Source organism: Phyllostomus hastatus, unplaced genomic scaffold, assembly GCF_019186645.2.
Source record: "Phyllostomus hastatus isolate PE091 unplaced genomic scaffold, TTU_PhHast_1.1 phas_contig_64, whole genome shotgun sequence".
Classification (NCBI taxonomy): Eukaryota; Metazoa; Chordata; class Mammalia; order Chiroptera; family Phyllostomidae; genus Phyllostomus; species Phyllostomus hastatus.
In genome coordinates, this window is record NW_025333928.1 from 218,348 (window position 1) to 290,436 (window position 72,089).

The following is a 72,089-nucleotide window of genomic DNA, read 5'->3' on the forward strand; positions in this document are numbered from 1 at the left end:
TTTGGTGTTGTGTAGTTTTTCCAAGTACAGTTCTTTTACCTACTTGGTTAGATTTATTTCTAGGAACATTCTTTTTCTTGTTGCCATAGCAAATGGGCTTTTTATCCCAGACTTCTGTTTCTGACATTTCATTGTTGGTGTACAAAAGTGCCTTTGATTTCTGCATATTGACTTTGTATCCTGCTGTTTTGCCGAATTCATTTATTAGATTGAACAGTTTTTTGGTGGAGTCTATAGGATTTTCTATGTATACTATCATGTCATCTGCAAACAGTTAGTTTTGTTTCCTCTTTTCCATTTTCAGTGCCTTTAATTTTCTTTTCTTATCTGATTGCTGTGGCTAGAACTTAGAATACTATGTTCAATAGAAGTGGTGAAAGTGAATAACCTTGTCTTGTTCCTGATCTTAGTGAGAAAGTTTTTAGTTTTTTCCCATTGAGTATGATGTTGGCTGTAGGCCTCATATATGGCTTTTATTAGGTTGAGGAATGCTCCCTCTATTCCTACTTTGCTGAGTGTTTTTATCATAAATGGGTGCTGTACCTTAACAAATGCTTTTTCTGTATCTATTGATATGATCATATGATTTTGGTGTTTGTTTTGTTTATGTGATGTATTACATTTATCGATTTGTGAATATTGTATTATTCTTGCATCCCTGACGTGAATCCCACTTGGTCATGGTATATTATCTTCTAAATGTATTGCTGGATGCAGTTTGCCAATATTTTGTTGAGGATTTTAGCATATATATTCATCATCAATATTGGCCTGAAGTTTTCTTTCTTTGTTGTGTCTTTATTTGGTTTTGGGATTAAGATGCTTTGGCTTCATAAAGAGTTTGAGTGTCTTCCAGCTGCTTGGAGTTCTTGGAATAGTTTGTGCAGGATAGGGGATAGCTTTTCCTTAAATGCTTTGTAGAATTCCCCTGTAGAACCATCTGGTCCAGGGCTTTGTTGTGTTTGGAGTTTTTTGATTACTGCTTCAATTTAGTCTGCTGTTATTGATCTGTTCAGGCTTCTGCTTTGTCTTCATTGAGTTCTGGAAGATTATATTTTTCCAGAAATTTGTCCATTTTACCTAGATTTTCAAGTTTTTTTGGCATATGGTTCTTTGTAGTAATTTTTTACCATCCCCTTTATTTCCATTGTATCAGTTGTAATCTCTCCTCTTTCATTTCTGATTGTGTGTGTTTGGGTCCTATCTTTTTTTTCCCCAGAGTAGTCTATTAAAGGCTTATCAATTTTGTTTATCTTTACAAAGAACCAGCTACTGGATTTATTGATCCTTAGAATTGTGCTTTTAGTCTCTATGTCATTTAATTCTGCTCTGATCTTGGTTATTTCCTTCCTTCTACTTGCTCTTGGCTACCTTTCTTGTTTTTCAAGTTCCTGTATGTGTAGGGTTACATTATTTATTTGAAATGTTTCTATCTTTTTTAGTTAGGCCTATATCACTATGAAGTTCTCTCTCAGGACTGCCTTTGCTGTGTCCCATAAGTTTTGGGTTTCTCTGAGTTCATTTTCATTTGTTTCCAGGAACTTTTTGATTTCTTCCTTGATCTCATTCTTGATACACACCTTGTTTAATATCATGCTGTTCAATATCCATGAGTCTGAGTGTTTTTGAGTTATTTTCCTTGAGATTAGTTTCCCATTTCAGTCCTTTGTGGTCAGAGAAAATGCTTGATATGATTTCAATTTTCTTGAATGTGGTGAGGTTTGTTTTCTGTCCTATCATGTGGTGTATCTTTGAAAATGTTCTTTTTGTATTTGAAAAAAGTGTGTGTTTTGCTTCTTTCGGATGACTCTTTCTATATATATCAGTTAAGTCCATTTCATCTAGAGCATTGTTCAATCCCCCAATATCTTTTTTGATATTTTGTTTGGAAGATCTATCCATTTTTGACAGTTGGGTGTTGAAATCCCCAACTCTAATTGTGTTGCTGTCAATATCTTTCTTGAAGTCCTCTAAGATTTTCTTTATGTATTTGGGTGTTCCTATGTTAAGTGCATATATATTTACAATGTTTATACCTTCTTGATGGTTTTTTTCCTTGAGTATTATGAAGTGACCTTCTGGATCTCTTTTTATGGCCCATTTTGTGAGGTCTATTTTGTCTGATATGAGTGTTGCTACCCTGGCTTTTTTTTATTCATGTCCATTTGCTTAGAATATTTGTTTCCAGCCTTTCGCTTTTAGTCTGTGTAGATCTTTTGTCCTGAGGTGGGTCTCTTGTAGGCAGCATATGTGCGGGTCCTGATTTCTTATCCATTCAGCTATTCTATGTCTTTTTTATTGGAACATTTAATCCATTTACATTTAAGGTTATTACTGATAGATACTTATCCATTACCATTTTTCCATACCTGTGTTTCCTCCCCCCTCCTTCCTTTTCTTAAAGCAGTCCCTTTAGCCTCTTTTACAGAGCTGGTTTTTTGGAGGTGTATTTTTTTGGACTTGTTTTGTCTGAGGAACTCCTTATTTGGCCTTCCATTTTAATTGAGAGCCTTGCTGGATGAAGTAGTCTTGCTTGCAGGCTTTTGGTTTTCATTACTTCGAATATTTCTTGCCATTGTCTTCTGGCATGGAGTGTCTCCATTGATAAGTCAGCTGCTAGTCTTATTGGGGCTTCCTTGTATGTTCCTTCCTGTTTCTCCCTTGCTGCATTTGAGATTCTCTCTTTGTCTTGGAATTTTGTCATTTTAATTATATGTTTTGAAGTGGGCCTCTTTGGGTTCCTCTTGATTGGGACTCTTTGTTTCCTGGATTTGTGTGACTTTTTCTCTCATCAAATTAGGGAATTTTTCCATCCTTACTTTTTTAATCAGGTGGTCTTCTTCTTCTCCTCCCCCTCCTCCCTCTCCTCCCCCTTCTCCCCTCCTCCTCCTTCTCCTCTTCCTCCTCCTCCTCCTCCTTCTTCTTCCTTCTTCTTCTTCTTCTTCTTCTTCTTCTTCTTCTTCTCCTTCTCCTTCTCCTTCTCCTTCTCCTTCTCCTCCTCCTCCTCCTTCGTCTTCATCTTCTTCCCTCCTCCTTCTCCTCCTCCTTTTTTTTTTAAAGATTTTGTTTATTTTTAGAGAGGGGATGGGAGGGAGAAAGAGAGAGAGAGAGAATCAATGTGTGGTTGCCTCTCACATGGCCCCCACAGGAGACCTGGCCTGCAACCCAGGCATGTGCCCTGACTGGGAATCAAACCTGTGATGCTTTGGTTCACAGCTCACACTCAATCCACTGAGCTACACCAGCTAGGGCTCCCCCTCCTCCGCCTTCTTTTTCTCCTCCTCCTCCTTTTCCTTCCTCTTCTCCTTCCTCTTCTTCTATCCCTAGTATGTGGATATTATTATGTTTCATATTGTCTTGCTGTTCTCTTTCCACCTTTTTATTCTTCCTGAATCTCTTTTCCTTTTCTTGCTCTTTCTGAGTGTTGTTTTCTACATTGTCCTCCAGCTCACTGAGTTGATCCTCTGCTTCATCCAGCCTACTTGTAATTCCTTCTAGTGTGTTTTTTATTTCCCAGATTTTATTGTTCATTTCTTCCTGGTTTTTGTTTATGTTTTCTATTTCCTTTTTCATACTGTTGCAGTTTTCACTTAGTTCCTTGTAGTTGTCTCTGATTTCCTTGAGCATATTTCTAAACATGATTTTGAATTCTATATCTGATAGTTTGCTTACCTCTATTTCATTTAGCTCTTCTAGTGGGGAGCTTTCCATTCCTTTTGATTGCATGTTGTTTTTTTGTTTACCCATTTTAGGTGACTCTTTTGGTTTGTTTCTATACTTCCTGTTGTTTCACTTTGCTAGCTGTCTTTGTAGGGTGAACTTCTATGGTGGGAATTCTGTGGGGCCCATTGGTGTGGTCTCTTTGATCTCCTTGTCTGGGTGCTCTAGGTTTGCCCTTTCTTCTGTTTGTGTGGACTGTCTTGTTGTACTTGGGTTTTTACCTTTCAGTGGTTCCTTTTTTGGTGGTTTCTCTCCTCCTGCAGGTATACTGATGTTCAAAGCTCCCACCTATCCTTGTATGTGATCAGTGGCAGATTGTAGGCAGAATGGTTTAAGACAGCAGGAGAATATTTTATAGGTTTTAAAGGACTAGCAAGTAGAGAAGAGATTGGAGATTCTTTGGATAAGTATAGCATTAACTGTGATATTTCGCCCAACTAGCCACTTTTTATACAAGGTGAAAGAGAGATAAGGCTCTTGTAGAGGGGAGGATAGTTGTGAGATGAATGAAGTAAACAGAACACCTGTGCAAGGTTAAATGATGAGATATAGTGAGAGTAGGAGAGAAAGTAGGCATAGTGTGTGAGAGAAGAGAGTTAACCACAACAATAATAATACTCAGGAATAAAGTGAAGTGGGCTAGGATTAGAGAGGGTTTCTGTGTAGTATGTACAGTTGTATCAAATAACTATTATTTACAATAGTACTGGAACAACAATGACATGACTAGAAATATGTGATTTAGATAACCAGAATAGAAAGTTCAAGATCAAGAGCAGTGTATTATTGGAACACGAGTGAAGTGAAAGAAAGAAAATTAAAATACAATAAAGAGAGAATAAGGAAAACCAGTCAAACAATGCAATTAAACAGAGAAATAAAATGAGGAAAACTAAACATGTGGAAGTGAATAAAAAATACTAAAAATAAAAAGTGATAAAAATAATGAAAAAATAATACACGTAAACAATACAATGTTAGCTTAATAAGATAGCAAGGTGATATTTGTCTGAGTGTCTCAGTTTTGGGGGTTAGCCTTGTGCTCCCCCTTTGGATCTATCTCTGGGTCCTTCGTAACTTCATGTCTTATTGTTTCACTTGGAGGAAAAGAAAAAAGGAAAAAAGAGAGGAAATAAAAGAAATAAGCCTCCTGCTTCATTTAATACTGTTCAGGGAGTTCTGCTGGTCTTCCTGGATCCACAGAAGGAGGGATGCTGGCCTTCACTTTTCTCACTTCCTATGATTTTGAGAGGATAAGGACAAGGTTTGGGCTGCAATATTCACAGGTGCCCAGCCTCCAGCCTGGGTCTTCTGTGAGCTGCCAAGCTCAAATCAACCACTCAGTCTCTGGGTGTGCACTGCAAGTCAGGCTCAGGCATGCAGTTCCACTTTGCTACTCAGTCTCTGGGAATTTGCAGCTCAAATCACCCTCAGGATGAGCCAGCTGCTGCTTGAGGATTCCTTACAAAGCAGCTCCCCGCCGTTCTTAATAAGCACCCAAAGACAGTTGGGATCTCTTTTCACACAGCCCAACTTTCCAACCAGTCTGGAGACTATCGAAGTCAGTGTCCAATATAGTCCAACTCCTCCCTTCTCCAGGTGTCACCTGGCACCCCAATTTCTATGGTGCCAGTGTCCACAGTCCCAGCTTATATATACCACCTCTGTGTGTCTCTCACTCTGTCTCTATTTCCCCCAGTAACTTCCAGCATCCAGGCCCCTCATGGTGCAGTGCTGCCTTTCCTGCTCTGATAGGGGAGAGAATTGGTGATCTAACTCTCCTCCTCATATCCTGCAGCAAGCACTGGGCCAGAGGCCACAGTGGCCTAGGTCCCTGAGCAGATCCCAGGGACCTTACTGTCCCAACACAATCTCTTCACTGTCTGTTTCTCAATGTTCTCTACATTTTGTGGCCTCCAAACTTCATATAAGCTGGACTTCCACTGGCTGTTCACTCTTTTCCTCAGAAGATCGGCTAGGTGTCCTAGCTGGGCACAAGGAGAACTGGGCACCACTCCCACCTCCCTTGCCACCATCTTCCCACCAAGTCTCATTTTAGTGCTTAATTCTGTCTTAGAAATTTTATGTATTCACACACAGTGTTTGTATGTAATCAGGTCATTTTATTTATTGCTCAGTTTGTCACAAAATGACCCATGGGAGCCTCTTTTGTGGGCTACCTTTTCCTAGAAAGGACATGTTGGCTTGTGTCCTTTTGACATGACCCTCTTGTTTTTTGAAAATGTGTTTGCTTTCTGGCACAATAAGCCATCTTGTACATTTTTTCCCTAGTGTCTTAAATATGCCTTTTCTCCAAGGAGTTATAGTTTCTTTTAGTGAGACATGGTATTTGATGACCAGTTAATCAACCATCACTTGCTGTTGCATTCTGCTAACATTAATGTTCAAAATAGTGTTTTATTTCAAACAGTGCATTTTATCATATCACAAGACAAGTTAATGAGTTTAACTGACCTCCTGCTTTTGGTAATTAGCATTATGAGTCTGTATCTGTCTGTATTTGGGTGAAGATTGTGATTACTTAGAGTACATTTACTCCTCAAATATTTACTAATTAACATACATTGTACCAAATGCTGTGCATGTTTTAGAGACACATGAGGTATAGATACACTGAAGCTCATAGTTATTGGATAAAACAAATGGGGTGGGGCTATCACTGTCTTTGTATCTCTTAGAATTGATGGCATAATAGCTGAGAACTGACCAAGACTTGCAGTATTTTCTATGTGAATATTCAAGTTAGAGTCAACGATGGTGTTACCAATAACTTCAAACTCTACCCTCTGAGCCTTCTGTCCTGATTGGGTAATTACCCTGGGGAGAGTCATAGCTTTAGGGTTTCCCAAGAGAATAAGGAAACCTTAGATACCAGGTGTATCAAAACATGACTCCACTTCTTTCTCTAGGCCAGTGGGAAGGATCACAGGTGCAGCCAGAAGAAAGAGCTGTTGTTTCCTATGAAAGGAAATAAAAAACCAGTGTTTAAGAGTTTAAGCCAAATTACTGACCTGGATTGCAGGACCTGGAAGATGTAGGTTAGGTTACCACACATATTGCTTCAGACCTTACACTAATTATTGAGGCAGAAAGGAGGTGTTGGCTTTCTACATTTCTCATTTATTCAGCCAGATGCTCAGATCATGAAAAGAGTGTATACTGGTGCAGTTAAATGCTTTTGGAGCTATGTCATTATTTTCTCTCATTCCATTGGAATATAAGCTTACAAGAGAATGGATTTTTGTCTGTTCTGTTCACTGTTCTGTTTTTAGAACTTTGGGTAATGCCTGGAACATAGTAGTTTTCTCAATATTTGTTAATGAATTACATATTGCTTCCATAGTAACATTAACATGTGTAGGCTTTTCTTTGGGGAACTTTCTTTTACCACTGCTTGCCTCACATATGCATCTTCCTCTCGAGGAGGTATTTGCAGTATGAATGCAGGTATTCTTCAGGCTTCCATTCATCAACTGTCTTGTCAGATGCTTTATGCTGAAAAAAATGCCTTGAGAATTTTTTTCCACTTATAAATGTAGAGTTTTAACTGTTTAATAGACTTACTAGCAACAAAATAAAACACACACACACACTTTTGGCATATATTTTGCATACATAGAACTGGTAATTTGTCATCCCTAGGAAAACTTAGAACAGAAAGATCCAGTTTATATCAGGATAAATGATAAGCTCTGTCAGGCTGTATAACAATCCCTGCCCCCACTGTCTGTGATGTATGAAACAACAGGAGTTTGCTCATATTTTGCTCTCACTACTTGTCCCTCGTGGGTCTTCTGTGACCTGGCTAACAAACAAAACAACAACAACAAAAAAATCATTGCATGAGGGGTTGGCAATCTGTGTGGAAGAGGGAGCAACTATGTTATCTAGTGTAAAAAAGATGAGCATAATTCCCACTCATTCCCATTCACTGGGCAAACTTGTCTCTTGGCCACAGTGCATATACTAGCACTACTGAGGGATTGGGGAGAGCTGGATAATGACTACTACAGTTATCATTTTACTAGAATGGCTTAGATTCCTGTATGTCTGGAAGCCTTTTATAACAGAACCCAAGAGAACTTTCCTAGAGGAGCAGTACTTTAAATTTAGAAAAATTAGCCTGGCCATTTTGTGACCCCAGGAAACTAGATCTTACACATGGCACAGTGGTAAAAATCATACATTTTTCAATCAGACAGACCTGAATTCAAGTTAGTCCTGCTTAATGGTTATGTGGCATTATGTAAGACACTTCATTTCTCCAAGATTAGTATTTTCATCTTTAAAATCAGTCTACTGCATAGATAGAATGAAATTGCTGTGAAGGTAAAACAAGTACCTATAGGAAAGTGCTGAGCACACAGTGTGGCACACCATACAAATATAATGTCAGCTAGCTTGAAAAATGGAAAGTCTTGACCCTTTACTACTGTGTGCCTTTTTGGCTAAGTGTCTTGGCAGGCAATGCTTTTATGTCCTCAGGAGGTCTAGAAATTAATACTGTTCAAATTTCTCTGTAGGCAAATGTTCTTGAAAGTGCAATCTTTTAAAATTATTATTCAGCTTATTGGGTTTAGCTTTCATCAATATTCTGTGTCTACACACAGTCTTTCACACATATTCTCCTTACTCCAGACTCTCTGGAAGCCTCAATATGAGAGAGTCTGAAACTTGGATATCTCTAAGAATCCCCAGGGAGCTCTTCAAACACCTGTATCTGAGTCTCACCTCAGACCAGTTTCTCTGGGACAGGGAATCCAGTCATGTGGGTTTTTAAAAAGCTTCTTCCATGGTTTGCCCACCTCCCCAGCCTCATCTGCCACCACTCTTCTGTCCTGTGTTCACCATGCTCCAGCTGTCTTTTGTTCTCCCAGTCTGGGGTGCATCCCTTCAAATTTTCATATAATTGATTATTGTTCATCAGGTCTCAACTCAAATGTCAGTTCTAAATTTCAATTAATCATCCCATTCTAAAGTAACACCACTTATCCTGTTTTCTTTCCTTTCTTACACTCACTGCTATTTGAACTATTATCTGAGTGATTTGTTTATTTACTGCCTAACTCACCACTATAAAATGAGCTCTGATTTGTTCACTATTGTATACTCAGTATTATAACACTATCTAGCACATAATGAGTACTTAATAAACATTTGTTGAAGAAATTGTTGTTTTCCATTCACTGGTATGACTATATAACAGCATTTTAACAATCAATTCTTATGATATATTCAATAAATAATAATTTTCTTAGAAGTGAGCCTTGTACTTTCTATTTTCTCATACACCTTTACACAGTTTATATTGTTTATTTTTTGTAAGAGAAAAGAAGAGGACACATTATGGATAATTACTATCTTCTTATCTCTTGCTGCTTACTATCATTCTGATGCTTTCTTGGGTTTGAAAACATTGAGATTTCTCACCAGTCCCTAAGAACCTATGCACCCCATCGTTCACAGCAGCACAATTTACAATAGCTAAGTGCTGGAAGCAACTTAAGTGCCCATCAGTAAATGAAGAGATTAAAAAACTATGGCACAATGGAATACTATGCAGCAGAAAGAAAGGAGCTCCTACATTTTGTGACAGCATGGATGGAACTAGAGAACATTATGCTAAGTGAAATAAGCCAGGTGGTAAAAGACAAATACTATATGATCTCACCTATAAGTGAAACCTAATCAACAAAACAAACAAGCAAGCAAAATACAACCAGAGACATTGAAATTAAGAACAATCTGACAGTAACCAGAGGGTAGGTGGGGGAGGATAAAGGGGGGAAGAGGAGAAGGGTTGTCAGGAACATGTATAAAAGACACATGGACAAAATCAAGGGGGGTGGGATCAGGGTAGGGTGGTGGGGATGTCTGGGGTGGGGCATAGTGGTAGGGGGAAAATGCAGATAACTGTACTTGAACAATAATAACATTTAAAAATGTAAAAAAAAAAAGAAAACATTGAGGTTTCTTTTCCTTTTAACTCCTCACTCTAGTGCCCATTAATAAGAAGAAAGTGTGTGAGACTTGAAGTCAAATGTTTGTTTTTCAGTTCTGGCCCAACTATTTACAAGAGCAAACCATTTAACCTCTAAGCCTCAGTTTCCTCATTAATGAAGGGAGGATACTAATAATTCCATCTCAAAAAAGAGCTGTAAAAATAAAGTCAGAAACTACAGGTCAACTGACCTTGTGTTTCATGGAAATTCAGCAAGTAAAAGAACCTACCATTAAAATGCCACATGAATTTGCTATTTCTTTGTCCCTCTTGACAATGCATAAGGCTGGGAGATGAACCTCCTTCACAGTTTCTCTGACTCCATCCTTCCCTGTATTGGCCATAAACATACACCAGCCAAGCATCAGTGTGGGGAAGCCATGTTCATTGAATTTCTGCCCCACTTGGGAACCTGGTACCTCTTTTACCTGCCATTCCCAAACCCCTCTGTCTGTTTCTTGAATTCTCTTGAAATTTCATGTCTGCTTTCTCATAGTTTATAGTACATGATTGCAGTTTAGAAATGAATGGGGCTTTTTGTGACAGATTACCTGAACAGACAATGGTTATGATTCTGGTAAACTAACATCACTGCTTTTATAGATGTAGTTCTAGGAGAGCCCCCATCAATCAAGTGCAGATATTCTCTGCCTTCTACATCGTCTCCCTCATCCCTGCTCAAGCTGTAGTCAGGGGTACTCTGGCACCCTTCAAGGAAGTCCACAGTGCTTTACAATCTTTCTCCCATTCACTTTCGGGCTAGTCTAACTTCTACCCATTCTTTACCTGTCTCTCCTTTCATAACCAGCACAGCCCAGCTCTGGGGTTCTTTAGATAAGCAACAGCATCTAAGCGGTTTTTTGTTTTGTTTTGTTTTGTTTTGTTTTGCTTTGCTTTTTTGCTATCCCTGCTTTTGTTTTGCTGGTTTTTTTATGGTTTCTTTTTATTCATGTTAAAGATTGATGTTCCACTATAACAGTGATGAAATATTTCCTGTTTGCTATATTTCTGTAACAATAACAAGCATTAAGATTTAAAACAACAATGTTAATCTTCTACAAGCTTGAAGGAGTTGGGGACACACAGTGTCAGTCATGCAGAAATGCACCTCTAGGAAGCTCAGCTCAAGACAAGGCCCAGGTGAGGCAGCAGCTGATGGAATGGGAAGTCCCACATTTGCCTGCAGATAAAACCAGGGGTAACAACTGGGGAATGAGAAGGACCACACAACCCAGGGTTCCAGTGTGGAGAAATAAAGCCTCAAAACTTCTGACTGAAAAAAAATCTGTGAGGGTTGAGGAGGCAGGAGAAGCTCCCAGCTTCACAGGAGAGTTCATTGGAGAGACCCACAGAGTCCTAGAATGTATACAAAATCACCCATCTGGAATCAGCACCAGAAGGGCCCAATTTGCTTGTGGGTAGTGTAAGAAGTGACTGAAAGCCAGTCAAGAGATGAGCAAGAGGCATTGTTCCCTTGTAGACCCCTCCCCCATGTAGAGCACCACAACTGCAGGTATGTGGATTGCCCTACTCTGGTGAACACATGAGGCTCCATCCCTTACTATGTAATAGGCACATGAGACAAAAAATATAGCCCAAATGAAAGACCAGATCAAAGATCCAGAAAAAAAAAAAAAAGAAACTAACTGACGAAGACCTAGCCAGCCTATCAGATGCAGAGTTCAAAACACTGGTAATCAGGATGCTCACAGAAATGGTTGAGTATGGTCACAAAATAGAAGAAAAAGTGAAGGCTATGAAAAGTGAAATACAAGAAAATGTACAGAGAACCAAAAGTGAAGGGAAGGAAACTGGGTCTCAAATCAATGTTGTGGACCAGAAAGAAGAAAGAAATGTTCAACCAGAACAGAATGAAGAAACAAGAATTCAGAAAAATGAGAGGCTTAGGAACGTCCAGGACAACTGTAAATGTTCCAACATCCAAATCATAAGGGTTCCAGAAAGAGAAGAATAAGAGCAAGAAATTGAAAATTTATTTAAAAAATAATGAAGGAGAACTTCCCCAATCTGATGAAGGAAATAGCCTTCCTGAAAGTCTAGGAAGCTCAGAGAGGACCAGAGAAATTGGACTCAAGGAAGTACACACCAAGGCACATCATAATTACATTAGCCAAGATTAAAGATAAGGAGAGAATCTTATGAGGAAAGGAGACAGTTTACCTACAAAGGACTTCCCATAAGACTATCAACTGATTTCTCAAAAGAAATTTTGCAGGCAAGAAGGTGCTGGAAAGAAGTATTCAAAGTCAGGAAAGTCAAAGACCTACATCCAAGATTACTATATCCAGCAAAGCTATCATTTAGAATGGAAGGGCAGATACAGTGCTTCCCAGATAAGGTCGTGTTAAAAGAGTTCATTATCACCAAGCCCTTCTTATATGAAATGTTAAAGGGATTTATCTAAGAAAAGAAGAAGATCAAAAGTATGAACAGTAAAATGACAGCAAACTCAGAACTATCAATAACCAAACCTAAAAAAAAAAATGAAGCAAACAAGTAGAACAGGAACAGATTCACAGAAATAGAGGTCACATGGAGGGTTATCAGTGGGTAGTGGGAGGGGGAAGAATGGAGGAAAATGTACGGGGAATAAGAAGCACAAGTGGTAGGTGCAAAATAGACAGGGGGTGGTGAAGAATAGTACGGGATGTGGAGAAGCCAAAAACCTTGTATGTATGACCCATGGCCATGAACTAAGGTGAGGGAATGATGATGGGAGGGGGGTACAAGGTGGGGGGGAATGAAAGGGAGAAAAATTGGGACAACTGTAATATCATAATCAATAAAATATATTTTTTAAAAAAGACAAGGCTCAGAGGGGATGATCACAGTTCGGTCTGTTGTAGTCATTTGTGCCCCTTGCTGCTCATGCTGCCAACCTGTGGGTGTTGTCCCTAGATTCCTCAGGAGAGAAGCTAATGAATTTTCTCTCTTAAAATGCTTATAAGTCAGCTTGGATTTTTTTCTCCTGTGAGGTTCTTAAAGTGAAGCTCATGCTACCAGGTGACATAGATAAATGACATGTCCACCCCTGTTTTATATGTTAAATGTCTAATTTCATTTTAAAATTATATTCTTGTCACACACAGTGGGATTCCCAGGCCAGGAGTCATGAATTATTATGACCATTTTATCATGATCACATCATTCAAATATAACTCCTTTCCTTTGTTTCATCTTTACTGATATTTGATTTATAATGATAGTTCTCTATTTCCAAACATATGGGAATTTCTAGTTAGCTTTTTTTTTTGTCAGTGACTTCTACCACAATCACATTACCAGAAATATGCTCTGTGTCATTTTGTACCTCTGAAATAAAACACATTAAGTTTGCTTTATGGCCAAAATAAATAGGATTAATTTTATAAGTGTATTATATGTGCCTAAAACTAATGTATCCTCTACTATTGTTAGATAGATATATAGGTTGTAGCTATATGATTAAGATGATTTGCTATTAAGAGCGACACCTTTTTTTTACAAGTGAGAAGCTGTTTTTTTTTCAATTTCTTTTTTCTTTTTCTTTTCTTTTATTGTAGTTCAAATACAGTTGTCTTCATTTACCTCCCACCACTCCCCACACCCCAGCCATCCCCACCTCCCTCCCCTGCTTCCATGTCCCCTTTGGTTTTGTCCTTGTGTCCTTTATATTTGTTCCTGAAAACCTTCTTTTCTGAGGAAACCCCAAATGGCAGATAATGCTGGTGCTGTGGGCAGCCCAGAGAGCCAGGGGGACCTGGAATGGGAGGCCACTGTCACTTCCTTGGACGATTTGGCAGCAGCATCCAGGACTGGGCTAAGGAAGCAGCCAGGGTCAGAGTTGGGGTGGAGGCCATGGAGTTCACAGAGGCAAGGCCGAGAACAAGGAGTGGATCCCTGTCACCAAGCTGGGCTACCTGGTCAAGGACATGAAGATCAAGTCCCTGGAGGAAATCTATCTCTTCTCTCAGCCAGTCAAGGAATCTGAGATGATTGACCTTTTTCCTGGGGGCATCCTCATGGCTGAGATTTGAAGATTATGCTCATGCAAAAGCAGACATGTGCTGGCCAGAGGACTTGGTTCAAGGCATTTTTCACCGTTGAGGACTACAATGTACATATACTGGTCTGTTAAGTGCTCAAAGGAAGCAGACACTGCCATCTGTGGGGCCATCATCCTGGCTAAGCTCTCTATTGTCTGTTTTTGGTGATGCTACTGGGGAAAAAGGATTGCAAGTCTTACACTGTTCCTTGCAAGGTGACTGCTGCTGTGGCTCTGTGCTGGTGCATCTTGCCCTTGTTACCAGGGGCACTGGCATTGTTTTGACCTTTGTGCCCAAGAAGCTACTGCTGATGGCCAGTATTGATGACTGCTACACTTCAGTCAGGGGCTGCACTGACATTCTGGGCAACTTCACCAAGACTACTTTTGATGCCATCTCCAAAACCTATAACTCTCTCACCTCAATCTCTGTAAAGATACCTTGTTCACCAAGTGTCCCTATCAGGAATTCACCGACTATCTTGGAAAGACCCACCCCAGAGTGTCTGTGCAGAGGACCCAGGCTCCAGTTGTGGCCACCACATAATTTTGTACAACAAAAATAAAGTGAATTAAGCCCATTTAAAAAAATGCCCTGGCTGGTATAGGTCAGTGGATTGAGTGTGGGCCTGCAAACCAAAGGGTCGCAGGTTCAATTCCCAGTCAGGGCACATGCCTGGGTTGCAGGCCAGATCCCCAGTGGAAGGGTGTGCAAGAGGCAACCACACATTGATGTTCTTCTCCCTTTCTTTCTTCTTGCCTTCCTCTCTCTCTAAAAATAAAATCTTTTTTTAAAAAAGATCTATATCTTACAAATATTCTCTGTGCTTGTTGTATGAGTTACTGAGAGAAGGCTATGAAAACCCCTCACTATGCTTGCATGTTTGATTCTTCTTGCAGGCCTGTCATCATTTGCTTTGTATATTTTTCAGCCATAACCCATGTGAAACCTTGGGAGTTCAGAAAGGAAAAGGGAGCATGCAGAAGTGGGGGACAGGGTGTTGGGATTGGAAAGGTCCAGAAGGCACAAGCCTGAAAGGTTCCAGAGAGGACCTGTCAGTTGGGCTGGCTGGTGGTGGGGCATGGGGGGAATAGCTTTCTAAGAATGGGGTCTCCAGGGGAGTCCTCAAGGGTCCAGAGGGAGTGTAAAGCATCCAGTTGCGAAGGCAGAGCCAAAACAGAACTGTTGGAGGAAGAGGGATTGGCATTGCCTCCCACTGCTCCTGAAAGTCCACTTCATCTGCTACTAGTGCCTTGCTCACCTGCTGCTTTATTGACCTACTAACCTATTGACCTGTGAAAACTCTCCTCCCTCGCCTCTAGAACTTTATCTTACCCCTTTTTCCCACCCACCATGCCCCCATACTGTCCAAAATTTTCTCTTCTCCTCCCATCTTCCCTTACCCCTTCCTGCTACACCCTTTCCCCAAGTCTACCCCCATTACTGACCCTGCCCAACTCACTCTCCTCACCCTGCCTCCCACTTGCACACCTTGCTTGATGGCCTCAGTCCCCCTGAGAAGACCAGGATACTGTTCTGTGTACTTCTGCTCCAGCTTTCCCCATCACTCAGACATGAATGTGAATAAGCATAGGGTTATCAATGGTTTGTTCCTTTTTACTGGGCTCTTTCACATTGTGGTTCAATAACAGCATTTTCACCAGGGCTTTGATAGGAACTCAGTCCTTCCTGAAGATGGAGGGCAGACCCCAGGGCCAGTTTCCTGATCAGCCTGAAACAGTCTCTGGCCATAGCTGTCCACATCCAGTTCTGGGTCCTGTGGGTACTGCCTGGACCAAACATAGCAGGAGTAACAGAAAATTGTAGCTTTATAGGGTCAACAAAGAAAGATTTATTTCCTTTGTTTCATTTTAATTGAACTATAATTGGCATTCAATATTTCAGGTGTACAACATAATGATTAGACATTTATATACATTAAGAGATGATCACCTTGATAGGCCTAGTAACTATCTGTTCACATACAAAGTTATTATATTGTTGTCTATATTTCATATGCTGCACATTATAACTTGGTGATTTATGTATTTTATAACTGAAAGTTTATATCCTCTTCCCTTTCACCTATTTGCTTATCTTCCCAAATCCCTCCTTTCTAGCTACTTGGTTTTCTGTATCTAGGAATCTGTTTCTGTTTTGTGCATTTGCCTTATATTTCAGGCTTCTCAAGTAAAACCATGTGGGTTTTTTCTGTCTGACTCATTTCACTTATCATAATACCTTCTAGGTCTATCCATGCTGTCACAGATGGCAAGATTTTATTCTTTTTAATGATTGAATAATATTTCATCATGTATATGTATCAATTCTTCTTTATCCAATCATCTATGAATGGAAACTTGGGCTGCTTCCATATCTTGGCTATTGTAAATAATGCTGCAGTGAACATAGGGTGCATATATCTTTCAAGTTGGTGTTTTCAATTTTTTTGACTAAAAATACCCAGAAATAAAATTACTGAATTGTATGGTAGTTCTATTTCTAATTTTTTGAGGAACCACCACACTGCTTTTTATCATAGCTGCACAAATTTGCATTTCCACCAGCAATGCAGAAGAATTCTCCATATTCTCATTCTCCTATCCTCACCAACTTTTGTTTGTTGTTGTTTTTGTCTTTCATCATCTTCTAGTTTCAGAGTACAGGTCTCTCACCTCCTTGGTTAGATTTATTCCCAACTATTTTATTCTTTCTAATGCAATTGTAAATGAAATTGTTTCCTTAATTTCTCTTTCTGATATATTGTTATTAGTATATCGAAACAAACAAATTTCTATATATTAATTGTGTCCCCTGCAATTTACTAAATTTATTGATTACTTTGAATATTTTTTGTGGAAACTTCCAAATTTCTTATCATGTCATCTACAAATAATGACAGTTTTACTTTTTCCTTTTCTATTTGGGTTCTTTTAATTTTTATCTTGTCTAATTTCTGTAGCTAGCACTTGCAGTACTATGTTGAATAAAAGTGGTGAGAGTGGACATCCTTGCCTTGTTCCTGATCTTAGAAGAACAGCTTTTCACTGTTGAGTATGATATTAACAGTGGGTTTGTCATATGAGGACTTTATTATGTTGAGGTACATTTTCTCTATACCTAATTAGTTTAGAATTTTTATCATAAATAAATATTGAATTTTGCCAAATGCATTTTCTGAATCTATTGAGAGGATATGGTTTTTATCCTTCATTTTGTTAAGGTAGTGTATCACATTGATTGATTTTTGGATTCAAATATTCTTGCATTCTGGGGACAAATGCCACTTGATCTTGGCATATGATTCTTTTAATGTGTTACTGGGTCCAGTTTGCTAATATTTGTTAAAGATTTTTGCATCTATTTCATGAAGGATATTGGCCTGTAATTTTTTTGTAGTATCTTTTTTCAGTTTTGGTATTAGGATAATGCCTGCCTGGTAGAATGAGTTTGGAAGTGTTCCTCCCTCTTCATTTTTTAAATAGTTTTCAATGATAAGTATTAATTCTTCTTTAAATGCTTGGTAGAATTCACCTTTGAAGTGGTCTGGTTCTGAACTTTGATTTTTTGCAGTTTTCTGATTATTGATTCAACTTTATTACTAATAATCAGTGCCTTCAGGTTTTCTATTTCTTCCCAATTCCTCTTGGTAGATCATATGTGTGTAGGAGTTTATCCATTTTGTCTAGGTTTTCCAATTTGATGGTGTATAATTATTTGTAATAGTTTCTTATGATATTTTTATTTTTATGTGGTATTGGTTGTAACTTTTCTTTCATTTCTGATTTTACTTATTTGGACCTGTTCTCTCTCTCTCTCTCTCTCTCTCTCTCTCTCTCTCTCTCTCTCTCTCTGTCTCTCTCTCTCTCCACCCCACCCCTTTCTTGATGAGTCTGTCTAAAGGATTTTCAATCTTGTGCATTTTTTCCAGAAACCACTACTAATTTCATTGATCTTTAAAAAGTTTTCAGCCTCTATTTTATTTCTGGTCTGATACTTATTTTTTTTTCTTTCTTGTACTAATGTTGGGCTTGGTTTGTTCTTCTTTTTTAATTTTTTTTCCGTTTTCCTTTATGGTTGACTTCTAGTTCCATATTGTCATTGGAAAAGATGCTTGATATGATTTCAGTCTTCTTATATTTATTGATACTTGTTTTGTGGCCTAACATGCATTGGGTAATGTTCCACATGCACTTAAAAATAATGTGTATTCTGCTGTTCTTGGATGGAATGTTCTGCACATATCTATTAAGTCAATTTGTGCTACTATGTCATTTAAGGTCAATGATACCTTATTTATTTTCTGTATGGTCTATCTATTGCTGTATGTGGGGTATTAAAGTCCTCTACTATTATTGTATGTCTCAATTTATCTCTTTATGCTTGTTAATATTGGATTTATATATACAGGTGCTTCTATGTTGGGTGCATAAATATTTACTAATATTATGTCTTCTTTTTGGATCGATCCCTTTATCATTATACAGTGCCTTAGTCTCTTTTTACAGTCTTTAAGAGTTTATTTGTCTGTTTTAAGTATTACTGCTCTAGCTATCTTTTCATTTCCAATTGCATGGAATGTCTTTTTCCAACACTTTGAGTTTGTGTATCTTTAGATTTAAAGTAAACCTTTTGTAGGAGGCATATGGATAGGAATTGCTGTTTGTCCATTCAGTCTCCCTTTGTTTTTAGATTGAAACATTTAGTGTGTTTACATTTGAAGTGATGATTGATAGGTGTATACTTATTTCCCACTTATTAGTTGTTTTCTGGTTATTTTTGTAGATCCTCTTCCTTTCTTCTTTTCCTGCCCTTAGCATGTGCGTGTGTGTGCACATGATTTGATGACATATGTTTGTGTTACATTTGGATTATTTTTTAAAATGTATCTAATGTAGCTTTGGTTTTGGTTACCATGAGGTTAATACATAATAACATATGTATATAGCAGTCCATTTTCAGTGTATGGTCACTTAAGTTATAATGCATTCTAAGAGAAATATTTTTTACTCTCCTCTCCCTCATATGTTCAACTTATTTTTAACATATTTTCAGCCTTTTGTTTTGTTTACTTTTTCACTAATTGCCCTTGTAGTTGATTTTACTATTTATGTCTTACACTTCCTACCAGCTTTGTAAGTGGTTTATCCACTATTTTTACTGTATGTTTGCTTTTTAAATGTTTAAAATTTATTGATTTGAGAGAGAGACAGAGAGTGGAATTGTTCTACTTATGCATGCATTTGTTTTTTATTCTTGTATGTGCCCTGACTGGGGATCAAACTTACAACCTTTGGTGTGTCAGGATGATACATTAACAAACTGAGCTACCCAGTCAGGGCTATATGTTTGCTTTTACCAGTGAGATTTCTCCTTTCATATATTTTCTTATTTCTAGTTAGGGCCTTATCTTTCTAGCTTAAAGACACCCACTAACATCTCTTTTAAGATTGATTAGTGGTGTTGAATAGATTTGTTTTTCTGGGAAATTATCTCTCATTTAATTCTGAATGATCACTTTGCTGTAGTCTTGCTTGTAACTTTTGTATTTTAGCATTTTGGATATATAATACTACTCTCTACTGGACTATAAAGTTTCTACTGAAAGACCAGCTGATAGTCTTATAAGGTTTCCCTTTTATATGAGTAGTTGATTTATTTTCTGTTTGTTTTTTTTTTCTTCAGATTCTCTATTTTAACATTTGGCATTTTAATTGTAATGGGTCTTGGAATGGGTTCCTCTTGTTTGGGACTTTCTGTACTTTCTGTACTTGATGTCCGTTTCCTTTGTCTGATTAGTGAAGTTTTTAGTCATTATTTTTTCAATTAAGTTTTCTCTATTTCTGAAATACCAGTAATGCAAATGTTGGTATGGTTGATATTGTCCCAGAGTTTTCTTAAAGTATACTCAGTTTTAAGGATTTATTTTGTTATTGTTATTCTGATTGGGTGACTTCCACTACTCAATGTTCCACATTGCTGTTTAATTTTTTTTGGATGTCAAATCATCTGTTGATTCCCTATAGTGTATTTTTAATTTCTGTTATGGTATTCTTAGTTCTTTGAGTATCTTTATGAACATTACTTTGAACTTTTTCTAAAGTAATTTGCTTTCTCCATTTTGTTTAGTTCTTTTTCCTTCATCTCATTTTTTTTTCACTTGGAAGATATTCCTTTGTTTCCTTGTTTTGCCTGACCTATCCTTCTATGATTTTTTTCTATGTATCAGGTAGATAAGTGTGAGATATCCTGGTCTTGAAGTGAACTATGTAAAATGTGCTCCATGTTGCTGTGGTCTTTGTTTTATTAATACTCAGGTATAGAAGAGCTGTTTTGCTGCTATTCAGGTTGTTCCCTGAGAGAAGTGTTCTGCATGTAATTTTTTTTGCATGTGTGTTTATGGGAGGAGGTTAGCTCAGAATTTTTTTACACTGATATCTTGATCTCTCCAATTAGGAGGGATTTTTTAATATAATAAAAGCCATTGATTTGTATGTCTTAAATGAGAGAACTGTATGACATGCAAATTATGTCATAATAAGGTTGTTTTTAAAAAATGAAATAATATCTTATTTAACATATGTTTTGCCAAAGTGAGAACAAGAAATTCTTATTTAATAGGAGTCATGGAATTATACTGGCATCTGGAAGCTTTGTCAATGTTAGAATCATTGGTATCTAGCCATTGATTTTGGTATTAGCTTGTAAAAAAGGAAATATAATTTGTACTGTGTGATTTCTAGTTTGTTGACTTTTTCAGCTTTTGAATCATCCTTTTCCTTCTGCTCTTGGAATCTTTCCCCAAAACCTCTGTCCAATAAGTTTGAAGAGAGGCCTGAAAAGCCCAGCAGAAAAGAAGTGGCTGTGTCTTGCTAAGATATATAAAATAAGGAAATCACTAGAAGTGACTTGACCAAAGGAGAATGAGATGTCCTTTGTTTACTCATGTTCATATGCAGCATGTTGATTTACGTAAAATAAGTATGGCTTACAATAGTTGTAGAATTGTCCAGATATAAAGAAATTCAAGCTTCTGGTAAAGATGGAGAGTGGGTAAACACTGGCCTTGCTTCTGCCCACAACCACTATGGAATTACAACTAAACTACAGAACAACCATCATTGAGAATCATCTGAAGTCTAGCTGAATAGAACTCCATAACTAATGATATCCAGAAGAAGCCACATCAAGACTGGTTAGGAGCAGAGAAGATGCAGAATGAACTGGTCCCACATCCAGATGTGGAAATTAACAATCAGAAGGGATATGCTGGCTATGGAGTTCCCCCTGTGGAGCAAGAGGTCTCAGACCCACAGAAGCCCCCCACCCCTGCCAAGAGTTCCAATGTCAGGAAGAGAAGTCCTCATAGCTTCTTTTTTTAAAAAAGATTTTATTTATTTTTATCTTTAGAGAGAGGGAAAGGGAGGGAGAAAGAGAAGGAGAGAAACATTGATGTGTGAGAGAAACATTGATTAGTTCTTCTCACATGCACCCCAGCCAGGGACCAAGTCCACAACCCAGGCAGTGACCTGACCTGGAATTGAACCAGCAACCTTTTTCTTTGTGGGATGATTCTCAACAAAATGAGCCATGCCAATCAAGGCCCCATAACTTCTAGCTCTGAAACCAGTAGAGTTTGATGGCTGACTGAGATGGAGGACTCCTAGAGTCCCAGGTGTTCTCATGCATGGACTTACCACAGACTCACTTGGTCTGGCTCCAGGCTCCAGTGCTGGGAAGCAACTCAAAAGGCAAGTGTCCATTTGGGAAGGGACTGAATTGTCTGGCTCCAGGGCCAGGGATGGAGGGGCAGCTTTCTCTTAGATACAGCTAGCAGAAACCATTGTTCCTTTTCTGAGAACACCCCCTACAGATGCAGGTAGGTACTATATCTAAGTCTCCATCAAACCTAACATGGTTCTCCCTGCCCTGGCAATTCCCACTCCACCCAATGTTCAGGCCCACCCAAGTCTCTCCAGTAGCTTTTCATTATGAACAGCCTGTCTTGGCTCATGTTTTGGACTTTTCTAAAATCTCACAAAGTTTCACAAACACCAAACAAGCAGCATCTGGCCTCCATGTGTCCCTGTCCCTCTTGCTAAATAGTCCAAACTCCAACACTAGGGGAAGGTAGCCTCACATCACAGCTTAGACTCTCCCAGGCATCTACCAAGTCCATGACAAGTGGCAACCATCTGCAAATTACATTGCAGTTCACACCAGGTGGCCCTGGAAAGAGCACAGGCAGAATCTGACCTTGGCTGCACCTTCTAAGAGGCCCTAGAACCAACACACATGGCAGCCAGCCTCATAACATACCAGGACACCACCCAACCACCTCCACAAATGACATGCTCAAAGGGGATACTCAGCTGGTACCAGTGCCTCACTAAAATGAATACTGTTCTGTAGGGTCAGCTTCTACACTATAGCTCCTCCTCTCTAGTCATGACCAGTCAGTCTTAGGGCCAATCCCTCCAAAAAGCAATTAAGGCTCAGCTACAACATGAGGACACAAACAACCAACACAAGGGACACACTTAAAACACCTGCTCAGATGACCAGGGAGACTGCACCAATAAACCCTGTGGAATATATGGCCACTCTATCAAGACTGGGAGCCATAACAACTCTACTTAATGGATAGAAACAAACACAGGGAGACTAAATAGGGAGACAAAAAATGCCCAAAATAAAATAACAAAATAAAAAATCTCCAGAAAAAAAAAACAACTAAATGAAATGGAGGCAACCAATCTATCTGATACAGAGTTCAAAACAATAGTCATAGGATGATCAAAGAACTTAGTGAGAACTTCAACAGCATAAAAAAAAAGACATATCCACAAAAAGAAAACTGTCTGAAATCAATACATTAGGGGGAATTGACAGTATAATAGAAGAAGCATAGAATTTGAATTAGTGATTTTGAAGATAAGGTAGCAGAAAACACCCAATCAGACAGTAAAGAGAAAAAAGAATCCCCCCCAAATGAGGATAGTTAAGGGATTTATGTTATGCCATCAAACATAACAACATCCATATTATAGGGATACCAGAAGGAGAAGAGAGAGAGCAAGAAATTGAATACCTATTTGAAGTAATAATGACAAGTTTCCCCCATCCTGATGAAGGAAATAAACATACAAGTCCATGTAGCACAGAGAATCCTTAACAAGATGAACTGAAAGAGACCTATACAGAGACACATAATTAAATGGAAAAGGTAAAAACAAAGATAGAATCTTAGGATTTTGAAGATGGTGGTGAGGTCGGTGGGAGCGGAGCCCACTTACCTCTGAGCACAGATGGAACACCGAGTCAATCTTCTGAGGAACAGAGTGAAGAGCCAACAGAATCTCATCTTATATAAAGTTTAGAGGCCAAAATTCTAGAGGACATTGAAAAACAGATAGTGGGAGCTATGAACACCAATTAACTGCTGGAAGAGAGGACCCACCAATAAAGGGACCACAAATAGGTAAAAACCCTACTACAACAAGAGAGCCCACACAAAAAAAGAAAGGGCAACTCTAGAGCATTCAGACAAGGAGATCAAAGAGACCACACCACTGAACCCATGGAATTCCTAAAATAGAAGTTCACCTTACAAAGACAGCTAGCAAAGAGGAACATCAGGAAGCACAGAAATAGACAAACAAAAAGGAGTCACCTAAAAGGAGGGGGGGGTAGAACCTGCAATAAAAAGGAACAAAAGACTCCCCACTGAAAGAACTAAATGAAATGGGGGTAAGCAAATGGTCAGATATAGAATTCAAAATAATTATTATAAGGGTGCTCATGGAAATCAGACAACTATAAGGAACTGACTGGGAACTACAACAGTATGAAAAAGGAAATAGAAACTACAAACAAAAACCAGGAAGAAATAAAAAATAAAAAAATTAAGTTGGTGGAATGGTGTTTTGACATGACAATTCCACTGCTGGGATTATATTCTAAGGGCCCTGAAACACCAATCCAAAAGAACCTGTGCACCCCGATGTTCATAGCAGCACAATTTACAATAGCCAAGTGCTGGAAGCAACTTATGTGCCCATCAGTAAATGAATGGATTAAAAAAAAACAAAACTATGGTACATTTACACAATGGAATACTACACAGCAGAAAGAAAGAAGGTGCTCCTACCCTTTGTGACTGCATGGATGAAACTAGAGAGCATTATTCTAAGTGAAATAAGCCAGGTGGTTAAAGACAAATGCCATTTGATCTCACCTATTAAATGGAACCTCATCAACAAAACAAACAAACAAGCAAAATATAACCAGAGACAGTGAAACTGAGAACAAAATAACAGTAACCAGATGGGAGGTGGTAGCCAAGAAAGGGGGAGAATAGAGGAAGGGTTTTCAGGAACATGTATAAAGGACACATGGAGAAAGCCAAAGTGGAGTAGGGTCAAGGGTGGGAGGTGGGGTTGGCTAAGGTCAGGGGGAGTGGTTGGAGGAAAATGGAGACAACTGTACTTGAACAACAATGAAAAAAAAACGTAAAAAAAAAAGATAAAATCTTAAAATAGCATGAGATAAAGAGTTACCTTCCTGGGGCTCCTATAAGACTGTTGGCTGATTTCTCAACAGAATCTTTGCAGGTCAGAAGTGATTAGTCAGAAACATTCAAAGTGATAGAAAACAATGACCTACAACGAAGATTACTCTTCTCAGCAAGGATATCATTTAAAGTCAAAAGAGAGATAAAATTTTTCTGGACAAGAAAAAGCCAAAAAAGTTCATCATCACCAAACCAGTATTACAATAAATGTTAAAGGGTCTCCTTTAAGAAGAAAAAAAATATGAATAATAAAATGAAAATAACTATGTATCTATCAACAATCACATTAACTGCAAATGGATTAAATGCTCTAATAAAAAGATATACAGTAGCTGAAGGGACTACTAAATAAATACCCTTACATAGACTGTCTAAAAGAGACTCATTTAAAATCAAATATACACACACAGACTAAAAGTAAAGGTGTGAAAAAAAGATATTTCATGAAAATGGAAACTAGCAAAAAATCTGGGGTAGCAATACTTATACCAGGCAAAATAGATTTTAATGGTTATAACAAGAGAGGAAAGGGTTCCCAGGAATTCCACTTCTGGGTATTTTCCCGAAGATACCAAGAACACTAATTTGAAAAGGTACATGCATTTATATGTTCATTGCAGCATTATTTATAATATCCAAGATGTGGAAACAATATGTCCATCAATATATCAATAAATAAAGAGAAAGTGGTGCATATATACAATGGAATATGACACAGCCATAAAAAGAAGTGTAGTCTTTCTCTTCAACAACATGGATGGATATAGGAGGTACTGTGCAGACTGAAATAAATCAGGCAGAGGAAGACAAATGCCATTAAGATTTCACTTCTATGTGGAATCTAAAAAAACGAATAAAATAAACAAACAAAACTGAAAGAAACTCATGGATACAGAGAACATTTTGATCATTGTCAGATGGGCAGAGGTTAAAGGGCTAGGAAAAAACGGGGAAGGGATTTAGAATCACAAATTGGTGGTTACAAAGTAGTCATTGGCATGTAAAGTATAACATAAGGAATATAGTCAATAATATTGCAATATCTGTGTATGGTGTCAGGTGGGTGTAGACTTGTAGGGTGGTCACTTTGTAAGTTAATACATGTCTAATTGATCTGTACATCTGAAAGTAATATAATATTGATATAAACTGTAATTGAAAAAGTAAAAACACTTCCAGGTTCCTAATATGAAAGTTTTATTTTTTTACTCTTTCATTAAAAAACCACCACTACCACAAAAAAACAAAATGTCTACTTTCTGGAGAGGCAGAGAGAGAGAATGATTTAAACACTGCATAGGGATAAGCAGAGTTTTTTCGATTGGCATGCACTGGATTTCTAGAGAGGGACCTAGAAGGTCCAGAAGTCAGGAACAGAATCATCCTAAATTAATATCTCAATCAAAGAAGCATATGTTCTTTTTTTTGAGTCTGTGAAGGAAGAATTTTCTTCATAATCTTTATTGGAATATTCCCCCTCTATTAAGGCTGCATTCTCACAGATTTAAGCTCTCTCTCCTCCATCATTTTTGAGCACTGAGATAAACCCACTTGTCTTGGATGTCCTACCCCCACACTTGCTCATGGCCATTGACTGTCAGAACCTCAGTTTAATTGGCCCCATTGGATCTAATCTAGGTGGGAATCAACCACTGGTACCAGCATCTAGACAGTTGCCTTTTGTTGACATCAAGAGTATACATGATTGGGGATTTTCACAAGTTGTTGACAAGGTGGTCCTTGTCTTTTTTGATCCACACGTTTAACTATTCTTCTGAGAGTGACAGTGGCTACTCAAAGACAGTGTGTTGTTCCTACAAGCACACATTTTACGTACCTCCACTGTGAAGGCTGAAGATGAAAATGTTACAGATTTCAGAGACTACTTTCTAGAGAAGTTTTATCTGCACAAAATTAAAGTTAGTGAAGAATTATAATAAACTAATTTGAGTATTTAAAAAACCCTAAAGTTGGTTATTGCATTGTGTGTTTATTTTCCCCTGAAATATTTATAAATATGTTTTTCGGTAAAATGATATACTTGCCTCTTGTTTTGGTGACCATGAATTCCAGAAACTGTATGTTTTTTACAGATCAGTTGTTATGGTTGCTATTGATTCATTTAGATAGAACACTATGAAATAAAACCTGATTTTTTTGGCTGGATATTTGGAATGTTTTCTTAACTAAATTTAGCTCCCATAGCTTTAATCATAACATGTAAGATCACTCTGTTATGCAAATTATGTACTTCAGAAATCTAACGTTATATGTCCATGTTCAGAATCAAAGTAAACATTCAAAGAAAATTTCAGTGGTTTTAGAAACTTGGGCTAAGCAATAATCCATATTTAATTTTTGTTGGAATAATAATCCCAGCATTATTACAATGGCAGCTGGCTGTCTTTGTCCATTATGTCAATGTCTATAAACATCTTTATATATATTATTCCCATTTGTATATTTAAGATATATTTTTATTGTTACCATGTTTCATTTTTCCCATACAGTTTATGTTTTTGGTGATGTTCCAATGGATGTAGCTAGATACTTCATGAATACCCAACAGAAAAAATAAGCTTACTTTCCACATTTGTATTTAGTTATTTTTAAATTTTAAGTTTTCTTATAAATTCATAAGTTGTATTAACTATATAAAAATATTTGCAGTATGTCAGCAATATAAAACCTCTACCAGTTTTTCTTTCAGATTTTCTCCTGCTGCTTAACTATGGTATAATTTATGTGTAATAACACCTTTTTCATGAGTACAGCTTGTTGATAGTTGACATATCTATGCATCAAAGGAACCATTAGTTCATTAAGGTATAATCACATCCATCACACCCAAAGTTTTTTCCTGTTCCTTTTTAATCCATTTTCTTCTCTCTCCTCCATAAAGAGACATTTGAGGGGTGTATTTACCTCTTAGATGCTGCTCTAGGGTTTCTAAAGATGACTTTTTGTTAGAGATATATTGTTAATAGCTTTGAGATTGTTCATTATCTCAAATGTTATTTCAGCTCATTAGTTCTGTTTCCCATTTTGATCCTGCTATATTTGAAAATATATGAATATATCACATCATTACTGCCCACTTGGGAATTTCTGTATTGGTCTTTGTCTGGAAAACTATGTTTGCTATGAGTATATTAAAGTGCCTGATGGATATATTTTAAATCATAAATGAGCAGAATTTTTTAAAATCACTGGATCTTTTATTTGCATTCAGTGCTACAGTTTTCTCTAAACACTGCTTTCACTGCTGCTACAATTTTCAATGGATTTTATTTTGTCATATACATTGACATATTTTATTTTATTTTTAAAAATTATTTTATTGTTCAATTACAGTTGTCTGCATTTACTCCCCCCAACTACCCTCCACTGCATCCATCCCCGCCTCCCTCCCTTGCTTCCACTCCTTCTTGGTTTTGTCCATGTGTCCTTTCCAGTTGTTCCTGAAAACCCTTCCCCCCATTCTCCCTTCCCTCCTCCCCTCCGGTTACTATCTGACATATTTTTTAATTTCTTTTGAGACTTTGACTCATGTGTTTGTTAGAAGTCTATGTATTTAATTCACAAATTTTTGTAGATTTTCTCAGCTATTGTCCTGTTCTGATTTCTAGATTATATCCATTGTGTTGTGAACATGCTTTCTATCATTTTTATTCTTTATAATTCATCAAGATGTGTGTTATTGTCCTGGATTGGGTCTTTCTTTGCAAATGTTCTTATAGGCTTGAGAAGAATGTGTATTCCGCTGCTGTTGGATGATTATTCTACAGATGCCAGTGGATCCAGTTGATTGATAATGCTGTGCAGTTCAAGTGTATTCCTACTGCATTTCTGTAGGCTGGATCTGCTAATGACTAATAGAGGGTTTTGATGTCTCCAGCTAGAATGAAGTATTCATCCTTCTCTCCCAATAATTCTGTAAGTTTTGCCTCATGTATTTTGACATTCTGTTGTTAAGACTTCTTGGAGAATTGACTCTTTTATTATTTAAATCATACCTTCACTATCCCTGAAAAATGCCTTACTCTATAGTGTTGTTTACAAGGATCATGTCCCTGGATACAGAATTCTAGGTTGATGTTTCTTTACTTCTATCACTTTAAATATTTTACTCTATTTTCCTGTTGGTTACATAATTTCTCTAGAGAAATCAGATGTACTTCTTATGTTATACCCTACAGCACAGGCAGCAAACACAAGGCCAGTGGGCCGAATCCAGCTTTCCACGTTGTTTTATCCTACCTGGCACCTTGCATCTATCAGGTGGCAGTACTGAGCTTCTTGCCTCTAGTTAAGGAGTAGTTACATTTATACAGTCCTAAAATTACATTTGGCCCTTTGAAGGCATCCATGAGGCTGATGTGGCCCTGAGTAAAAATGAGTTTGACACCCCTGCCCTACAGCCTTATAGCCTGAGCCACTAACTCGCTTCTTTCAAAATTGTTTTATCTTTGATTTTCTGTAGTTTGAATAATATTCATCTAGGTTAGTTTAATTGTATATTTATCCTGATTGGAATTCTTTGAGCTTCCTATATCTGTGATTTGGTGACTATCATTAATTTTGGAAAATTCTCAGTCATTATTGCCTCAAATAGTTCATCTTTTCCTGTTATTTCCATTACATGTATGTTACATGTGTTCTAACTGTTCCACTGGTTTGGACTTTCTGTGCTGTAGTTTTACTTTTTTTTTTCTTTGTGTTTGTCCTTAGGAAGTTTCTACTGACATTTCTTCAAGCTCACTGATTCTTTCCTGTGCTACATTGTGTCTGTTAATGAATCTATCAAAGGCATTCTTTATTTCTGTTATCGTGTTTCTGGTTTTTAGAACTTCCTTTGGATTTTTAGATTTTCATCTCTGCTTAAATTCACCTTTTCCTCTTTCATATTGTGCACTTCTTCCATTAGAGACATTAGCATGTTAGTTACAGTTGTTTTATATGCCCAGCCTGATAATTCTATCATCTCTGCCACACGGAGTGTGATTCTAATGCCTTCTCTCTGTACTCACACTGTGCTGTTCATTCTTTTAGTACCTCGTTCTGTTGTGTCCTGGTTTGAAGGAACTGAAGTAAATAGGCTTTTAGTGTGAAGGGTTAGGCTCTGCTTCATCTTAGTGAAGAAGAGAGAGCACTGGAGTTGGGTATGTTTCTTCTCTTGTGTCACTTAGTTTTTAGAAAAACCTCTTATAGACTCTAGTAAAATAGTTTTTCTTGAAGGAAGATCTTATAATGAGAAATCAATTACTGCATGTTTATTATTGGTTTTATATTATACTATAAAATAATAAGTGATTTTTTAATTTTATTGTTGTTGAAGTACAGTTGCCTGCATTTTCACCCTATCACTGCCCCCTACCCCAGCCATCCCCACCTCCCTCCCCTGATTCCAAACCCCTTAGTTTTGTCCATGTGTACTTTATAGTTGTTCCTGAAACCCCTTCCCCTCTTCTCCCCATCATCCCCTCTGGTTACTGTCAGATTGTTCTTAATTTCAAAATGGTTCTTTTCTCTCCTCTCTGTGTCAACAGCATGAGGAGAATTTTTTTTACCCAATATTTACTGTGAAACCTTTAGCATTTCTGAAGATAACACTCACACAAGTATGGGAGACCTTTTAAGACTGGGCAGTCTTTTAATCTCTTGCTTGGCCACACTGAGCTTCCAGACTGTAAGCCACCTCTACTTTTTCTAACCTTCTGGCCTCTGGGATGGGATATTATTCTCCTCCTCCACCTGTAGCCCTTGGTAAGACAATCTGAAGAGAATATGTTGACTTGTGAGGCATATTTATTATTGAATATGCCTTTTCTTATTGAAAGTTTTGAGAAAATGTAGTGGTGGCTGTGAAGTCTTTGCAATGCCTGGATAAACCAGGTTAGGACATTGTAACAGTCCTCAATTTCTCAGGATGTACACACAATTGGCTGTGTCATTTTCCATCCTAAGCTGAGCAGCAGGTGTCTGTTGTAGAGAAGAAAAGAAGCTTCACATAAATGAAGATGCATTGGTCTGCATATGTGTACTGTCCTAGACAATGTGCTGTGTATATGCCAGATTTCAGGGGCTTAAGGTGTCCTATAGGAGATAGGGACATCCATTAAATCACTGGTCCTCAATCTTTCTGGCACTAGGGAACATTTTTGTGGAAGACAGTAGAGGGTGGGGCAGAGCTCAGGTGAGCTTCACTTGCTCACACTCTGTGGAAGGGGCAGGAGGAGGAGACAGGAGGAAGAACACAGGTGAGCTGTGCTCCTGGCCTGGTTCCTAACAGGCTTTGCACTGGTGCTGGTCTGTGCCTGCAGCCTGAGGTCTGGGAACCCCTGCATTAAATAATGCAGAGCTCGTGATCACTGTAATAGAAACAACAATGAAGGAGTTTGCTACAAAAGAGAGAGACTTGTCTCACATGGAAATACAGGCTAGGTTGTGGAAAGGAAAGAAGACTTAAGGGGGTGCCCATGGGGGTCTGTTGGATTCACACAGATGGAGCTGAAAGGACATTTATGGCAGGACAAGAAGTTTGAGCAGGGAGTGGTTCCACATAGAGCTGTTGTGTGTTCAAATGACACAATGTGGGCAATGCAGGTATCCTCATCAAATGTCCATGTTGCCATAAAGCCCTCAGTTCATCATTTAAGTAAAAGCAATTGTTCCTCCTGGATTTCTGGAGGTTCTGGATCTGTGTGAAAGAATGCCCTGGAAATTGGCTCTGCTAGGGTACTTTATGTGCCTGTGTTCACTGTGCCCCTAAAAGTGAAGATAGGATTTGGATCAGCTGAGTGACTTCTCTGGCCTTCAGCTTGAGTCAGACTCTTTGTAGGGATTTGAAGTTTGGGTAGCAACCTTGCCACATCCCTCTTACCACCTCTAACTGACAGTTTTGGCCCCAATGTGTGTCACAAAATCTGACTCATGGCTTGTGTTCCTGCTGCCTCAGCCCCTCATTCCAAGTCTTAGAACCTCAGTTCGGTCGTCTTGGAAATAGGGGTAATAATAGTGTTTGAGATCATCGTGAGGAAGATGAGATTAAGTACATGACAAGAGTGTCTTGCAAAATGTCTCGTACATGCTGGGCTCCTAACCATTTTCATTGTTGAGAAGCCTATATTTCCACAAAGAAGATCATCAAAAGAAGTTCATTGACATACATTGAATTCAACTAAAAGTGCAACAGCTCAGGCCCTAAAATTTGCAATCCCTAATTCCAGTTCTAGTGGTGAAAGCAGGGAAAGTTAATTATGAGAATGTGTAAATTTAGGTCTGTGTTTGAGATCTGAAGGCAGTGAATTTCCATTACATGTAGACATACCCATGCCACTAACTAAGGTGCCCAGCAGAAGCCACAGTTATTTAATAGGAAACAAAATGCATTAGGAAATTAAGGTCACTTTGAAATAACCAAAAACTCCTTGCCTTACAGGACAACCAGTTTGTGATTTCAAAAGAAATCTGAGCCATGACAAAGAGGCTGTGTCAATTATATATTTAGAGAGGCTGTCAGATCCGCATTACGTTCTGAATGACTTCCTTGTTCAAACTTGCCCCCTTTACTTTTGTCTCATAGTGTCATACTCATAAACCTTTCACATTTCTATGTCTGTATCAGTGTCTTCCTCCTCCAGTACACACAGTATGACTTGAGGACACACAGTTCACAAATAGGCAGGAACTGTAGAATTGGGGGAAGAAGAAGGATCCCATTTGGGGTAGTATTCACAGCACAGGGCCTAGGCAGTCATTTTGGGTGGTGGACACACCCTGTATCTAGGTCTGGTGATGGCTATGATTATTCAGTCAATAAATGCTCACTGAGCACATTGTCCTTGCAAGTCACAGGGGTGACTGTGATCTGAGAGAGTAGTACCTGTCCCCAGGACATGGACCATTTCGGTCCATGAGGAAGGGGTAATGATTGTGAGGAAGGGGTAAGAGGCCAGGAATAGCTTGGGAAGACCATCAAGGAGAACTGTGGTCAGGTAGTCTTTGTACTCTTCACACAACTTGCCAGCTTCCCCCAATAGCTCAAGGCCCAGTGGCTCTGAGGGGGTGATGACAGCAGTGGTCTTGGTAAGTCCTATGAGTTCCAATAACCCTCCCATAATTTCTTTATGAGGAATGGGCAGGGCAGGAGTCAGTGGTGTGGGGTCCTCCCACCACCACTGCCACCACCACCACCAAGGGGAAGGAATTGTTTGGAAACATCTGGTTCTCTCCAGGTTCCCCAATCTAATCCACTCTGCCCCAGCAGTGCATATAGCCTTATCCCTCACTTCTTCTTGGTGGGGGGGCAGCTACCCCCACTGGGGTGAAGATGTGACAGGCCATACACTGCCCAGAAGTGGCTGGAAATAGCAGAAACAACAGTAAACATCAGCTTGAGCCACTTCTATGTGTGTGTCTGTGCATGTGTGTGCAGCTAAGTTGTGGTGAGGGAGCATGATAGTGGGAGAAGCAGCAATGCAGATGGGCTGAATGCAGACATAGTCTTCTTACACTGTCTGAGGCACAAAGTGCCAAAGAGAATTTGTGCCACCAGCAAGAGACAGAGACTTCAGATGGCTGTGTGGAAGACTCCCTGCGGGGGAGGGTCTGAGCTGAGCTGGCAAGTAAGACTGATTCTGGTGGCTAGGGGCTACAGATGGGTCTTAACAGAATGGACTCTAGCCCATATGAAGCTACTGCACTAGTTTGGATGGCTGAGTGTCATTTCTGCAGGCCAAAGACACACATCACAGTTGATAGGGTCCAACAACAGGCAGAAACATCTTCCTTAGTACTACCTGAGTGGAGAATGGGGACCGGCAGTGAAAACATTGCCCATCTAAAATGGGGCAGATTGCAGGCTGGTATAGCCACTATGGAAAACAGTATGGAATTTCCTAAAAATATTAAAAATGGAACTACCTTTGACCCAGTGATTCCACTGTTAGGAACATACACTAAGAATCCTGAAACACCAATTCAGTGCAGAGCAAATCCTACTATGCACATGCACCCCAAATTCAGAGAACAAAAGGAAGAGAAAAGAAAAAGGAGGAAGTGCTACCATCACCTGTTTACCTTTTAAAAGTGAAGTTGGCTCTTGGAACAGGTTAGTGCTCACCTCTTGCCATGGAAAATAGGGCCACTGGACCTTCACTGCAGGCTGATGTGACAAAGAAAATTCTGGCCAGTGATGTGTGAGAGGAAATGTCATGTGGGGGAACCCAGGACCAGAGGCAGGAGAGAGTGCATGTGTGCATGTGCATGCACATGTGTGCTAGTGAGAAGACACAAACTACCACATTAATATGGGCACAGCAAATATGGGCAACACCCCATGTAGTGCACCTAGGGAAACGTCCAACTCCTCTGGAGCTCTCAAACTTCTCAGAATAAAACCTGATGGGACCCACACAAACATGCCCCTGGGCCCTGGTCCTCCCTGTGTTGACTGCTCTCTGACTGCTATTCCCAGGATTTTCATTTTCCATCCTTTTACATTTCACCTTCCTATAGTCTCTTTTGTGTTTTTGTTAAGAACCAGTTTTACAGTTTTTTTTCTTTTAATTACATCACCCAGTCCTGCTTCATTCAGTGTGATTACTGACAGTGGGGGCCATCATCTTAATTTGCTTTCTATTTGTCATGTCTGTTCTATTTTTATTTTCTTGCATTCTTTTTAAATATTTTGCACCTTCCATTTCCTCCCTTTAATAACTAATACTTTTACTATTCTGATAGTGATTCCCATAAAAAATATAATAGGTTGCCTTTATGTATTGGAGTCCAATTAAGTGCATTTATCTCTTCCCAGGCTGCAGAGGTCAGAACTCCCTCCATTCACCTCTCCCACAAACTGAAGTGTTACTGGTATCCTGTATTTTAATGCTATATATGTCTTAAACCCTACAAGACATTATTAGTAATGTTTTACCAAGTGAGACTTACCTAGAGTTACACCCATATTTTTCCTTTCCTCTCTGCATCCAGGAGTTTCTACCTGAGAGCATTTTCCTTCTGCCTGAAGAACATCCTTAGATAGCTCCTTTAGTAAGGGTCTGTTGGTGAAAGTTTTCTCACTGTCAGTCTGAGACTGCCTTTATTTCTTCTTCATTCTTGAAGGACTTTTTCACTGAGTTGGAATTCTAGGTTAGTGGTTATATTCAATTTCTATGGAAACTTGTGCACTGCTGGTGGAAATATAAAATGGTGCAACCATTATGGAACACATAGCAGTTCTTAAAAATTAAAACAGAATTACCATATGATCCAGTAATTTCACTTTGGTATGTATTCAAAAGAATTGAATGCAGGATCTCAAAGAAATTTGTACACCCAGGTGCTTTGAAAATATCACTTGTCAACTTCTCCACCTCTCACTCCTTGGAAGGTGTTGAGATGCCAGGCTGATGTGACAAAGAAAATTCTGGCCAGTGATGTGTGAGAGGAAATGTCATGTGGGGGAACCCAGGACCAGAGGCAGGAGAGAGTGCATGTGTGCATGTGCATGACCCCACCACTGTGGCCACTGCAGGCATGTTTTCAAACTGGCTGACATCTCCTCCTGCTGCCCCCAGTGATCTGCTCTCACCACGGGTCAAAGGCATCAGGCAGTTCAACTACAGTCTGGTAAGTAATTCAAAGGCCAAACTCAAATTTCCTCCACTGTCCCAGTAATGCCCTTAGAACTAATTTTCCCCCAAGATCCAGGCCATAACTATACATTGACTATTATGTGTCTTCAGTCTCCTTTAATGTGGGCAGGTCCTCAGTCTTAATCCTTCCTGACCATGACGTGCTCAAGAATCCAAGCCAGTTACTCTGTAGAATGTCTCATTGTTTCTTTGCTGTAAGATTCATGTCAGGCATTTTTGGCAGTATGAAAGAAATAATGCTGTATCACATCAAGAAAGAATATCATCTTGGTTGATCTCATACTGATGACAAACCAGGTGCCTGCAAAGTTCATCCATTCTTAATATATTGCTTTTTCCTTTGTAATCAATAGACAATTCAAGAGGAGATACTTTGAGATTATGTACATACTCCATTTACACCCAGTAGTTTCTAATGTCATCATTTGAGCCGTATTTATTAGTTGGCATTCTACTGTAAGGAAGAATTTACCTCTGCCACATTTATTTATATCAGTGTGGGCTCTTGGATTTTTATTTACCCACTAGATTATAATCCATTCCTTCCACTTCTTCTCATACCTGATCATGGCCCCGTCAGTCTATGAACACTTCCTTGCTCTTTGGCATGGTGTCCCAGATCATCCATTACACCCTTCCCTGGACCTGACAGATTTTCACCAAAGGGGTGTCTGTTAACTGAATTAACTACATCCCCATCACTTTCTATTTTTTAAAAAAGATTTTATTTATTTTTTAGAGAGGGAAGGAAGGAGAAAGAGAGAGAGAAACATCAATGTGCGGTTGCTGGGGGGTCATGGCCTGCAACCCAGACATGTACCCTGACTGGGAATCGAACCTGTGATGCTTTGGTTTGCAACCCGTGCTCAATCCACTGAGCTATGCCAGCCAGGGCTACTTTCTATTTTTTTTTATCCCTTTGTTCTGTATCCTTGAGGGCCTGGCTACTTTTCATTCAGTACCTGGTTACATTGGATATAGGGCTGGACACTCTGTGTGAAATCTTTCTGAGCTGGCTGCCTAGAATGTTTTCTTTTGCACAACACGCGTGCATGACCCAATGTCATAATCCATGAGATTCTGTGCTGGGCTGCAGGCCCTTGGAGGGCTGCTGAATTAAGAGTTCCTACTCCCTCTGAGAGTGGGATGGAATCCCACCAGGCAATTCAGGGCAAACCTTCTGCTGAGAATAGCCAGAAACACTGGAACTATGTATTTTTAACCTGATTGAAGACTTTGGAGTGCTAACCATGGAGGAGGAATGACAACCCTGGTCAGGGAAAAGGAGGCAAGCTGGAAAGTATGGCCACTCCTGGGCTCCAGAGAGTCCAATCAAGGACCACCTAGAAAGAAGGTGTCTCACTCTCAGCTTGGAATCCTACCAGGTGACCTTGTTTTCAATTTGTCACTGACTGAGCACCTACAATGTGCACCCTGACCCCAGCTTCTTACTTAGCCAGCTGCCCTCTAGGCATATTCCATGTACTCCCCAGCCCCATGTGTCCCCCTCAAGTCATATCTGCTCCTCAGGAATCCTCATCATGGATCTTGGTCCCAGAGCCCCTGGTCAGGTCAAAGATAGAAATCTGTATGCAGAACTCTAGCTCTGGTGAATTTTCAGCTTTCTGGAATCCAGAGAGCAGTAGTAAGGGTGGGTTCATCTAGTCAGAACTCTGCTGTTAGCAAGAAGTAAACCTCCCCTTTCAAGCAACATGGACAGAAAGGGGTCTGCCACAGAAGGTAGATGTGTGGGTCTGGAAAGCTGACAAGCCTGAGGCCTGTGCCTTCCTAAGCATTGTTCTCATTCTCTCAGACCCGTTCCTGTCCATGCCTAGAGCCTACATCTGACCTCAGTTAAGGGACCAGTCTCAGCCACAATCCCACTATATCAGCTCCTTCTGCACCCCCTGTGTCCACAGAAGGGACTAAGCACTGGAAGAGCAGGGGATGGTCACTAGGCAGACAGAAACCTAGGACACCAAAGAAGTGTGGCTTGGATTGTGATGTGTGTTGTCCTATGCCCCAGAAGAGAGGACACAGAGCCTTCATCACCTTGGGGACAAGGGAGAAATGAGCATAAACTATGCCAGGGGATTGAACACTGACACACAGCAAAGAACTTGAGTGCACAGCAGCCTACAGCGCTGAATCTAACATGCCCAGGATGCTCTGCACTGACCAGAAGCCTCTATGGTCAAATGTAAGAGGGTGGCTCTTGATTGTGTTATGATCAGCACAAGTGCACAGCCACTTCATCGCAGAGTCTGGTGACATCAAGTGTACCTTCTTTTTTAGCCTCCTGGGGAGGAAGGTGGAAAGGAGCTCAGGAAACAAGCACTCACTGGGTGGAGATTCAGGCACAAGGCACCACTTAGAAGATGGTCATCTGGTGTGGTCTGCCAGGAACACATGGCAGCATCATAACAAGTAACTTCAACTGACTTGTCAACAATATGCACTATGGGGAATGGTCATCCCTCCTGAGCTCAGACACTGCAGAATTGTCATCGATATCTACACCCACGGAACCAGTGGCGAGTAGATGTGCAAGAAAAACCACGTTGTGTGTTGCCAACCATCTCCTGTCAGAAGAAGCTTCCAATGACCACTTCTCCTCAGAGCCTGGTTCTCACTGAGACCTGACTGGCAGCTCTCCTGCACAGGAGCCTACACCTGTCACCACCCCATGGAAACAAATAGCTGGGTTCTATCCAAGCCTTTAGGGAAATGGATATTGCTGTACCCTCCAAGTCTAAAACTCTAGATTCCCCTAGAAGAAGGTACATAAACTGCTTTTGTAAAAACAGCTTTGCTGAAGTGTGACATACAATAAACTGTGCATAATGAAAGTGTACAATGTAGTGAATTCTAATGTGTGTCTATACCCATGAAACCATCAGTAAGACCAAGAAAATGAATGCATTCATCACCTTTTGCACCTCTATAATTCCTCTTTCCAGTCCTCTTTCCACCACTGTCACTAGAAGTTAGAGTTTTTAAATTTTGTATAAATGACACCACACAGGGAATACATGCTCTCTTTTGCTGGGCTTCTTTTACTTAACACATGGATTCTGAGATCCATGAAGGTCACTGTTCATATCAGTAGTCATCCCTTCTGTGCCAGGTGGTGTTCTGTGGTATGGAGTCTTATTTCTTCCCCCACCTGGGAATACCACCTGGGTTGTCCCTAGCGTTGAAGGGTACATACCTCTTACAGTTATAGCACTTCACACTGGTAGGACCAGCACCCACACTGCTCTGTTGCTCTCTCACAGGAGGATATAGGAGTTTTACCCAAATCTGGGTACAGGGCTCCCAGACTAGAACTCTTTTTTGATGGCCCTCAAGGAACCACAACTAAGCAAGAAGGTCATCGTCCAAAGAGACACCATCAGCCTTTGGTCCAGTGTTACTCACAGCCTGCCCCTTAGGAAGAAGAGAGACTGGCTTCCCAACAAAGCAGCTTATTCCTAGAGCCCTGTCTTCTTACAGTTCAGTCTTCAACAAGCACAAAGAAATGACCAAGATAAAGGCACCAAATGGTTAGGATGAACATTTCATTTCAAATTAGCTGCTGTACAAAATTCAGGGTACTGATGCACAGATAAGATATAATTCTGTATTTTTTAAAAAACCAGTCATGATTTAGGTGCATGTTGCCCATGTTCACACACACATACTACCACTTACAAAGCAAATAACTTATCTTTGCATCCAGAGGTCAAAAAGTTCATATTAAAAAGTGTGACAGAAACCAGGCCATTCTCTATTTTATATCCTCCAAGCAAAATAAGGAATTTGGCCTTTATGCAAATGATCATCTAAGGTTAATAAATAGCCCTTCTATAAAGCTACCCTCTACACCCCCACTCATATATCTATCTTAGCTCTACTTAGATGATAGACACTTGGTATGACTGTTGCAGGCAGGAATAGGTGATGTTTGAAGCTGATCAGGCAGCTTCCACTCATACAGGGACCATGGGGAACTTATTGCATCTTTGATAAAGCTCAGAGATAATTCAGGATGGGAGGAAATGAAAGACTGAGAAAATGAGTCTCCTGCTTGTAGCAGGCAAAAGCTTCCTACTGGACAATTAGTCACCTGTGTCATGAGGTCACCTGTGGTTTCACAATCCTGCAGGCTTTGTATGTACTTTTATTTTTTTAAAGAATTTTATTTCTTTATTTTCAGAGAGGGAAGGGAGGGAGAGAGACAGAGAGAGAGAAACATCAATGTGTGGTTGCTGGGGGCCGTGGCCTGCAACCCAGGCATGTACCCTGACTGGGAATCGAACCTGTGACAGTTTGGTTCACAGCCTGCGTTCAATCCACTGAGCTACGCCAGCCAGGGCTGTATGTATTTTTATTATACAGCTGGAGCACTCTGCCCATCACTGCGAATTAGCTATGAATTTCATAGCATATCAAAGACCCTTTATGGTCAAAGTCAAGCAGTAAGACTAGAGGATGTGTGTTCAGTGGAACAGACACTGTCTACTGGGCCTGGCAGCTTCTGGGTGGCATGCACTTTTGCCCCCACCTCCCCAGAAGTGGACAGCAGAGAACTCTAGCTCTAGAGCAGCTCTAGGGACCAGCACTTACCAGTTACTGACCTTAGGCAAGCCACCATTCCTTCCTTGCAAAGTGGAACAGCAATGGTTTCTTCTTTATAAGTATTACAAGAGTCTTCAGGAATATCACACCTGAAGCACTGCTGTCATATGATATGCAGTCCAGTATAGGCACAGTGACCTTCACATCAAATGGGAGAAGAACTGAGTGTTGGCTGCAGGTTGCAGTTAAATCCCACAATTCAAACTAACTTTCTGTGAGACTCTATACAAATACTCAACAACTCATATTAAAAGCTCTAGTTAGAAGAACATCCTACTTGGGGAGCCCATGCTCATGATTGGAAAAGGCTCACTGCAGCTGGTATGACAGTCACACAAGAGAAGGCATTGGGTTGTCCTACCTGGTGTCACTTTTTCTTTGCCATATTTCTCACAGGTGTCTATGCTACTTGAACCAGTAACACTTTGAAATCATTATGGAAAACACATATTCTGGATTACGATCCTATCTTCACAGAGGAATAAGATTACATATGTGCTAAGGAAGGTTTTGAAGGATCTAGATAAAATAGTGCTGTCTCTAAGCAATGGGATTGATGCGCGCTCACTGGCCTGCAGTGAGCACAGAACGCTGCAGATGGCTCGTCGACACATGAGAAAAACATACACGGAGACAACCAGGTCCTGTGGGGAAGTAGGAAGGGAACGGCCACTCCCTCTAGTGGAGAGTGCCCTGTTTCCATTCCCAAGCAGATTTTTATTGAGAATACAGACTTAGTTTGTGGATTCACAGTCTGGCAGAAAAGATCAAAAGAAGTAGGTGACTTACAAAGGTACAGAACCCCCACTGTGGTTCTGGGCAGAGATTGGAGTTTTAACATTTGAAAGGAGTAACAGGGCTCAAAGGGCAGTTTTGGTTTCCTGTCTATGCCTTCAAATTCTAATTTAATAACATTCTCCAGCAAACAGATCTCACAGGATCTTGCATATTCTATGTCCTGGGCCTTATTACCCTGAGGGGTCCACCAACCCTGGTCTGGGCTGCACCACCCCTGCTATTTCTGCAGGCCTGAGTTAACAGAGAAGACAAAGGCAGCCAGGAGACTTGGATTACTCACTTCTAAGAACAAGGACTCAGGCTTTGACAAAGCCGAGGGGGCAGGGGTTGATGTCCATCACCCCTTCACAGCCCCAAGTCTCTTCCCAGAAGCCTCCACGTGATCATGCCTGCCTTAGGCATTTCCCTCCATGGGAAATGTTACCTGTCATTGGCTAACTGATTAAGTGTAGGAGGTTAGGCATGGAACAGGCAGCGTTCATGCCAGGGAAATAAGTTTCTGTCTCCTTAGTGGCTCCTGGTCCAGAGGTCTCTCACTCAGTGGGGGGTCAAGGGGGGTTACAGCTTCCTGAGACCAGGCAGGGCGGTCCCCAACATGGGATCAGATCATGTTTTTGCTCATCTGTATTTTCTAATTTTCTTACATCAAATATTTTTCTTAGACAGACATATCTTGTTTTATTGTGCTTCACAGACATTGCATTATTTACAAACTGAAGTAAAGACCTTCCACCACCAAAAAGATTAGAACTCAATCAAGGCTCAGGAATAGTTTGCATTTTTTAACAATAAAGTATTTTTAATTAAGATATCAACATTTTTTAGACATAATGCCATTGTACACTTACTAGACTATAGTAGCACCCTGGCTGGTGTGGCTCAGTTGATTAGGAGTCTTCCTGCAAACCAAACCAAAAGGTCACAGGTTCAATTACTGGTCAAGGCACATACCTAGGTTGCGGGTTTGGTCCCAGCTGGGGTGCATAGGAAAAGCAACTGATCAATATTTCTCTCTCACACTCATGTTTCTTTCTCTCTCTTTCTCCTTTTCTCTATCTCCTTCCCTTCCCTTTTTAGAATCAATAAATCTGTCCTTGGGTAAGAATAAAAAAAGATTATAATAACGAATTTCAAACGATGTGCTGCAAGAACATTTAAAATGTGCAATACTTGACTATTTATTCAAGAACAGTGGCCTCTTTCCCTTAGATTGTCAAGTTAAAAAATGACAACAGCCAATACAACTATAGCTGTCCAGTGTGGAAGAACCAAAAATTATACCTATTTTTAAAATTATGCTAAGTGAAAAAAGCCAGTCAGAGAAAGACAAATACCACATGATCTCATTTATGTGTGGAATCTAATGAAAAAAATAGACTGATGAACAGTCCTTGCCAGTGTGTTTCAGTTGGTTGGAGTATCATCCTGTAGACTAAAAGGTAGAGGGTTTGCCTCCTAAGTTTCCCACATGGTCAGGTGTAGGTTCAGTCCTTAGTTGGGACACATACGAGAGACAACTAGCCAATGTTTCTCTCCCCCACTTTCCTTCTCTTTGTATTTGATGAGTATGTCCTTGGGTGAGAATACATAAATAAATAAGCTGATGAATAAAATAAGAATAGAGACATGGATACACGGAACAGACTAATAGCTGTCAAAGGGGAGAAGATTTGTGGAGCTGGATGAAAGAAGTTGAAGGGGTTAAGCAAAAACCCCATATATATATATATATATATAAGACTTTGACACAGACAAGAGTATGGTGATGGCCAGAGGGAAGGAGGTAAGGGTAGGTAGAGATGAGCAAAGGTGGGAAAATTCCATGGAAAGAGACTTTGCTTAGGGTAAAGGGTGTGCAAAATGTAGTGTGCAGATGATGTTTTGTTGAGCTGTACACTTACAGTTGAAACCTGTAAGGATTTGTGAGCCAGTCTCATCCCAATAAATGTGATATAAGTAAGTAAGTAAATAAATAAATAAATGAATGAATGAATAAAATTTATCTATTATTTTGTCAGATTGGAAAAATATTTTAGGTGTGCTGCAGAATTTCAGCAATTGGTTTATGTGTGCTATGAGATGAAAAAGGTTGAAAATCATTGGACTATAATATAAACATAACTTTTATATCCACTGGGAAACCAAAAATACTTGGTCATTTTTTATGACATATTTTATTGCAGTAGGAGCCAAATCCCCAAAATCTCAGAGGTATGCCTGTATAACTTTGACAATAATGTGTCTCTGTATGTTATCTCTGCAAAGAAGTTATTGAAATGTATAAAACAGTATGAAGAAAACTTTGAAAATTATAAAACACTACACAGGAGTCACTTATAGAACTTACTAGTAACAATTTAAACATGGTGAGTTAAACCCTGGCCAGTGTGGATCAGTTGGGACATCACCCTGTAGACTGAATGGTTGTGGGCTCAATTCTGAATCAGGGCACATACCCAGGTTGCAGGTTTGGTCCCCAGTCAGGGCACATGTGAGAAGGAAGGCAACCAATCAATGTTTCTTTCTCTCTCTGTCTCCCTCCTTTTCTCCCTGAAAGCAATGAAAAAATGTCCTCGGGTAGGATAAAAAATAAAAACATTGTGAGTTAACAAAACTAGAGACTTCATTCCTCACTGCTCAGTAAATACTGCACATTTAAATCACCCTTACCCTGCTCAATGCCAGTTTCTTAAATGTCAGCAGAACTCTCTTTGGGCCCTAAACTTACACAGCTGTTTCACATCGGATTTTGGGGTTCACATGGGTCTGATGAAAAACTTTATGTGTTAATGTCTTAAAAGTGGAATAAAAATGTTTTAAAGAATATGTCATCATGTGGAGTTTCAAGATGGCAGTGGAATAAGTGATCTTACTCTCACCTCTTCCTAGAACCAAAGTGGAAATACAACTAATTTGGAAAACAATCATCTTGAATTACCAACTAAAGACCATTTGAAGAGGAGGTGTATGACCAACAAAAAGCAGAAGAAGCCACCTCAAGACCACACCTGTACAGCAGACTGTACACCGTGGTCAGGGTTGAACTTCTCAGTCAGCCAGTCCAAAGTTTGGTCTTATTTAAAAACAAGCCAATAGAAATAAAGAACCCAATTATAACAGGAGGGCCCATATAACCCACACAAGACACACTCTTTTTATTTTATTTTATTTTGTTTTATTTTTTAAGATTTTATTTATTTGTTTTTAGAGAGGGAAGGGAGGGAGAAAGAGAAAGAGAGAGAAACATCAATGTGCAGTTGCTGGGGGCCCTGGCCTGCAACCCAGGTATGTGCCCGTACTGGGAATCGAACCTGCAACACTTTTGTTCGCAGCCTGCGCTCAATCCACTGAGCTATGCCAGCCAGGGCACAAGATACACTCTTAAAGCACCCAGCTCAAGGAGATCATGGAGACTTCACCACTATCCAGTACACCTACTAAATAAGGCCACCCCATAGCAGTTCTATCTAATATATAGAAACAAACACAAAAAGACAACCAAAATAGTGAGATAAAGAAACAAGCCCCACATAAAAGAACAGGAGGAATCTCCAGGAAAAGAGCTAAATAAAATGGAGAAAAACAATTGATCAGGTATAGAGTTAAAAGCAATGGGTATAAGGATGCTCACTTGTAAGAGACAAGGAAAGACACTACATAATAATAAAGGGAGCAATCCAACAAGAGGATATAGCCCTAGCAAATATTTATGTATCCACATAGACACACCTAAATATGTAAAGCAAATCTTGATGGACATAAGGGGAGAGACAGAAACAAAGTCACAGTAAGGAATTTTTAACACCACATTGACATTTATGGATCTATTGTACAGGTGGAAAATCAACAAGGAGACAGTAGCTTTAAATGACACACTAGATCAAATGGATTTTATTGATATCTTCAGAACATTTCATCACAAAGTAGCAGAATATACCTTCTTCTAAAGTGCATGCCGAGATTTTTCCTAGGATAGACTACATGTTAGGACACAAAACAAGTTTCAATAAATTTTAATACATTGATAACATATCAAGCATCTTCTCTGACCATAATGCTATGAAACTATCATATAAAATTCAATCACAAGAACAAAGCTGAAAAATACAGAAAGACATGGAAACTAAATAACATTATAAAACAATAAAATGGTTAACAATAAGATCAAGAAAGAAATCAAAAGATACCTTGAAGCAAATGAAAATGAGAACACAACAACCCACAATCTGTGTGACACAGGGAAAGTGATTCTGAGAGGGAAATCCTTAGCACTACAGAGCTATGTCAAGAAACAAGTAAATGCTCAAATAAATAATTCAAATTTAAACTTAAAAATGTGGGAAAGAACAACATAGAAAGCCCAAAGTGAATAGAAGGAAATAATAAAGAACAGAAATTTTAAAAAGTAGAGTCTAAAATAATATAAAATATCAATGAAACCAGAAGTTGGTTGTTTGAAAAAATAAACAGGATTGACAAAACTTTAACCAGACTTGTCAAGAAATAAATAGAGATGACCCCAATAAGTACAATCAGAAATGAAAGACAAGTAATAACTGACACCAAAGAAATACTAAGGATTGTGAGAAAATAATATGAACAATTACATGCCAACAAATTGGACAACCTAGAAAAAAGGGATAAATTCCTAGAAACATACAATTTTCCAAAACTAAATCAGAAAGAATCAGAGAATTTAAATAGACAGATTACACCTAGTGAAACTGAAGCAGTAATCCAAAATCTTCCAACAAATGAAAGCCCTGGATCAGATGGCTTCACAGATGAATTTTACCAAACATTGTGAGAAGAACTAACATCTCTCCTTCTCAAACTATTCCAAAAAATTTAAGAGGAGGGAAAGCTTCCAAGCTCATTTTACAAGCTCATTATCCTAATTCCAAAACCAGATAAAGACACTACAAAACAATTATAGGTCAATATCCTTGATGAACATAGATGTTAAAATCCTTAACAAAATACTAGCAAGCTACATCCAGCTATACATTAAAAAGATCATATACTATGATCAAGTGGGATTTATTCCAGGGATGCAAGGTTGACACAATATCTGCAAATCAATAAACATGATAGACCACATAAACAAAATGAAGGATAAAAATCACATCTTCATATAAAGAAAAAAAACATTTGATACAATCCAGCATCCATTTATGATAAAAAAAACCTCTCGGCTAAGTGGGAAGAGAGGGGGCAAAAAATAAAAGCATTTCCCTTAAGATCAGGAACGGGGGTGTTTGCTTTCATACTCTTTTTCTAAGTATTTTTTATTGATTATACTATTATAGAGTTTTTCCAATTTTCCCCATTTATCCCCCCTCCACCCTGCCCCCACAACCCTCCAGCATTCCCCTCCACCCTTAGTTCATGTCCATAGGTTGTATATGTAAGTTATTTGAGTCCTTTGTTTCTTATATTATTTTTATCTCTCCCCATCTATTTTATGCCTACTAATTATGCTTCTTATTCCCTGTACCTTTCCCCCCATTCCTCCCTTCCCCCTCCCCACTAAAATCTGTGTGATGTCCATTTATCTAATTCTGTTCTCTTATTCAACATATACTGAAAGTCCTAGCAATAGCAATCAGACAAGAAGAAGCAATAAAAGGCATCCAAATTGGATAGGAGGAAATAAAACTGTCATTCACAGAGGACATGATATTGTACACAGAAAACTCTAGAGACTCCACCAAAAAACTGCTAGGACAAAAAAGGAATTTGACAAAGTAGCATGATACAAAATTAATATTCAGAAATAGTGTCATTTCTATACACCAAAAATAAATTATCAGAGCGAGAAACCAATACAACAATTTCCATTTACTGTTATAACACCGACTACAAAAAATAAGGTACCTAGGAAAAAAATTAAACCAGAAAGTAAAAGACCTATACTCAGAAAAACACAGGATATTAAAGAAAGAAATTGAGGAAGATACAAGTAAGTGGAAGTATATACCATGTTAATGGATTGAAACAACATCATTAAAATGTCCATACTACCAAAAACAATCTATAGATTCGACACAATTCGTATTAAAATATGAATGGCAAAATAGGATCTGGAAGATGGCAGCAATGTGGGTGGGAGCAGAGCCCACCTAGCTGATCTTCCAAAGAACAGAGTGAACAGCCAACAGAATCCCAGCTGATACAAAGATTGGAAGCCAAAGTGTGCAGAGGATGCTTAAAAACAAGCAGTAAGGACACTTTGTAAAGTGATGGGAAGGTCTTCAGGTCTTGTGCCAAAGACCATGACTGCCACAGAAATATGGGAGAAGAGCTGGGTCAGTGATAGCAACCTAATTGCTCCCTCCCATCCCAGAGTGGGGAAGTCTCAAACCAATGCCAGGAGATACCTGGATGCATCAAGTCACCTCAAGGGTGGTGGTGGGGTTGTAAAAAGGCAGTAAGTGATTCAGCTGGTGGTGTACCCAGAGAAATTATGGAGCTGGGTGACACCTGGAGATGACAGAAGAGATGGGCCACAACTGGCCATGGCCCAAATACACTCTGGACTAGTCAGAGAGTTGGACTGCATGGAAAGCTGGGTGGTGGCTAGGAGTGGCAACAGCACCCAAAGGGTCTTTTTTCAAAAGTGGAACTAGCTGCCTTGCAGGGACCTTGCATGTGCAGGGAACTATCGTGCACAGAGGCCAGGCCAGCAAAGAAGGAGGAGTGGGGATGCAATTTGCTCTCACTCAGGGTGCTTCATAGACTGATCATACGGGAACAGCAGGAGCTCAGAGAGTCAGGGCACCCAGAGGGACTTCCTTAAATAGGGGAACTGTATTGATGTAGGGTAAACAAAGGTAGTCTGTCTTCCTAACCCAGATATCTGGGCAACTAAAGGAAACAGTTTTCCATAATCTTGAGGATGCGCCCGATAAGCAATGTTCTCTTAGCCTTGAGACTGAGTCCAAGAACTGTTCTCATAGCCTTGAGTGGGCTCTTATGCACAGAATCTTACTGTATTACACAATATTCTGGCACCCTGCTGGCTTTGTCTGTATTCAGTATATAAAGGAGTTAGGGGCTTCCCGATTGGGAACACACTGGGGGACAGGTGACATGCAGGGGACATACAAGGGAACATGTAGCTTGCAGTGTCCATGGATAAAGGTGCGTCAAGCATTTCCAATGGCTCCATAAATAGTCGTCAGTCTGCCAGAATCCTGTGAACCTGTTCAACTGACTGGTCACAACATAGTCGACATGAAGGGTCTGCACATGCGCAGGGGCCAGCCCAACAAAGAGGGAGGAATGGGTGACATTGCTCCCATTCAGTGCACCTCAAGGACATATCAGAGGGGTGCAAAACAAGGTGGATTATTTGCACTGGCCTGGCACAAATGTGCAGAGTGGACAGTGTGGGCCACCCAATGTTGGAGGGCATGGCCCAGAAACTGGGTACCTATGATAATTGTAGCCCAGATTGAGCCCCCATCCTTGCAGAACCACAGGAGAAGAATAAAAAAAAAATGGAGCTCAGTCTTCCTCTGCATACAGGATACCAAAAGATCAGCAAAACTGGCAGGGCAGATTTAAAATCAGCAGGAGGCTTTTTTTTTTTCAAGAATAAGATGATAAGAGTAGAGATGTGAGAAGACCTGAGATGAATCCGGAAAGAAGCCAGAAGGCAAACACCAACAGCTGAGACAAATTTCACTTTGCTACGTTTCAGAACTTGCATGTTTGTTTTAATTTATCTTCTTTCCATTTATTTAGAGTTTTTTGTGTTTTTTTATTTTATTGTTTGATTTATTTTTTATTCTTCCTTTCATAGAGCATTTTAATTTTTATGTCTTCACTTGTATTCTGAGTAACACACTACTCTTGGTCTTTTAATTTTTATTCTTTTTATTCAAATTATATATTTCTAATCATACTATTGTTATTCCAAATCCCACATAGCACCCTTCCCTGGTCTTAATCCATTTCAATATCTTCCTGAGCTTTATTGCTGCTGTGGTTAACTTTATTTTTTTTCACACTATGCCAAATTTCTATTCTTTATTGTAACCATTTATCCTCCATCTTACCTCATACAAGTGCTCTTCTTTCCTTTTTTTAAAAGATTTTATTTATTTATTTTAGAGAGGGAAAGGGAGGGAGAAAGAGAGAGAGAGAAACATCAATGTGTGGTTGCTTCTCTCATATCCCCTACTGGGGACCTGGCCCACAACCTAGGCCTGTGCCCTAGACTGGGAAACGAACCAGTGACCCTTTGATCTGCAGACCCACACTCAACCCACTGAGCCACACCAGCTGGGGACAGTGGTCTTGTTTCTTAAGTCAGCTCACATTCTTTTTCCCTTCTTATAAGTCTTATTTTTTTTTCACCTTTTATAAACTGTGGCTAGTTAGGTGCTATTTCATGATTATTGCTGTACTCCTCTAAAGGAACGCCTATTTGTTCACTATTTGTTTGTACTTTAAACACATAGAATACTCTCCCACTGTCTTACTCCATTTCACCTTCACCCTGCCCCGATCAGCTGAATAAGGAATTTTAATTTGTTGTTTTCTCCCTCCCTCCCCCATTTTTTACTTTCTTTTTCCCCCTTCCCTCAACCTGGGTTGTACTCCTTACTCTTATTAATTTACTTCCCCTACCATCTCAAAATCATTTTTCTTTACTATAGATATATCATATTCACTTTTCACTTTTCTACAATATTCTTATTTCCGTTCAACCTTCATTAAACGTCATTCAGCAGTCATTACTATTAAGTTTGCTGTGGTTTTCTGCAATTTTGCTCCTGCTGATCCAGTGCCATTCCAATTTCACTTTGAATCTCATTGTATACTCTTCCTTGCTTTTACCCCATTGTTCCCATAACCCTTTCAATTATACTCACATTGTAAATTTTTCTCTCTCCCTTTCTTTGCTTTAGTTCCATCCCAACTCTTATCACTTCTCCTGCTTATCAAACAATATTTTCCCCTCTTTTAGCCATTGAATATTCCCTTTGTCATATCTTATAATACATGCAATCTCTCTTCACCTTTATTAACCTTAGTTCAATTGCAGTTGAGACTGCTGATGTGGTAGGGAGTTTCACCTTGCTGGCATAGATTTGTTTGTCTGGTAATATTGCTTTGTTAACTAACACTTGTATAATAGCATAAAGACAATGTTGGAGTTGTGAATACCAGTAAACCTGCTGTAGGGGAGAACCCACCAACAAAGGAGCCACCAACAGGTAAAGCCTAAGTACAACAAGACAGCCCACATAAATGGAAGAGAGGACAACTGTAGAGCAGCCCGACAAGGAGACCAAAGAGACTGCACCACTGAGTCCCACAAAATCCCTACCCCCCCACAGAAGTCCACCCCACAAAGACCCCTGGCAAGACAGAGCCCCCTGCAATGCAGAAACAAAGAGACTCACCTAAAATGGTAGGCAAAGAAAGAGCCCACAATTGAAAGTGATGGAAGATTTGCCAGTAAAAGCACCAAATGAAATGAAAGCAAGCAAACTGTCAGACATAGAATTCATAAAAATGGTTAAAGGATGTTGAAGGAACTCATTGACAAGTACAAGGAACTGAGTGAAAACTGCAACAGTATGAAAAAGGAAAAAGAAACTATAAACAAAAACCAGGAACAAATGAAGAATACAATTTCTGAAATAAGAAACACACTACAAGGAATTACAAGTAGGCTGGATGTAGTATAGGACCCAATAAGTGAGCTGGAAGACAAGACAGAAAGAAATACCCAAGTAGAGCAGCTGCATAAAAGAAAGACTCAAAAAGTGAGAATTACTTAAGGGAACACATGAAACACAACAAACTTCATATACAGGAATCCTGAAGGAGAAGAAAAGGAGCAAGGGATAGAAACCCTGTTTGAAAAAATAATGACATAAAATTTCCCAATCTGCAAAGGGGAAGAGGCACACAAGTTCAGGAAGCACAGAGGGCCCCAATAAGATGACCCCAAAGAGGCCTATTCTAAGACACGTCATATTTAAAATGCCAAATTTTAAAGACAAACAGAAAATCATAAAGGCAACAAAGGGGAAACAGGAAGTAGCACATAAGGGAGGTCTGGTAAGGCTAGCAGCTGGTTTCTCAACATAAACATTATAAGCCAGAAAGCGTTAAGAAGCAGTATTCTAAGGAATGAAAAAGCAAAAGCCTGCAACCAAGACTTCTCTACCCAGCAGTCTTTCAATTAAAGTGGAATGCAAAGTAAGGACATTCACAGACAAAGGAAGCCTAGAAGAACACTTCAACCAAACCAGCATTGCAATAGATGCTAAAGAGACTGCTTTAAGCAAATGAAGAAAAAGAGTGTGAGAGAGAGGAACACAGGGGAAAAATGAATATGTACTTATTGAAAATAACCTTAAATATAAATGGATTAAATTCTTCAGTCAAAATACATAAGATAACTAAATGGATAAGAAAAAATGACCTGCACATATGCTACCTAAAAGAGACCTACGTATACCAGAACAAAAGACCTACATAGATTAAAAGTGAAAGGTTGGAAAAAATACCCCAAGCAAATAGAGAAGAAAAAAAATACAGGGGTAGAAATACTTATATCAGACAAAATTGACTTTAAAACAAAGGCCATAAAAAGAGACACAGTAGGACACTTCCTAATACTCAGGGATACAATCCATCAAGAAGACATAAATATTATAAACATATATATATACACCCAACAGCAGAGTACTCAAATATATAAGGAAAATCTTGAAGGGCTTCAAGAAAGATATAGATATCAACACACTTAAACTAGAGGATTTGAACAACATACTGTGAAAAATGCAGAGATCTTCTAAACAAAATATCTAAACACAATAAAGGATATTGAGGCATTTGAACCATGACCTAAGTCAAATACACTTAACTAATATATATAGAGCTTTTCATTTCAAAGAAGCAAAATACACATTTATTCAAATGCACATGAAACAATTTCAAAGTAAGACCACATGATAGGACACACACAAAAAAAAAAAACCTCAACAAATTCAAGAAAGTTGAAATAATATCAAGCATCATCTCAGACCACAAGGGCCTTAAACTAGAAACCAATATCAAGGAAAAGACTCAAAACCATTCAGTTTATGGTAATTAAATCATGCCATTACAAATGAATGGGTTAAGAGTGAGATCAAGGAAGAAATAAAGAAAAGTTTCTAAAACAAATGAAAATGAAGACACAACAGTACAAAACATATGGGACAGAGAAAAGGCAGTTTGAAGTGTTGGGAACCGCCCTGACTGGTATCAGAAGCTGATACCCCCACCTAGGCTAAGGCTAAGGGAACACCCTTGGAACCTTAAGCCAGAAAGGAGACAAAAGCTTATCTCCCTGGCAGGAATGCTGCTTCTGCTGCTTTATTCAATACTGAACTCCAAAAAGCTTGGTCAGTTAGCCAAAGATGGGTAAGATTCCCCAAGGGTGGAACGACCTAAGACAGGCACGATCACTTTGGGAGGCCCCCCAAAAGGAGGACTTGGGGGGCTGCAGCAAAAGGGGGTGATGGACCCTCGCTCCTGGGCTTTGACATAGCCTGAGTTCTCATCGTCTGGGAGAAAATCCCCTTATCTTTTGGTTGCCTTAGTTCCCGTGCTCCACCTAAGCTTAAAACAATGACAGGGTGGTGCAGCCCTGTGCTGAAAAGAGCGGATTCCCCAGGTGATCAGGCCTAAGAAAGAACATGTAAATTACTGTGAAACCTTCTTTGTTTAGAATGCTCTCAGTTGAATGAGAAGGATCCAAGGAGGAAGTTAGTTTGCTCCTCAAAGTCTTACAGCTCTTTGACACCGACTCAAAATAGACTGGCAGAGTTCCTTATTTTCTATGGTTCCTTATTTCCCCCTAATGAGTACTGTACTTTACCTGAATTATTATGCAAAACGAGACTAATAAAAGCAGTTATGGATGGTAAATCGGCACGCTCCCCACTAGGGGGCTGGCCATTTTGTCCCTAATTCCCCACAGAAACTAGTCTGTCTCTGTGCATATGTTTTTTCTCGCGTGTTATCATCGAGCATCCACAGCGTTCCATGGTCACTGCTGGCCGGTGACCCACGAATCAGAGAAGGAAGTTCACAGTGATACAGGCCTAAATAAAAAAAAATAGAAACATTTTAAATAAACAACCTAATCTTACATCTGCAAGAACTGGACGAACTGTAACAAACAATGCCCAGAGACAGTAGAAGGAGGGAAATAACCAAGATCAGAGCAGAATTAAATGACACAGAGACTAAAGGAACAATTCAAAGGATTGATAAATCCAGAAGCTAGTTCTTTGAAAATATAAACAAAATCAACAGGCCTTTAAGCAAATTCATCAAAACAAAAAGAAGAGAAAACTCAAATAAATAAAATCAGAAATGAAAGAGAATTAGAAAATCATAAATGAAAATCAGAACTGATACCATGTAAATATATGACTATAAGAAATTACTATGAACAACTATACTATATGCAAAAACTTTGAAAATGTGGATGAAATGGACAAATTTCTAGAAAATATAATCTTCCAAAAGTGAATGAAGAAGAAACAGAAGGTCTGAACAGACCAATAACAGTGAGTGAAATTGAAGCCGTAATAAAAATCTCCTGGCACAAAAAAAGGGGTGGTCTGCATGGTTTCACAGAAAAAATTCACAAAATATTTAATGAAGAGTTCACTTGTATCCCTTTCAGACTAACCAAAAAATCCAAGAATAAAGAAGGTTCTTAGGCTCTTTTTAAGAGGCTAGTATCATCCTAATCCAAACAAAACAAAACAAAACAAAACAAAAAAAACAGATAAAGACATAACAGGAAAGAGAACTACAGGCCAATATTGCTGATGAACATAGATTGTAAAATCCTCCACAAAATATTGACAAACCATATCCAGCAATACATTAAAAAATCAAACAAAATGATCAAGTGGGGCTCATCCCAGGGTTGCAAGGATGGTACAATATTCACAAATCAATAATTGTAACTTATTACATAGACAAAAGGAAAGACAAAAAAATCACATGACCATATCAAAAGATGAGGAAAAAGCATTTGATAAGCAAAGTGGGAGTAAAGGGAACATATCTCCACATAATAAAGGCCATATATGAGAAAACTACCACCAACCTCACATTCAATGGGAAAAAACTAAAAACTTTCCCTCTAAGGTGAGGAACAGAACAAGGATATCCATTTTCACCACTTCTATTCAACATAGTATTGGAAGTCCCAGCCACAGTGATCAGAGGAGAAAATGAATAGAAGGCATCCAAATTGGAAAGGAGGAAGCAAAACTGTCATTGTTTATAGATGCCGTGATAGTGTACATAGAAAATCCTATCAATGCCACCAAAAAACTACTCAACTTAATAAATGAATTTGGCAAAACAGCGGGAAGCAAAGTAAATATTTAGAAATTGAAGGCACTTTTGTACACCAGCAATTAAATATCAGAAACATAAATCAGGAAAAAAATCCCATTTAGTACATAGCAACAAGAAAAATAAAGCACTTTGGAATAAACCTAACAAAGGATATAAAAGACCTGTATCATAAAAGTACACAACACTGAAAAAAAGAAGTTAAGGAAGACACAAATGTTCAGGAAGTATACACTATGTTCATGGATTAGAAGAATTAACACCCTTAAAATGTCCATACTTCCTAAAGCAATTTATAGATTCAATGCATTCTCTATTAAAATACCAATGACATATTTCACAGATATACAACAAACATTTCAAAAATGTATATTGAAACATAAACAACCCCAAATAGCTGCAGTGATTTGAGATAGGATGGCAAAGTAGGAGGGATAACAATACCTGACATCAAAGTATATTACAAGGTCACAGTAATCAAAACAGTCTGGTACTGGCATAAGAACAGATACATAGATCAATGGATCAAAATAGAGAGCCCAGAAAAAAAACCATAAGTCTCTATGCTCAATTAATATTTGACAAATGGAATAGAGGCATAAAATAGAGTGAAAATAGCCACTTCAACAAATGGTGTTGGGAGATCTGGACTGCTACATACTGAAAAAGAAAATCAACCACCAACTTACACCTTACAGTTAAAAATAAACTCAAGATGGATAAAAGGCTTAAATATAAGTCATAATACCATAAAAGTCTTAAAGGAGAACATAAGGAAGAACGTCTCAAATATTCCATGCAGCAAAATTTTCACTGATATGTCCCCTAGAGCAAGGGAAATAAAGATAGGAATATGTTGCGTGGGTCACTGGCCAGCAGTGACCACGGAACGCTGTGGATGGCTTGACAAAAACACACGAGAAAAAACACACATGCACAGAGACAAACTAGTTTCTGCGGGGAAGTAGAGACGAAATGGCCACCCCCACAGTGGGGAGTGCGCTGATTTACCATCCATACCTGCTTTTATTGGGCTCATTTTGCATAATAATTCAGGTAAAGTACAGTACTCATTAGGGGGAAATAAGGAACCATAGAAAACAAGGAACTCTGCCAGTCTATTTTGAGTCGGTGTCAAAAAGCTGTAAGACTTTGAGGAACAAACTAACTTCCTCTTTGGACCCCTCTCATTCAACTGAGAGCATTCTAAACAAAGAAGGTTTCACAGTAATTTACATGTTCTTTCTTAGGCCTGATCACCTGGGGAATCCACCCTTTTCAGCACAGGGCTGCACCACCCTGTCATTGTTTTAAGCTTAGGTGGAGCACGGGAACTAAGGCAGCCGAGAGACAAGGAGGTTTTCTCCCAGACGATAAGAACTCAGGCTGTCTCACAGCTGAGGAGCGAGGGTCCATCACCCCCTTTTGCTGCAGCCCCCCAAGTCCTCCTTTTGGGGGGCCTCCCAAAGTGATCGTGCCTGTCTTAGGTCGTTCCCCCCTTGGGAAATCTTACCCGTCTTTGGCTAACTGACCAAGCTTTTTGGAGTTCAGTATTGAATAAAGCAGCAGAAGCAGCATTCCTGCCAGGGAGATAAGCTTTTGTCTCCTTTCTGGCTTAAGGTTCCAAGGGTGTTCCCTTAGCCTTAGCCTAGGTGGGGGTTTTAGCTCCTGATACCAGTCAGGGTGGTTCCCAACAAGAATAAACAAATGGGACTTCATCAAACTAAAAAGCTTCTGGACAGTTAAAGAACACATCAGGAAAATGAAAGGGGAATGGACCAACCATATTGGAAAATATATTTGCAAATGATATCTCAGACAAAGGTTTGATCTCCAAAATATACAAAGAATTCACACTATTCAATACCAGGAAGACAAACAACCCAACTAAAAAATGGGCAAAGGACCTGAACAGACACTTCTCCAAGGAGGACATACAGAGGTCCCAGAGACATATGAAAGGATGCTCAGCATCATTAGCCATCAGAGAGATGCAATTAAAACCACAATGAGATACCACTTCACACAATTCAGAATTGCCATCATAATCAAATCAAGAAACAAGTGCTGGCAGGTTGTGGAGAAAAGGAAACCTCAGTGCACTGTTAGTGAGGATGCAGAGTGGTGCGGCCACTGTGGAAAACAGTATGGAATTTCCTCAGAAAAACTAAACATTGAATTGTCTTTTGCCCCAGCAATACCACTGCTGGAATTATACCCTAAGAATCCTGAAACACTGGTTCAAAAGAACCTATACACTCCAATGTTCACAGCAGCACAATTTAAAAAAGCCAAATGCTGGAAGCAGCTTAAGTGCCCATCTGTAAATGAGTGCATCAAAAATTATGGTATATTTACCCAATGGAATACTACACTGAAGAAAGAGGGAACTGCTACCCTTCTTGACAGCATGGATGGATCTGGAGAGCACTATACTAAATGAAATAAGCAAGATGAAGGACAAATATGATCTCCCCTTCATGTGGAACCTAAACAACAAAACAAATAAGCAAGCTAAATTTAACCAGTTATTGAAATATAGAACAAATGGACAGTAACTAGATGGGAGGTGGGAGAGGATAATGAGGAAAAAGAGGAAAAGGTCATCAAGAAACATGTATAAAGGACCAATGGACAAAGTCAATGTGGGGTAGGATCAAGGGTGGGAGGTTGGGATGGCAGCAGTGGTGGGGAGTGTTTGGGCGGGAGGGGAATAGAGACAACTCTACTTGAAAAACAATAAGAAAAAGAAGAGAAAAAATTTGTGGAAACATAATTAACCTCAAATAGCCACAGCAAGTTTGAAAAAGTACCAAGTAGGAGGGATCACAATACCTGGCATCAAGCTTATTACAAGGCCATGGTAATCAAGAGTCTGGTACTGGCATAAGAACAGACACATGGTTCAATGGAACCAAATCGAGAGTCCATAAATAAATCCAAGTCTCCATGGTCAATTAATATTTGACAAAGAGAGCAGAAGCCTAAAAAGGAATAAAAATAGCCTCTTCAACAAATAGTGTTCAGAGATCTGGACAGTTATATGCAAAAAAAAAAATGAAATTTGATCACAAACTTACACCATACACAAAAATAAATTCAAGGTGGATAAAAGACTTAAATATAAGTTGCAATAGCCTAAAAATCCTAGAAGAGAACATAGGGAGAGAAATCTCGTATATTCCATGCAGCAGTATTTTCACTGATATGTACTCTAGAGCAAAAGACTTAAAGGTAAGAATTTTCATCAAAATAAAAACTTTCTGCATGGATAAAGAAATCATCAGCAAAATGAAATGGGAACCAACTGTATGGGAAAATATATTTGCCAATGATACCTTGGAGTAGTGTTTGATCTCCAAAACATATAAAGAACTCACATGACTCCACACCAAGACAAATAACCCAATTTAAAAAATGGACAAAGGACCTGAACAGAGATTTCTCCAAGGAGGACATACAATGGGGCCAGAGAAGTATGGAAGAATGCCCAGCACCACTAGCCATCAGAATGATGCAAATTTAAACCACAATGAAATAACACTTCACACCAGTGAGAATGGTCATCATAACCAAATCAACAAAGAGCAAGTGCTGATTATATTGCGGAGAAAAGAGAACCCTAGAATACTGTTGGTGGGAATGTTGACTGGTGCAACCACTGTGGAAAACAGTATGGGATTTCCTCAGAAAACTAAAAATGGAACTGCTTTTGACCTGGAAATTCCACTACTGGGATTATAGCCTAAGAATCTTGAAACATCAATTCAAAAGAACCTATGCACCCCAATGTTCATAGCAGCATTATTTATAATAGCCAAGTTCTAGAAGCAGCCTAGCTGCTCATCAGTAAATGAATGAATCAAAAACTATAGCACATTTACACAATGGCATACCACACAGCAGAAAGAAAGAAGCTCCTACCCTTCACAACAGCATGGATGGAACTGGAGAGCATTATGCTAAGTGAAATAAGCCAGGTGGTGAAAGAAAAATACCATATGATCTCACTTGCAAACTAATCAAACTAATAAGCTTCTGCACATCAAATGAACCATCAACAAAATGAAATGGGAACCCATTGTATGAGAGAATTTATTCACCAATGATACATCTTATAAGGGGTTAATCTCCAAAAATATATTACTAACTTATACAACTCAGCACCAGGAAGTGAAATCCAATCATGAAAACAAAGAAGCAAGCAAAAATATAACCATATACATGGAAATAGAGAACAAACTGACAGCAACCAGAGGGGAGGGTGAAGGGGTATAACTGGGAAAAGAATGGAATGGATTATCAAGGAAGATATATAAAGGACCCATCGGGAAAGTCAAAGTGGGGTAGTATTGAGCATGGGAGGTGATGGTGGGGGGGTGGTAGAGAGTGATAGGGTATAAATGGAAACAACTCTGCTTGAATACCAATAAAAATTTTTAGAAAAAAAATTACACACACACATATACATACATGTGAATGGCATACTTCACAGATCTAGAAGAAATATTCCAAAATTTTATATGGAACCCAGAAGGACCCTGGGTAGCCTCAGCAGTTTTGAGATAGAAGAACAAAGTTGGAAATATTACAATATCTGATAACAAACTATATTACAAGACTATTATAATCAAAACACCCTGTGTCTGCATAATAACAGGTATAGAGATAATTGGGACAGAATAGAGATCCCAGAAATAAACCCACACCTAATATTCTCAAAGTTTGACACAGGAAGCAAGAACATATAGTGGGGTAAAAAAACAGTCTCTTCAATAAAGAGACTGTTGGGAAAATTTTACAAATATATATAAAAAAATGAAACTAGACCACCAACTTATACCATACACAAGAATAAACTCAAGATGAATGAAAGACTTAAGTGGAAGTCATGAAACTAAAAATCCTAAAAGCAAACATAGGCAGCAAAATCTTAGACATCCCTCATAGCAATATCTTTGCTGATATGTCTCCTAAGGCAATGAAAATAGAGAAAAATAAGCAATTGGGGCTACATCAAACTAATAAGCTTCTGCATATCAAAATAACCATCAATAAAATGAAATGGGAATAGAGAGGAAGATGGCAGCAAGACAGGTGGGAGTAGAGTCCACATCCCCTGGCACACAAGTGGAACACCTAACAAATCTTCTGAGGAAAAGAGTGAACAGCCAATGATATACCAGCATCTATGAAGGTTGGAGGCCAAAATTATAGAGGACATTGAAAAATCACATGATAAGGAGATTGCTTTGAGATGATAAGGTCCCTGGGACCAGCACAGGGGACCAGGGTGGCTTTGGCTCTTGGCCTAGCACATACAGGGCTGGTGGCAGGATTCTTGGAAGAGAGCCAGGTCAGCGACCCCCTCTCCTGCCAAACAGGGAGGTTTGAGCAGCACCAGGATGGGTGTGGATGCTTGAAGTTGCTGCAGAGAATAAAGATGAAGTGGCAAATGCACAGGGGTGGTGTGCACGCACTGAGGCTGTGCACACTGGCTGGGTCTTTACCAGAGAAATTGGGGAACTAGGTGATGCCTGGTGGAGGGAGAAGAGCTGGGCCATGATGTACCCTGACCAGGATAGTCTCCAGTCTGGTTGGAAAGTTGGGCTGTATGAGAGGTCAGGCACTTATTTGGAGAGGCAGGCTTGAATAGGAGGAAGATTTTTTTTTCTTTTTTTTTTTAAGGCTCTTGGTTGTTGTTTAGGGAATTCTCCCTCAGTGGAATTCTTCTGCAGCAGCCTCCCCCACCTCCCCCTGTTGTACCCCTACAGCCTTTGCACCCTCAGCCACAGGCTTGCCCCTGCTACCAGGACCACAGAGGCATCCCTACCCTCCCACTAGCAGCAGCAGCTGAGAGTACCTTCCCTAGCCCCTGGCCCCAGCAGCATGTGGCATATGACTGACCCCACTGCCCCCACATCTGCACCCCCTGCCCCTGCCACCACCGCAGGCCCAGAAACCTCAGGCCCAAGCCTGCAGGCTCAGTGGCACCACTTACCCAATCTCAATGCCCCACCACAGCAGTAGAGGAGACTGCATGCACACGCCCAATGCCCCAGTGGCACATGCACTTGCTTGCCACTGCAGTCACTGTGACGCTTCCACCCTGCAAGGCCAGAAGGCTCACTAAAAGGAAGGTGGAGGTGACTCCCACAGAAGAGAGCACCAGGGCTTAGGGAGTCAGCCATTCCCAGAAAGACTTAACTCAGTAGGGGAGCTGAACTACTATGAAGAGATGTTGAGAGCCCCTAGCACCTAAACAGCAAAGAACAAGATGGTGTGTGGGTTGCCCCTAATTGGTGCACCTCAAGGACAGCACAACTGGTGGACTGAATGCATAGGCCCAGCACAGAAGGGCACTGGGGACCCAGCAGTGAACTGAGAACTGGGCTGGAGGCTGGGCAACTGTGAAGAATGCTCATCAGACCTGTCCCCCATCTGCCCAAAACCACAGGAAGGGACAAAAGCAAACTCAATGCCCCTCAGCCTGCTGCAGCCAGGAAGACAAGCAGAACTCCCTTGGATTGCTTTTTTCCCCTTTCTTTTTTCTCTCTTGTTTTTTCTCCCCACAAATGAGACAATAAAACCTGGAACTGAAAAAAGAACAGGGTCAGAACCAAAGAGGGGTCATCCCAACAACTGAGAAACTCAGATAAATTTCACTTTGCTATTCCAGAGAACTTACAAGTTATTCCTTTTTATATTATTATTATTATTTCATTATATTTATTTTTTACTGATTTTTTTATTTCTCTTCTTTCTGTTTAGTTTTCATCATTTTGTTTGTTTAATTGCATTGTTTCACTGGTTTTCCTTGTTCTCTCTTTCACAGTCTATTTTAATTTTCTTTCTTTCACTTCACTTATGTCCCAATAGTGCATTACTCTAGCTCATGTACTTCTTAGTTTTGTTATTCAGATCACATAAATTCTGTCATATGATTGTTGCTCCATTACTATTGTAAATAATTTTTGTTCCATACAATTGTAAACTAGTACACAGAACCCCCGCCCCCAGACCTTAGTTTATTTCACTGTTTCCTGAACTTTAGTACTGTTGTGGTTAACTCTATTCTCTTGCACATCACACCCATTTTCTATACTTTGCTCTCACTATATCTCATAATCTGATCTTCCACAAGCTCGCTGTTTTCTGGATCCAACTCACAATCCTCCCCCCTCAACAAGAGTCTTCTCTTTTTTCCATCCTTTCTAAAAAGTGACTAGTTGGGTGAAATATCACAGTTCACACTATACTTACCCAAAGGATCTCCTATCTCTTCTCTAAGGTTTGGTACTTTAAGTCCAATAGAATATATTCCTGATGTCTAAACCCATTTTGCATTTTCCTTCAACTTATTACATAAAAGAGTAGGTGACAGCTGTGAACATCAGTTACCTGCTAGAAGAGAGAACCCACCAACAAAGGAACCACTAAGAGAAAATGACATAAGAGGGTGAAGGAGTGAGTGGAAGCCACACCAACCTCCACCTAAGACCAATCTGGAAATACAACTAAATGGTGGAGAAATTATCCAGAATAAACAACTGAATAATAGTGAGAAAAAAACCTCAGAACCTCAGACAGATAGAAGAAGCAGCTTTTGACACAACCTGTCTGCACCTGCACAACAGAATACAAGACATGGTGATTGGAGTGACCCTCAGTTAATCAGCTGGAAGGAAAGACCCATCAAAAAAAGACCGAACAACGATCAAAACCCAAAGACATACACAGAGCCAACATAAATGGCAACCCAAAAGCAGCAAGTTCAGGAGATCAAGGAGACTGCACCATTGAATCTCACAGGCCTCCTACCATAGAAGTTAACACCATAAACACAGAGAGTCAGAGCAGGTCAATTTAAGAAGCAGAGGCTAACAAGAAGAGTTTCATAAACAATGGGAAGATAAAGAAACAATCCCTAAATGAAAGGAAAGGAGGAAGCCTAAGAAAGAATGCTAAATGAAAAGGAGGCAAGTCATCTATCAATTATTGAGTTCAAAGCAATGGTCATAAGGAAGCTCAATGAGCTCACAGAAAATTGCCAAAAACTACAGGGAAACTATGATGAACTCACTGAAAGTTATATCAGCATGAAAAAGGATATAGAATCAATCAATAAGGGCTAAGAGAAAATGAAGAACAAAATTTCTGAAAGAAAGAATACAGTAGAAAGAATCAAAGGGAGGTTAGATGTAGTAGAGGATTGAATGAGAGGATTGGTGAACTGGAGAACAAGGTATAAAAAAATACCCAGAAGGAGCAAGAAAAGGAAAAGAGGTTCAGAAAGAACAAAGAGGTGTTAAGAAAGCAGTAGGACAACATGAAATGTAGTGATATCCATATAGTAAGGATACCAGGAGGTGGAGAAAAAGAGAAAGGGATAGAAAACCTGTTTGAAAAAGTAATGATGGAAAACTTCCCTAAGTTGATGAGAGAAAAAGTCACACAAGTCCAGGAAACACAGAGATTCCCAATCAAGAGGAACCCAAAGAGGCTCACTTCAACACACATCATAATTAAAATGGTAAAATTCCAAGAGAAAGAGAGAATCTTAAATACAGCAATGGAGAAACAGGTAGTAACATACAAGGGAGTCTTAATAAGACTTGCAGCTGACTTCTCAATAAAAATGCTCCAAGCCAGAAGGGAATGACAGGGAACATTCCAAGTAATGAAAAACAAAGGCATCAAAGAAAGACTACTCTACCTAGCAAGGCTCTTAATTAAAATAGAAGGTGAAATAAGGAGTTTCCCAGACAAAAGTAGCTTCAAAGAATACACCTCCCGCAAACCAGCTCTGTAAGAGATGCTAAAGGGTCTGCTTTAAAAAACAGGAGAAAAAAGAGTGAGAGAATGTTAACACAGGTACAAAAAATGGCAATGAATAAGTACCTATGTATAATACCCTTAAATGTAAATGGTTTAATGTTCATATATATATATATATATATATATATATATATATAGAGAGAGAGAGAGAGAGAGAGAGAGAGAGAGAGAGAGCCTTTCATCCCAAAGAAGCAGAATACACATTCTTTTCCAATGCACATGGAATATTTTCAAAGACAGACCACATGAGAAGACATAAAATGTTGGATTCCACCCTGTCTGGTCTCAGGAAGCTGTAAACCCCCCGTGACTTAGGCTGAATGAGAGACCTCCAAACCAGGAGCCACTAAGGAGACAAAACTTATTTCCCTGGCATGAACACTGCCTGTTCTGTGCCTGGCCTCCAATGCTTGATCAGTTAGCCAATGATGGGTAAGATTTCCCATGGGAGGAATCATCTAAGATAGGCATGATCATGTGGAGGCCTCAGGGAAGAGACTCAGGACTGTGGAAAAGAAGGGGTGATCGACATCAACCCGTGCCCCCTTGGCTTTGTCAAAACCTGAATCCTTGTTCTTACATGTGAGAAATCCAAGTCTCCTGGCTGCCTTTGTCTCCTCTGCCCAACTCAGGCCTGTGGAAATAGCAGGGGTGGTGCAGTCCAGACCAGAGTTGGCGGACCCCCAGGATAATCAGGCCTGGGACAAAAATCATGCAAGATCCTGTGAGATCTGCTTGCTGGAGGATGTTATTAAATTAGAATATGAAGGCATAGGCAGGAAACAAAACTAGCTTTTAGGTCCTGTAATGATAAAACCCCAAACTTTGCCCAGAATCCCAGCAGAAGTTCTGTCAGACCCTTTGAAAATTACCTATTCCTTTTAATCTTCCCTGCCAGACTGTAAATCCACAAGCTGTGTCTGTATTCTTAATAAAAAGCCTTCTCAGGTGGGGGCTCAGTGTACTCTCCACTAGAGAAAGTGGCTGTTTTGTCCCTATTTCCCCACAGGACCCAGTTGTCTCTGTGTATGTTTTTCTCATGTTTCAACAAGCATCCGCAGCAGGGATGGACACTGCTGTCTGGTATCCACCACAATAAAACAAGCCTCAACAAATTCAAGAAAATTGAAATCATATCAAGCATTTTCTCTGATCACAAGGGACTGAAACTAGAATCCAACCTCAAGGAGAAAACTCAAAAACATTAAAACTCATGGAGATTGAATAGCATGCTACTGAACAATTAATGGGTCAAGAATGAGATCAAGGAAGAAATCGAAAAGTTTCTGGAAACAAATGAAAATAAACTCATAACAATCTAAAACCTATGGGACACAGCAAAGGCAGTCCTGAGAAAGAAGTTAATAGTGATACTGGCATACTTAAAAAAGATAGAAACATTTCAAATAAACAACCTAACATACACCTACAAGAACTGGAGGAATGACAACAAAGACAGCCTAGAGCAAGTAGCAGGAATGAAATAACCAAGATTAGAGTAGAATTAAATGACATACAGCCTAAAAGTATAGTTCTAAGGATCAATAAATCCAGGAGATGATTCTTTGAAAGATTAAACGAAATTGACAAGCCTTTAAGCTGACTCATCAAGAAAAAAAGAGAATCCAAATAAACACAATTAGAAATGAAAGAGGACAGATTACAACTGATACCACAGAGATACAAATCATTGTAAGAAAATACTGCAAACAGCTATATGCCAAAAAATGTGAAAACCTGGGTGAAATGGACAAATTTCCAGAAAAATATAACCTTCTAAAACTGAATGAAGAAGATACAGAACGCCTGAACAGATCAATAACAGCAGATGAAATTGAAACACTATTAAAAAAAACTCTGACACACAAAAGCCCTGGGCCAGAAGGTTTCCCAGGAGAATTTTACAAAGCCTTTAAGGATGTGCTAACCCCAGTCCTTCTCAGACTATTCCAAAACACCCAAGAAGGTGGAAGACTCACAAACTCTTTTTGTGAAGCCAGCATCATCCTAATCCCAAAAACAGATAAAGATACAACAAAGAGAGAAAACTTCAGGCCAATACTGCTGATGAACATAGACTTTATTAAAATCCTGATCAAAATATTGGCAAACTGTATCCAGCAATACGTTAAAAAGACCATACACCATGATCAAATGGGATTCATCCCAGAATTGCAAGGATGGTACAACATTTATGAATCAATACTGTAATGTATTATATAAACAAAATGAAAGACAAAAATCACATGATCATAGCAATAGATGCAGAAAAAGCATTTGATGCATTACATCACCCACTTATAATAAACACACTCAACAGACAAAAAAGATGGAGGTGAGATAGGTGGGAGCAGAGTCCACTTCCCCCTTAGCATGGGTGAAATACCTAGCCAATCTTCTGAGGAACAGAATGAATAGCCAATGGTATCCCAGCATATATGAAGATTGGAGACCAAAAATTGTAGAGAAAATTAAAAAATCAGATGATAAGGACAATGCTTTGGGACAATAAGGTCTCTGGGACCAGCACAGGGACCAGGGTGGCTGCAGCTTTGGGCCTGGTGCCCACCGGGTCTGTCACAGAATTCTTGGGAGAGAGCCAGGTCAGACTCCCCAGCCAAACAAGGTTTAAGCAGCACCAGGAGGGACCTGGATGCTTGAAGTCTCAGGTGGGGAATAAGGATGAAGTGGCAAATACACAGGGGCAGTGTGCACTCACTGAGACTGTGAACACCAGCTGAGGAGAGTTGGACAATGACAGACCTGTTCTGTCCCAAATCTGGTTGGAGAGTTGGGCTGTGTGAGAGGCTAGGTGCTTGTTTGGAGTGGCAGGCTTGAATGGAATTTTTCAAAAAGAAAAAGGGAAAAAAGAGGCACTCAGCAGCTGTTTGGGGAATTTTTGGTAGCAGCCATCCACACCTACTTCATCCCTATGCTTGCCCAGCTATGAGCACCCATCTGAAGGACTGGGACCAGGTGCACCTGACCATGTGACCCTGACACTGCCCATCCCACCCTAGCAATGAAGCTGAGTGCTCAGGCCTGCCTCAGTCTGGGGAACAGAGCATGCCTGACCCTGCCTCCCAGAGGCACCTCCCACCAGGCCCCTGCACCCAAGGCCCTGCAGGGCCAACTGCCTCTCTAAGAGGAAGGCTGAGATGTCCCTGAAGATGAGAGTTGCAGGACTCAGGGAGTCAGCAATCCCCAGAAAGACTTAACTCAGTGTGGGGGCTGAACTACCCTGAAGTGGTGCTGATAGTCCCTAGCATCTAGGACATCAAAGAATGAGAAAGTGGTGTGTGAGTTGCCCCTAATTGGTGCCCCTCAAGGACAATGCAACTGGTGGACTGAAGGCATAGGCTGGATGCAGAAGGGCACTGGAGGCCTGGAAGTAAACTGAGGAACTGGGTCTGGAGGCTGAGCAACTCTGAAGAATGCTCATCACACCTGGCCCCCATTACACAAAACCAGAGCAAGGGACAAAAGTGAAACCAATCCCTCCTCAGCTTGCTGCAGTGAAGAAGACCAGTGGAACTGGCTTGGCCTGTTTAAAACCAGCAGATGACTTATTTTACTTTAATTTTTTAAATTCCTTCTACCTTTCTTTCCTTCTTCCTTCCTTTTATTTTATTCCCACAAGTGAGACAATAAAACTTGCATCTGTGAAAAGACCAGAGTTAGACCAAAAAAGGGATCATCTCAACAACTGACACAGTGAGATAAATTTCACTTTGCTAATCCAGAGAACTTGCAAGTTAGTGTATATTTGTACTATTATTTGTTTCATTATTCTTACATCTTTTATTTTATTAGTATTTTTTGTATTTCTCTTCCTTCTGTTTAGTCTTCTTCACTTCATTTGTTAAATTGCATTGTTTGACTGGTTTCCCTTGTTCTCTCCTTCATAGTGTATTTTTAATTTTCCATCTTTCACTTCACTTCTGTTCCAGTAGCACACTACTCTAGGTCTTGTACTTCCTATTCTTGTTACTCAGATCACATAGGTTCTGTCATATGATTGCTGCTCCATTACTATTATAAATAATTGTTGTTTCATACAATTGTAAATATTATACATCACTCCTCCCCAATCTTAGCTCACTTCTCTGTTTCCTGAACTTTAGTACTGTGGTGGTTAACTCTATTCTCTCACACACTACACATATTTTCTATCCTTTACTCACACTTTACCTCATAATCTGATTTCCCACAAGCTCACTGTTTTCTAGATCTAACTCACACTTCTTTCCCACCCCTAAAAAGAGTCTTATCTTTTTTCCACCCTTTCTAAAAATCAGCTAGTTGAGCGGAAGATCACAGTTAACACTATACATATGCAAAGGATCTCCTATCTCCTCTCTACAGTTTAATACTTTAAATACCATAGAATATACCCCTGATGTCTTAAACCTTTTTGCCTTCTTCCTCCAACTGATCACAAAAAGAATAGGTGGAAGCTGTGAACACCAGTATACCTGCTGGTAGAGGGAACCTACCAACAAGGGAACAACCAACAGATAACAATGGAAGATGAAGGAGGGAGTGGAAGCCACACTAACCTCAATCCAGGACCAATCTGGAAATACAACTAAATGATGGAGAAATTATCCAGAGCAAACAACTGAACAAGAGAGAGAAGCCTCAAAACCTGGTACACACAGAAAATTCAGCTTCAACAAAACCTGTCCACACCTGCACAACAGAATACAAGATGTCATGGATGGAGTGATTGTTATTTAACCAGCAGGAGAGAAGGACCTACCAAAGAAAGACTCAACCACAATAAAAACCCAAAGACATACAGATAGCCAACATAAATGACCACTCAAGACCAGCGAGCTCAGGAGATTAAGGAGACTGCACCACTGAATCTCACAAATCTTCTACTATAGAAGTTCACACCATAAACCAAGGTAGTCGGAACAGAACAGTTTAAGAAGCAGAGGCCAACAAGAAGAGTCTCACAAACAATGAGAAGACAAAGAAACAATCCCTAAATGAAAGGAAAGGAGGAGGTCTCAAAAAGGATGCTGAATGAAATTAAGGCAAGTCAACTATCAAATACCAAGTTCAAAGCAATGGTTATCAGAAAGCTCAATGAGCTCACAGAGAATTACCAAAAACTACAGGGAAACTACAAGGAACTCGCTGCAAACTATATCAACATGAAAAAGGAAATAGCAACAAGGGCCAAGAGAAAGTGAATAATACAATTTCTGAATGGAAGAATACAGTAGAAGTAATCAAAAGCAGGCTAGATAAAGCAGAGGATATGATCAGTGAGCTGGAATACAAAGTAGAAAAAAACACCCAGAAGGAGCAAGAAAAGGAAAAGAGGCTCAGAAAGAACAAAGAGGGGTTAAGGGAAATACAGGACAACATAAAATGTAATACTATCTATATAATAGGAATACCAGAAGGAAAAGAAGAAGACCAAGGGATAGAAAACCTGTTTGAAAAAGTAATGATGGAAAACTTCCCTAATTTGATGAGAGAAAAAGTCACACAAATCCAAAAAACACAAAGAGTCCAAATCAAGAGGAACCCAAAGAGGCCCATTTCAAGACACATCATAATTAAAATGGCATAATTCCAAGACAATGAAAGAATTTTAAAGGAAGAAAGGGAGAAACAGGAATTAACATGCAAAGGAGCCCCAATAAGGCTAGCAGCTGACTTCTCAATGGAAACACTCCAAGCAAGAAGGGAATGGCAAGAAATATTCCAAGTAATGAAAACCAGAGGCCTGCAACAAACAACAAAGACAGCCCAAAGCAAGTAGCAGGAAGCAAATAACCAAGATTAGAGCACAATTAAATGACATAGGTAATAAAAGCACAATTCTAAGGATCAATAAGTCCAGGAGCTGGTTCTTTTAAAAAAGAAAGAAAATAGACAAGTCTTTAAGCAGACTCATCAAGAAAAAAAGAGTACCCAAATAAACAGAATCAGAAATTAAAAAGGACAAATTACAACTGATACCATAGAGATACAAAGCATCGTAAGAAAATACTATGATGAGCTATATGCAAAGAAATTTGAAAACCTAGGTGAAATGAACAAACTTCTAGAAAAACATAATCTGACAAAACTGAATGAAGAAAAAACAGAAACCCTGAAAAGACCAATAACAGCTGACAAAATTGAAGTAGTAATCCAAAAACTCCTGAGACACAAAAGCCCTGGACCAGTTTCACAGGAGAATTTTACAAAACATTTAAGGAAGAGCTAACCCAAATACTTCACAGACTATTACAAAATATTCAAGAAGAAAGAAGACTCCAAAACTCTTCTTATGAGGCTAGCATCATCCTAATCCCCAAACTAGACAAAAACACAAAAAAGAAAGGAAACTACTGGCCCATGTTGCTGATGAGCACAAATGGTAAAGTCCTCAAAAAAGTACTGACAAATCACAATCACAATATATTAAAAAGATCATACACCATGACCAAGTGGGATTCATCTCAGAGATGCAAGAATGGTACAATATTTACAAATCAATAAATATAATATATCACATAAACAAAAGCAAAGAAAAAAATCACATGATCATATCAATAGATATGGAAAAAGCATTTGATAAAGTATAGCACCCATTTATGATAAAAACACTCAGCAAAGTGTAAGTAGAGGGAGCATACCTCAACATAGTAAAGGCCATATATGAGAGACCTACAGCCAACATCATACTCAATGGGCAAAAACTAAAATCTTTCCCACTAAGATCAGGAACAAGAGAAGGATGTCCACTTTTACCACTTCTATTTGACATAATAATGGAAGTCCTAGCCACAGCAATCAGGGAAAAAGAAAAAATAAAAGGCATCCAAACTGGACAGCAGGAATTAAAAGTGTCATTGTTTGCAGATCACATAATAGTGTTCATAGAAAACAGACAAATGTATTTGAACAACAATAAAATTAAATAAATAAAAAATAAGAAGAAAACCCTGTAGACTCCACCAAAAAAACAAACAAACAAAACTACTCAATCTAATAAGTGAATTTTGTAAAATAGCAGGGTACAAAATCAATATTCAGAATTTGAAGACATTACTGTACACCATCAATGAAATATCAGAAACTACCCTTTGTGATAGTATGGATGGAACTGGAAAGCATTATGCTAAGTGAAATAAGACAGGTGGTAAAAGACAAATAGCATATAATCTCACCTTTAATGGGAACCTAATCAACAAAACAAACAAACAAGCAAAATATAACCAAAGACACTGATATTGAGAACAAGCTGACAATGAGCAGAGGGGAGAGGGTGATGAATTTCAGGGTTAAAGGGGAAGAGTTTGCAGGAACAAATATAAAGGACACATGGACAATAACCAGGGAGGGTGGAAATGGGAGGGAAGTGGGGAAGGCTTGGGGGTGGGCTGGAATGGGGGAAAAAGGCAGAAAACTGTACTTGAACAACAATTAAAATAAAGTAAAAATTTTTAAAAAGAAAGAAATCAGGAAAAATCCCATTTGATATAGCAACAAGAAAAATAAAATACATAGAAATAAACCTAATCACAGATGTAAAATACCTGTACTCAGATAACTACACAATGCTGAAGAAAGAAAAGAAGCAAGACACAAATAAATGGAAGCATATTCCATGTTCATAGATTGTTAGACTCAACATCATCAAAATGTCCATACTACCCAAAACAATTTATAGATTGAACTCAACTCCTATTAAAATACCAATGACATATTTCACAGACATATAACAAACATTTCAAAAATTTATATGGAACCACAAACAACCCTGAATAACTGCAGCAGTTTTGAGAAAGGAGAGCAAAGTAGTAGGGATCATGATATGTGACATCAAACTATATTACAAGGCCATGGTGTTCAAAACAGTCTGGTACTGGCAAAAGAAGAAATACGTAGATCCATGGAACAGAATAGGGAGCCCAGAATAAATCAAAGTCTCTATGGTCAATTAATATTCAACAAAGGTGGCAGAATCATAAAATGGAATAAAATGTCCTCTTCAACAAATGGTGTTGGGACATCTGGACAGCTACATGCAAAAAAAAAAAATGAAACTCAATCAGCAACTCACACCATACACAAAAATAAACTCAAGATAGATAAAAGACTTAAATATAAGTCATGATACCATAAAAGTCTTAGAGAAGAACATCGGCAGGAAAATCTCAGATATTCCACACAGTCCCATTTTCACCAATATGACCCATAGAACAGAGGATATAAAGTAAATAATAAGCAAATAGGACTTCATCAAAATAAAAAGCTTCTGTATGGCTAAAGAAAACATGAGCAAAATAAAAAAGAACCAACTGCATGGGAAAATATATTTGCAAATGATACCTCAGAGAAGGGTTTGATCTCTCAAATATATAAAGAACTCACATGACTCCACAACAGGAACACAAACAATCCAATTAAAAAATGGACAAAGGACTTGAACAGACACTTCTCCAAGGAGGACATACAGAGGGCCCAAAGATTTATGAGAGGGTGCTCAGTATCACTAGCCATCAGAGAGATGCAAATTAAAACCACGGTAAGATACTAGTTCACACCAGTCGGAACAGCCATCATAAACAAATCAACAAGCAATAAGTGCTGGTGAGGTTGTGGAGAAAAGAAGACCCTAGTGCATTGTTTGTGGCATTGCAGGCTGGTGCAGCCACTGTGGAAAACAGTATGGAATTTCATCATAAAAACTAAAAATGGATCTGCCTTTTGACCCAGCAATTCCATGGATGGGACTATACCCTAAGAATCCTGAAACACTGGTTCAAAAGTGTAAGGAGTAGGAAAAAACTTAGACCATGAGAAAATAGGAACCTAGCTAGCTAGAGCCAGGAGATTACTAGGTTACTGAACAAACATCCTGCCTTCCTGCCTTGTACAAGAATGCTTGGTTTGAAATTCCCGCGCGCAATCTTTGTAAGCAAATTGCTAACTGCCACGCCTGCTTCTGTATAACGCTTTATTGCCCGCCCCTATATAAGGACGTAGTTGTAAGCACTTGGCACGTCTCTCATTTGCAGCCCCTTGTGGGTACCGTGTCTCTGGACACTCTGAGAGTTCGCCCCTGTGCAGGTTAAACTTGGCCAATAAAGTAACATCCTTGATACCCTGAAAGTCTCCGACATTTGTTCTCGCGTTTCCTGGATGCAACATTTGGAGCCCCCAGCGAGATCTCCCTCGGTGGAGTTTCGGTTCGGAGACCGGACAGGCAGCTGGAGGTGAGTAAGTATTTGCTGAGGATCCTCCTTTGGTTTTTGGGCTCTGGAACAATCTTACCCTGAGGTAGTAGGTGGGACGCCTCCAGTAACCTACCCAGGGACCTTCAAAGGCGGAACGCCGTTCTTTGAAATTTAGTTTCAGTAATCTTAGGAGTGACTGGTCACGTTAGATTTCCTCTTTCCCTGCACCGC